Source organism: Artemia franciscana, chromosome 21 (genome assembly GCF_032884065.1).
Source record: "Artemia franciscana chromosome 21, ASM3288406v1, whole genome shotgun sequence".
Classification (NCBI taxonomy): Eukaryota; Metazoa; Arthropoda; class Branchiopoda; order Anostraca; family Artemiidae; genus Artemia; species Artemia franciscana.
The window spans coordinates 18,241,826-18,313,914 of record NC_088883.1 but is presented as its reverse complement, the minus strand read 5'-3'; the positions used below and the strand labels follow the sequence as shown (position 1 = coordinate 18,313,914).

The following is a 72,089-nucleotide window of genomic DNA, read 5'->3' as shown; positions in this document are numbered from 1 at the left end:
TTTTCCCAAATGCATCAGATAAAAATTTTGAGATCGCCAGTTTGTTTTAAATGGTCAAAAGATCAGGTAACAAAACTTCAGGGTCAACATACCCTCCCTTCCACCAGAACCCGGGGCAAGGGTTTTAACTGATGCCCTGGGGGCATGTAAACTTTGTATGAAATATGTGGTCGCATTAACCTCGGAGGGGACTCAACTGGTCAAAGATTAAAAGTTCTAAATCCATTTTTAAGAGTGAAAAGTGATCCGATGGCAACTAGTCCCCCTTCCCCGCCAACCCCCTTTCCCCCAAATGCGTCTGATCGATTTATGTATTTAGCCACTCTGTTCAAAATAGACCAAAGACTATTAAACAAAGACTCAAGGTAAAACTGGGGGCAAAAAAGTAAATTATGCCTCTGTGGCGTATAAGGGACTTATGGAAGGGATGGTAGTATAAACTACGGAGTTAGCTCATTCAATTGTAAATCAGAATCTTAGTGCCCATTTCAAGAGTCAAAAGTGATCGTAGGGCAAGTAGCCCCCCCCAAGGCCCTTTTTTCCCAAATGCTTCTGATCAAATTTTGAGATTGCCATTTTGTTCAAAATATCTGAAAGATATAATAACAAACTCTGGGATCAACACAACCCCCTCGAGCCCGGGGGCAGTGCTATAAGTTTTGCCCGGGGGACAGATAAACTTTTATTTAAGGTGTGGTCGTATGAACATCAGATGTGGATCATTTGATTGGAAATTTAAATTTTTGTTTTTAGATTCATCAAAAGTGATTTGCGGGAATATATCCCCCCACCCTTTTCCCCCATACGCATCCGGTTAGAATTTTGGGATTGCCATTTTGTTTGAAATAGTCGGAGGATCAGATGATGAAACTTTGTGGTCAACATACCCCCCTCTCCCCCTCCCCGAGAGCCTGGGAAGTGTTACAACACAACTACAGAAGAGAGAATAATGAGGACTTTTTTCCTCAAGACAGTGAACCAACAAAACCTATTTGAATATTTCGGCCCTATATCTAAGGGCCGTCTTCAGCAAAGAAAATAGTAAACAATAAAATACTTACAATAAAAGTTTTGGGTTAAAAATCCATTCTTTTTTTAAAAAAATAGCCTTGGTATCATTACTTCTTAACGAAAACTTCAGTCAAGACTGTGTGATAAAAGCTAACATTTTACAAGCTAAAAAGGTTCATTCATTGAACTAACTGTATTTGAATGAACCTTTTTAGCTTGTAAAATGTTAGCTTTTATCACACAGTCTTGGCTGAGCTTTTCGTTTAGAACTAAAGATGACAAGGCTATTTAAAAAAAAGAATGGATTTTTAACCGAAAACTTTTATTGTAAGTGTTTTATTGTTTATTATTTTCTTTGGTGAAGACGGCCCTTAGATATAGGGCCGAAATATTCAAATAGGTTTTGTTGGTTCACTGTCTTGGAGAAAAAAAATTCCTCTTTATTCTCTCTTCTGTAGTTGTATTATGGAAAGGCAGTGTGGTCTTCGTCATTATTTAAGTGTTATAACTTATGTCCAGGGGGCATATAAGGTTTTTACGAAAAAAGGTGGCCGTTGAAGCTTCGAGGAGGACTCAAATGAATGAAATAAAATTGAAATTTCTAGTTCCCTTTCTGGAGTCAAGTGATACGATGGCAACTAGCCTCCCCTCAGAAAACTCAAGACAATAAGGCTCCAATTTCTTTTCCCCGGAGGCACCTCATATGGAAGGGATGGTCGTATAAAAATAACAATAATAATTTATTTGTAACCCACTGCAAAATATGATGTGAGAATATTGGAATAAAAAGAGAGAAAACAGAAATAAACATCAGAAAAGAAAACAACACAAGAAAAAGAAAACAACATATAAGTGCAAAAAAATCAACAGAATAAACGGATGAGGACAAAATTTCAAGCCAATAAGTACAACAAAATCAACAAGGAAAAAAGTCAACGTAACAAACGGATGAGCCCGTGATGCAGGGTAAGCTGTCGATATGCTTGTACCAATAACTTTTCATGAAGCTCCTGTAATTGTGCAGTTATATCGGGAGCTTTATATTTTCGGATTATTCTCCGATTTCTATACGATGGAGGTAGGTAAAGTAGGTATTTACAGTATTTATAGTAACATCTACGTAGTTTACATAAGTCATTCTTTTTCAGTAGAATGAAGATCCCAGAAAGATAAAGTACAGAGTGATCACAAAAAAACTGAATACAAAGAAACCTGAGCCTTTCGATTATACCTAGACCGGTTTGACACAATCTTAGATTATCCAAATCAGACTTTTTTACAAGCTTCAGATATTGCAGACTGTTGGAAAGACAAAATATTTTACAAATTGTTAAACCAAGCCATCAAAATTTTCAACAGAAGGAATGGATGTATTTTGAATTTTTAGAGGACTTTGTACTGTGTGGGACAGGGAAGATTTGCATTTACTGATAAGAATAATATCATATACGTTAGCAATATATGACATGTCCGTAAACCCCATAAAATACGTCCGAGAGATCTTGGCAATTATCCCAGCAATACACATCTTGAAAATATAAGGTGACAATACTCCGCCTAGACGTACACCACAATGGACTGCAATATTTTCTTGCATGAGAGTCCCATTTAGCTTTAAACGCAAGTGTGCATGACTGTACCAATATCTCAGAAAAAAGATAATAAAAATATTTACATCGTTTACAGAAAGAGAACATAAAGCTTGACTATAAACGAAACTACCGACCGCCTTAGAAATATCTAACGAACAAAAATGAACTTACTCATTTCGTTGAGAGGCTTGACGTAGAACACTCGCGAGTGCCCTGCAGGCATGTGCACAACTTATACCTTGCTTGAACTCAAACTGATTTTCTCCATAAAATGCGCTCTCATTAATTGACGAGAGTAAAATATATTCAAAAATCTTGCTTAGCCTACACGTGACTGTAATGGGGCGATAAGAAGAATAAGCAGAAGCATCCTTTCCGCGTTTCAATATTGATGTAACAGTTCCATAAACGAAACTATCAGGAACAATGGAAACACATTTGAAATAATAACTCCAAATGAAACATCAGTTCCTTGGAATCAGGTCGGATATTTTTAACAGAAATACCATCTATATCCCATGATTTTAATTTGAACCGCTTCACTGACTTAATGATAAGGTCATACGAAACAGGTAAGACATGCCGCTGTGACAGGTTACGACGTAAACAAATGTTTAGCAACTTACTATACACCAAATACACAGAATGATTTAACTTCGAGAAAATTTGAGAGTAGTGTGACAGCGATCGAGACGAAGAAACATTGCATTGAGTATTATATTTATCAAACTTGGAACTATCTGAAAGATTTTTCCAATATTTTAATTCTTAGGGAAATTTTTTCCACTAAGACGGGTCGTCAACAGGAACTAAAGAAGAAACTAGGCATGCACTTAATGCACAATGATCAATATTTGATGTAAACCCGGTGTGATGAACGTAAGTGTAACCTATATCATTTTTGACAACACGGTACGGGCTAAGGAAAATATCTAGAAATATTTCTGAACGTGGGAAAATTGCATTTAAATTAGTAATCATATCCCCCAAAACAACCCACTGAGATCGTTGGAACTAATGTCCTTAAGTAACTTCTCCAGCTGTGCTCAAGCTTTCGCATAAGTATTCAGGGATAAAACTGTAGTTTTGTTCCATGGCAAATAACAGTTTACAAGCACATTATTGCCTAGCCGGACAGCCAAAAAATGTCTGTCTGAAAAATACTATACCGGAGATAAATGGGACAGCTTTTTATTTACTATGCACGCAAGATCACCGGAGGGGCAACCACATGTACATCGAGCACTCACCACAAAATAAAAATGATTTTTGTTTTATTTTTGCTTTAAGAAACTAGCAGAAGAATAACATAGTAGATGCTCCTGCAAGCACACAATATCATTATTAGAAAGCAAATACTCAATTGAATCATCTTTATCCTTAGTTTTATTTATGTTATATGAAACTATGGAAACGACCAATTCATTCATTTAAAATTTTGGGGTTTTCTTTCTGCTGTGAACAATATCACATAGAATAGGGCACCTTGGGATATAAGAAACATGGGATCCATCACAGTTAGCGCATTTGGGCTGCATATGACACGGCGAATCACGTGTTGCCTCATGAGGACCAGCACATCGAGAGCATTTCGGAAAAGAACTGCCACACGCTGCCTATAGGTGGTTGGGTGAACGGCACTTGTGACAGGACTGTGGGAGATCGTGAAAAACAAATACTTGAAATGATCCATACTCAATCCGGATACCATCTTTCAAAGCAATGTCGAGTGATCTGGCATCCGTAAAGCAGAACTTTACAGAATTCGAGTTGCCAAGACGAGTTGTATCAGTGATCCCAGTGACCTCCTTAAACAAAGCAAGTTCGAAATCACTTTCAATGGCTTTAACTAAACCACAATACTTTTTGGCTTTCATTTTCACGATTGAAGAGGATAGGACAGACTGGGCCGAGATACGGAACTCCGCGGCAGCGGTTTTACCAATAAACACAATCATCTTGTCACCAACAGGTTTAACCGACAGAATCGATTCATGACTACAAACTTGTTCCAGAGCTTGTTTCCGTTTCGTAGGATTGCTCAGATCAGGCGGAACCTTGAAGATAATCACAGTGGCATGATTTTAATATTTACGAGATGAAAGGGGTGGTAAATTGGTTTCGTAAGACACCATTTTAGAAGACATAGCTTTTAACATCTGTTCATAGCTAGTCTAGAATATACTACCGCTGGTACATAGGGGACTTCAGCAGGTACACGAGTGACGTAGCAAGGAATATCCAAATCGTCATTATCACACTGACGTAGCAGATCGAGAATATTCTTGACATATTTGACGTCGTCTTAGCACCAATACGCTTTGTTGGCTGAACATCATGGTTAACTGTGTTCCAAAATTTCCCCTTGGCGGAAGAAATGACAGATCCGTCAAAAAAATCAACTGCATACTTATTTATCGTTTCATCTTCGATTCCAGATTCGAAATTAGTCTGTAGGAAATTTAGCACAGGCGAGTAAACCAGTTTCCTGCCACCCATCGAATGCATCCTATCACTGTCTGCAACAAACGTAATTCAATAAAAGTTCGTAATTCCAACTCTCGTTACTCAAAGTTTGATTGTAGTCTAAAAATAAGGTTAAAAGACTCATTTTTTCGAGGGGTGAAAAATCCAAGAAAATTGAATGTAGCTAATCTGAGAAAATTCGAAGTACGCTTTTCACATGATTTAAAACGGTAGATAGCCTATAGCTTGAGAGGTCCACAAAATAGGCTAAAAAGTCCTTTGGCCAGAAGAGGATATCCAATTTCGTCTACAAGCCCATTTCGTCACAGTCGAATCAGGTAATAATCACAAACAAATCAGGCATTCAGGTAGTAATTTTGTAGCTATTGAATATATTCAGTCTCTACTTGATTCAAAACATAATCCTTTTTTTCACCACTGGTAATATTTGGTAACTACTGAATAGATTCAGTCTTTAACTAATTCAGAATATAATCCTTTTTTAACATCCGGATAAAACTGAGATTAATCCTTTCCACAAAAATAAGTCGAAACAGGTCGAAGACTAAATGAAAATTAAGATTCATAGGTTCTCGTTTGATTGGAAATCAGAAGTTATGGTGCCAATTTTAGATGTCAATAGTTATTGGAGGAAAAGTACTCCCCACGCCCATTTTTCCCCAAATTGACTTGACTTTTTGACTTTTATTTACATAATAAACAAAAATATAAACTATTACAGACATAAATCACTACGCTAGGGAAAAATTTAAGTTTTGCTAACGTGTAGCGATTAACTACTTCGACATTCCTAGAGGCATCCTAAGTTAATAATAATAATAAAAATAAACCTACGTAAATGTTCTTAGACGCATCCTACACTAATTAAAATAATAATTAAGAGACAAAAAGAAAAACACAATCACCTTCTCTCAAACACCCCCAGGATAACAACCCTCGTCCACATCCAACTCCATCAACCCTAACTCCTTAAACGCGCCCCCTCCAGCCCTATAAACCACCCAACCCCCCCAAAACATAAAAAAAATAAAAAACTACTTCCCCCCACAAATACTCTTTTAATTTTTTTAAACTGTGGGAGGTGCTCAGCCTCCCTAACACTCACAGGAAGAAATTCTACACAGAAGGGCTAAGATACTTCAAAGTAAAACCAGATCTTACACTATTTTGAATATCCACAAATGCATCCGATACAAATTTAATCTTAGTTCTAGGATAAGATAACAAAAACTCTAGTTAGACACAAACCCCCAGGGCCCCCGGGCAGGCGTTGAAATTATGCCTTTGGGGCATATATAGTTTTTATGGATGGGCTGCTTGTATAAACTTCGGAAGGGGTTCATCTCATTGGAAATTGAAATTTCTTGTTCACTTTCTAAGGGTCAAAAGAGATCCGAGGTTAACAAGCCCCCTGCCCTTTCTTTCCCAAACCCTTACAATAACATTTTGAGACAGATATGGTATTGAAAATAGTTCAAACATTAGATAGCGAAAACTCCAGGGTCGATACAGCCCCCTAGACCCCAGTGGCAAGTGTTTCAAGTTATGCCCCTGTGGTATATAAGGTTTTTACATAAGGGATTGTCATATAAAGTTCAGAGGTGGCTCATTTGACTGGAAATTGAGTTACCTTTTTAAGACTTTAAATTGATCGGAGGGTGTCTACCACCCGCTCCTCTACATCCTCTTTTTCTTAAATGCATCCGATGGATTTGAGATAGCCATTTTCTTTGAAATAGTCCAACAATCAAATAAAAAAGACTTCGGAGTACCCCCCCTAAGAGTGTGGGGGAACTAAGGCCTGTAACTTATGCCCCGGGGTTACAATGTTTTAGTTCCCTTTTTAAGAGTCAAAAGTAATGTCCCTTCCTCCTCGCCAGCCCTCTTTTCCCCAAATGCGTCCGATCAAATTATTTATATAGCCCTTTTGTTCAAATTTACCGAAAATCATATAATAAAACTCCAGAGATAACACAGCTCCCCCTGCCCAGAACCTGGGGGCAAGTATTGCAAATCATGCTTCTGGGGCTTATAAGGTTTTTATGGAAATAATGGTAGTATAAACTTCAGAGGGGCGTCATTCGATTGTAAATCGGAGTTTCTGGTGCCCTTTTTAAGCATCAAAATGATCGGAGGGCTACAAAAATACATCTGATCGCAATTTTTATATAGATAGCAATTTTGTTTAAAATAGTTTAAAGATAAAATAAAAAGGCTCTGAGTTTGACACAACCCCCCAGAGCCAATGGGCAAATGTTTTAAGCTATGCATCGGGGGCATTTAAGATTGTTAGGTAAGGAGAGATCGTATAAACTTCAGAAATGGCTCATTTTGTTGGAGATTGAAAGCTTTATTTAGTTTTTTAAGAGGTCAAAATTCCACTGAGAGAATCTACCCCCTCCCCCCTTACACACACCCTCTTTTCCCTAGACGTATTCAGTCAAAATTTTGAGATAGCCGTTCTTTAAGCAGTTCAACAATCAGATAATAAGAAATTTGGGGTCAATATAATCCCCCCAAAAGTCCACGGGAAGGATTGTAAATTATGCCGGGAGGCATATAAGGTTCTTATGGAAGAGGTAAACTTTGAGGGGACTCAAATGATTATAAGTTTAAAGTTCTAGTTCCCTTTTTGAGTATCAAAAGTAATATGACGGAAACTAGCTCCCCACCCCCCATCAACCGTTTTTCCCCAAAATTCGTCCGACCAAAATGTTGAGATTTTCATTTTGTCCAAAATAGACGAAAGATCATATAGTAACAACTCTGGCGTTTGAACCCCCACCCCAAGAAACAAGAGGCATAAAAGGTTCTTATAGAAGGAATGATCGTGTTACTTCGTCGGAGTCATTATTACTTCACTCAATTGGAAATTGAAAGTTCTAGTTCCCTTTTTAAGAATCAAAAGGGACGGAAGGGCAACTAAAACTCCTGAATACTTTACCTCAAATCCATCCAATAGAATTTTTGAGAGAGCCCTTTTCTTAAAACAAGTCAAAATATTGGTTAACAAAAACTACAGGGTCGACACAACACCCCAGAGCACAGTGCCAAGTTATACATATATGCCCCGGGGGTATATAAAGATCAGAGGTAGCTCATTTTATTGGAAATTGAGCTAAGTTTTTGAGAGTCAAAGTGATCAAAGGGCATCTACATTCTCCCCTAGACCCTCTTTAACATAAATGCATCCCAAGGATTTGATATATCCATTTTCTTTGAAATAGTCCAATGATCAAATAACAAAAGCTTCAGGGTCAGCATCCCCACCCCCTAGATGGTGGGTAAACCAAGGTTTGTAACTTGTGTTCTGGGGTTCCCACCAACCTTCTTTTCCCCAAATGCCTCCAATCAGAATTCTGAGATTTTCATTTTGTCCAAAGTAGACCAAAGATCATATAGTAACAATTCCAGGATTTACATAGTCCCCCCCCCAGAACCTAGAGGCATATAAGGTATTTTTATGGAAGGAATGATCGCATAACTTCGTCGGAGGCTCACTCCATTGGAAATTGAAAGTTCTGGTCTTCTTTTTAAAAATCAAAAGGGACCGAAGGGCAACTAAACCTCCTGCCTTCTTTACATTAAATCCTTCCGATCGAATTTTCGAAATAATCATTTTGTTAAAATAAGTCAAAAGATTGGTCAACAAAACTCCAGTGTCAACACAAACCCTAGAGCCTCTGGGGCAAGCATTGCATATTATATCCTGGGGGCATATAAGGCTCTTATGTGGAGGTAGTTCAAAGATCTAATAAGCCAAACCCCCACCGCCACTCAAAAGACTTATGAACAATATTTTATTCCAAAACTCAAGTGAACTGACCCCTGGCCTTCTTCGCATGGCCCAACCCCTCCTCTCGCCCAAAAAACTTATTAAAGATATTTTATTCCGAATTTTGGCAATTCAACCCTGGCCCTAAGTGGCCCGAACCTCCTAAAAACAACTTATTAATAACATTTTATTCCAAGACTTATGGGAGTTGACACCTGATCTCCTTCCTTGCCCCTAAGCCCTTTCCTCTCCTAAAATTATAAATGATAAATCATGGGAACTTACCCCTGACCTCCCATTATGACTCAACCCCCTCCCCCCGCCCAAAGAAACTTATTAGCGATATTTTATTCCAAAAATCATGGGGGCAGACACATAATCTTCCCTTCAGGACCCGCCAACCAAAAAAAATTATTAGTGATAATCTATTCCGAAAATCTTGGGAATGCAGTTTAATTTTATTAGATTTTTCCAAAACTTCTCCACTACAAACCAGAGTATAGGTCTGTCCGTTTCCCTAACGGTAAAAGCATAAGGCCTAATGCAAAACTGATGCTTTACTAAAAAGAATTAAATTGCAAGTATTCTCTTTGTGCCTATTACAACATTGATAATAAAATGAAAATTGCAATGAAACCTGACCAGGATTTACAAATAGCCCCTGCGGCTTTCACAATTCCCCAAGTTCTTAAGATTTCCTCGAAAATCTTCCAGAAACGGTTCCGCAAAACCGCTTGGGCCTAGAAGCCTCAACGCTTTAAATTCAGCCCTGGATTAAACCAAATCCTGAGTCTGGGAGCTTTCAGCAAGTAATATCATTATATATCAAATATTTAGTTTAATTGTATTAGTACTTACCAAAAATTTTGGAATAAAAGTTATTTTTAAGTAGGGAATTTTGAAAAACTTGAAACTCTGGTAATCAAAAACAAATCAAAATTAATTTTTAAAAAAATATCCGAAAAAGAAGTTTTCTAAAAAAAAAAAAGTAGAGGCCATATTAAACATAAGATCAGCAGAAATAGAAACCTACATTAACTCAAACTCTAAAATACCAGAAATTACTACTAAAGAATGAATGAAGCACAAAACGAACAGAAATTAAATCAATAATCATAGCAAAAAAGATACAACAGATGCTGCTACAAATGAAAAAATAAAGCATAAAACGAGTAAACCTGAAGTTTAATATGCAAATCAAGCTTAAAACGAACAAAAATACTTTGCTATTGAAGTATAAATGGTACCCAAAAGGAACAGAAATCAAATAAACAACCATAGAAAACAGATATATAATAGGTACTCAATAAATGAGTGAATAAATCTTAAAGCAAGTGAAACTTAAATTGAATATGTAAATCAGCTTGGAGCGAACAAAATTCTCTTCAAACAAGAGTTTGGGTTTTGCCTCCTTCTCTCACTGGAACAGTCTAAGACCTACTGCATGATTGGCACTTTACTGCAAACGAATTATATTACAAATATTTTCTTTTGAAGTTATTACGACATTGAAAATAACCATAAAATTACAGTAAAATTAAATTTTGAACTGATGAGCTTTCAGCAATTAATATCATTATTTATCGAAAATTCATTTTATTTTATTAGTTCTTCCTAAGACTGTTCAAGACAAATAGAGCTTCTCTACAAACAAGAGATTGGATACTGCCCCCTTCCCTAACTGTAAAAGTCTAAAGCCTAGTACGTCATTGGTGCTCTATTGAAATAGAACTATGTTAGAAACATTTTCTTTTCCATTTATTGCAGCGTGGAAAATGAAGATAAAATTACAGTGAAATAAAATCTTGAACAGATGATCTTTAAGAAACTAATAGTATTATATATCAAACATTCAGTTTGATTTTATTTGTAATTTACAAGACTGTTCAAAACACATTTAGTTTTCAGTAAAGCGCCAATGAAGCTGTAGGTTTTAGACTTATACAGTGAGAGAAGGAGGCAAGCCCAAACTCTTGTTTGCAGACATTTTTGTTCGTTTCAAGCTTGATTTGCTCATTCAGCTTAATTTTTACTCCTTCTAAGTTTTGTTTATTCATTTACATTTGTACCTATTTATGTCTTTTTGCTATGGTTGTTTATTTTATTTCTGCTCGTTTTGGGTTTTGTTTATTCTTTAATAGTAATTTCTGGTCTTTTTGAGTTTGAGTTATTGGAGGTATCTATTTCTTCTGATCTTACGTTTAATATGGTTTTAACTTTTCTTTAAAAAACTTTTTTTAAGAAAGTTTTTTTAATTAATTACATATAAAGGAATGTTCTTACTTTTGGTATTTGTTTTCTTGGGTGTCTTCAAAACTGTAATTTGAAGATGCTTAGAATTGATTGACTATTTAACGTAAAAGGGAACTAATAAGTTTTTATACAGTCTAGTGCTTTTGAAAAAGAAAATTATTTTTATGTTCTATCATTGTAAAACTTATTAATGCTACCACTACAAATTTGTCACACTGTCCTAATACAGAGAGAGTTTCTTCTTTGATGCTGATCTGTTCAGTCTGTTCTGTCACAGTTCTTCTTTGATGCTGATCTGTCTGACGAACTAGCTTTGGTCACCTCACATGAGACTTCAAATATTTAGGTCGTTCTTTTTAGTTTAGACTCAATTTGCTCTGGAGTTGGCCAAACTCTCTCTTAGCGTTCACACTACATTTCTCCATCCTTGGGCTTTACACAAAATTAAATAAAAAAAATTTTTTAACTGTAAGTAAGGAGCGACATTAAAACTTAAAACGAACAGAAATTACTTCATATATGAAAGGGGCTGGTCCCACATCAATGCCCCGCTCTTTACGCTAAAGCTTAAATTTTGTCCCAATTCATTAAGAATGATTAGAATAAATGGTTGAAATTACTAAAAATACTCTAGCGCAAAGAGCGAAGTATTAGGAGGAGGTGAGCCCCTCATATGCGTAATAATTTCTGTTCGTTTTAAGTTCTAATGCTGCTCCTTACTTCCAGTTGAAAAAAACTTTTTCATATTTATTTTTTCGTTGTGTTTTTTAAATAATGCCAGAAAGTCCTGCGCTCCCTTCATGGAAATTTTCATCCCCATGACAAATTCCTCGATGGGAAGTTCCCCAAGCATATCCCCCTCTTCTCAACCCCTCCCCCAACCAAAAAATCTCCTTGAAAACGTCTGTACACTTCCCAATAACCATTACTATATGTAAGCACTGGTCAAAGTTGGTAACTTGTAGCCCCTTCCACGGGGACTTTGGGGGGGAGTAAGTCGTCCTCAAAGACTTGTTTATAAGGTTTTCGACTACGCTGAATAAAATGACTATCTCATAATTTTGATCCGTTGACTTTGGGAAAATATTTAGCGTGGGAGGGGGCCTAGGTGCCCTCCAATTTTTTTTGTAACTTAAAAAGGGGACTAGAACTTTTCATTTCCGTTAGAATGAGCCCTCTCGTAACATTCTAGGACCACTGGATCGATACGATCACCCCTGGGGAAAAAAACAACAAACAAACAAACAAATAAACACGCATCCGTGATCTGCCTTCTGGCAAAAAATACAAAATTCCACATCTTTTGTAGATGAAACTTCTTGGGGCTTTTAATGCTGCTCCTTACTAGGAGCTTGAAACTTCTACAATAGGGTTCTCTGATACGCTGAATCTGATAGTGTGATTTTCGCTAAGATTCTATTACTTTTGGGGGTGTTTCCCCCTATTTTCTAAAATAAGGCAAATTTTCTCAGGCTCGTAACTTTTGATGAGTAAGACTAAACTTGGTGAACTTATATTTAAAATCAGCATTAAAATGCGATTCTTTTGATGTAGCTATTAGTATCAAAATTCCATTTTGTAGAGTTTTGGTTACTATCGAGCCGAGTCGCTTCTTATTACAGTTCGTTACCACGAACTGTTTGATAAAAGCCATCCGTTTGTGAACTGAGTGGAATAGAAACTGAATAATTATGAGCAAAACCACATTCCCTGAAAAATATTTGGGTTTACACCCCTCTCCCCCAGCCATAACTTGTAGCACCTCTGCCACAACTGTTACTGCTCACACTAAAAGGTACTTATTTTCCAACTTGGTTTTCTCACTTAATAAATATATATGCTTGAAAGATACTTACAGTCTTAAAGAAACAAAGTTTAAAAAACCCTCCGTTGTTACATTCGCCAGCGAACTAACTAAAAAGCATTACGTTTCCTAATGCATAGAGAAAAGCTTTTGAATTCCATTTTCCGGAACTCCTTGCGCTGGGCTTCTTCTGAAAGACGATTATTGCTTTTAAATTAAGGAACCCTGTCGGTTTTACATTTTGAATAATTTGGTCTGTTTGCTTAAAAAGCGCAGGAAGAAAGCATACTGGAGGAAAACAAATAATAAATGATCACATCGAATAACATGTATTTGTATTTAGTTTTTAATTGAAAACTTTGAAAAAATTATTCATTTTTATAATTAAATTTTTAAAGAATGACATATAATCCGTTCATTCTCTGAAGCAGTAAAATTAGAGAAATATGTCAATAAAAATCGGTCCTAAACAGCCCTTTTAACATTTCGCAAATTGAATGAAACATATCCGAGGAAAATTTATTCAAGGACTCCTTTTTGTACCGAACAATTTGGAAATTTCATGAAGATAATATGTAGATAGTAATTATGGCTCTTTATTTTTCTTTAAAAAACTTCTCCTTTCTTTTTTTAACAATTCTTATTTATCTTCAATGGACATCGTAATATTTTCGAAGGAAATGTTTTCAAATTTGTTTTTTCAGTTTCTCTCCATAAGAGTCAAAACGTTGGATTGTAATTTCATTTGTATGTAGAATAGCAAGCTTTTAAAGTTTTCAATCAACATGGATTTTTGTCACACATTATCAATAATAGCTTTAACAATAGAATTTTGGTGAAAGAAAGAGGAGTACTAGTTTCCATAGGAACTGAAAATCTATTTAGTTCTTGACATTCTACAGGACTGATGTCGTAATAAGTACGAAAAAAAATATTTGCACTATAATTCGTCTTCAGTGAAGTGCCAATGATGCAGTAGGTTTTAGAATTTTACAGTGAGAGAAGGAGGCAGAACCCAAACTCTTGTTTTTAGAGATTTCGGTTCGTTTCAAGCTTGATTAGCGTATTCAATTTTAGTTTCACCCGCTTTAAGCTTTATTTACTCATTTATATGGGTACCTATCGTATGTTTGGTGGCAGTCACCCCCCCATAATTTTAAGAAAAATCATCATATACCACATGGACCTTGAATCTCCAAATTGGGACCTCTCTTGCCCCCACTCCCCCAAAAAAATAAATACTGGAGCTACGTCCCTGACATCCAGAGGTAGGCCTATAGCTTACTGAATAAAACAAAATATTTTGAAGATTTATTGTATTCATATGGGGTGCTTGAAACGCGACCATTTTTTTTTTCTTCAGATCGGCTTAGAATTAAAATGAATAATTATTCAAATCATGAATGAACAGAAATTATGAAAAGGGATTGGGCTCCCCTATCAAACTCTATAACTACCAAGCGTAATTTAATCATGTTGAATATTTTTTCTCCATTATATTGTTACTAATAGCTTTTTGATTGTACATTGGAGAAAATAATTAAAAAAGAAGAAAAGAGAACTCAAAATGAGACTTATTCTAAAACAGTATTAAAAAAAATTAATTGTCAGACATTTAATATTAACAAACTTAATTATTCCTAGACGCTTGATAAGGGCTTTGATTTTTTTTCCGCTTCCAGTGAAACAGAATATTTTTTTCCTTAGGGGGGGGGATATATTTTTGCTTTCAATAAAGTTATTTAATTTACTCTTCGTTCTTATTGAAGAAACCAATATTTTTATTTATTCTTGGATGAAACGTAAACATCAAAGGTTTTAACTTTAAAGCTTTAGTTTTACTAGGTAAAATAAGCGTGTAAATGCAATAATTGACTATTTCAAATGACGCATTAGGTCATATCATTGCTTTTTGTTTCACTTACCGTGCTAGTGTTAAATTTAAAACACTGAACTGATAGTAACGAATGATTTGTTATGCCTGTGCTCTGACAAAAGGAAGTTTAAAAAAATGCTACTGCAATCCCGTATTTCATGTGTGCAGAAATACTTTTACAATACAACTATTTTATTTTATTGAAAGCAAATATGAAAGAAATCTATATTTTTCCCAAGCATAATAAGAAATTCCCAAAAAATACAAATAGTTAATCCATAAATTTTCAGGAGGTATCTCTAAAAATCCACTGTTGCACACTTTTTATATTCTAGATTCAGAACACTGCTTGTTCCAGGTAAAAAAAAAAATCAAAATTAAAATGAACTGTGAACAGACAGGCACTATAAAATAATTGCCTGAATTCAAAACCGTAGCCTCCCCCACCCCCGGAAAATATTTTCACACTCATAAAAACGTAACAAAAATATATATAAACAAATATATAAACAATTTATATAAGCACAATTTTCAATGCATTATTTAAATTTTTGTAGCAATCTTCCCCCCTAACCCCCTCCCCATCAGAACAAAAGTCCTAAGTACGGCCATACCGGGATTTGATTTTTAGAAGAAGTATGTTCATAATACTTGAGAATATGAATATACTTCTTATGGCCTTTATATAACAAAAGTAAATACTTTTGCAGAGTTTTCAGGTTCTATGGGAGATATATATATATATATATATATATATATATATATATATATATATATATATATATATATATATAATATATATCATGGAAACTGTGGTTCGATTCCTGGCCGTGGCAAGGGAGATATAACTACGTTGTGATGAAGAAGTGGATAAAGCCGCACTTTCTAATCCAAGGTTTGAAAGTTTAATCCTACATGGTTGGTGCTTGAAATATGGTCTATTTCTATTATATATATACATATATATATATATATATATATATATATATATATATATATATATATATATATATATATATACATATATATATCGTCTAGCCCACTGTCATAGCTGATGAAACTTTTTAAATGGAAAGCAATTATAGATTTTCACCATCAAAATATACACGTATAACCCTTTTTCAACTTTAATAAAAAAAATCCATATGTTTCTGCAAGACAAGCTTGATTTTACTCTTTATTAAAGTTCTCTTAAATTGATTTCACTTCACTTATTTTTCACTTAGATGCAGTAGCTTATATTGGAACTTGTTCCCAAGGAAGGATCAACAGGCGTCGATATCATGGAAAAATAAAGTTCTAAAATGAAATCATATTGACTTTGCCTGGAAAGTTTGTTTCGACATATTGGAAAAAGTTTTAAGATTATGCTGAAAAAGAAGAGCTTTAAACTACTTTGCATAGTCATAGGCAATAATCTGTATGCATTAAACAACTTTTCCAAGCAAATGCAAAAACTACCATGTTAATATGTTGTTGTTTTTTTGCAGAAAATCAAAAGAAACTTAGACTAAGGTCTCAGGGGCTTACTGATACTGATCAAAAATATTAATTATGTGAAAAACACTCGGAAGTTAAATAAGAAATAAAAAAGGCAGAGATTAAAAAAAATATGGCTATTATAGTATCCTGGCTTTGACTGGGGGATTTAGCATAATTTTTATTCGTTTTTGGCTTAAGCTATCTATTGATATGGATTTATCGTATTTTTATGCTTGAAAAATAAGTTGACTTTATTTCTAATCATTTTTGGTTTAATGCGGCTCTTTACTTTTCTTTGAAAAACTTGTTTTGTAGTAAGAGTGTTTCAAAATTCATAACATAAATAGCAACACACCTATATACCTTAGCATCTTGTATCGATCCTGCCAGTCTTCGATTTACAATAACATAATCAATAAAGTTAGGCGCCTTACAATCATGCAAGAAACATGTTGACTTATGGACTATTGTATGACAAAATACTGTACTGGTTATATCTATATTGTTAGCCATGCAAAATTGCAACAGTCTATAACCTCTTCTTTTTGTACTTTTCTACGCCAAATCTACTAAGGATAGGATGCCACCTATTCCTATTTCTACCATGCTGGGTATTAAAAACCCCTAATAAAATAAAAAACAGACCTGGAATTCTGTCAATTATTCTCTATAACTGCATGTAAAATTGATCTCAGTCAGAACTGTCTCCGTCTGTCGGTATATCTTTGCTATTTCAATAACGACTGATACCTTGCACTTTTTATTTGTTAAATGAGCAACTAAAATTCTGTTATTAATGTCTTACAAGCCTATAAAAGACTAATAAACTTTCTTGTTCTTCATGAGCCTTACTCCCTGTCTAAACACCTCCTTCCTGTCTTAACAAATAAGTCCTATACCACCTATGTTCATGTTTCGTACCCGTAGGAAATGAGTTTCCGAAACTTATAACAAGTCCAGGTCGATGGGTTTGAATAAACCAGTCAAAAGTTTAATACGAGAGTTTATTTCTAGCCTTGTCCCAGTAAAAGTAAAGGGTACCCCCAGCAGAGCCGGAGTTATTTCTCTGGGGGAGGTCAAATCTGACTTTCCTGCCTCCTGCTACAGAAGCAATACTGTAAATATTATAATGTTTGCCCATAATTACTACAATTATAGCTTGTTTTGCCCCCCCTGGGATTGCCACCCAGAGTGCTTACCCTTTTCCCCCTCCCCTCACGCTGGCCCTCCCCGCTAGTGCAGGTTAGTTATCATCTTCTCAGGTTTACAAGTCTATTAAGTGTTTAACCTGGCTTAGAACAAGACAGAAAGAAGTCCCAGCGATCTCCAGCTGAATGGATCCTATGCACAATCCTGGGCTCATCTTGGTCACAATGTAGTTTATCATGCTTGGTGGTGTTCTTCGGTCAAAAAGAGTAGAAATCGTACATAAGCAATCTCTATTCTATTACCTCTGAATAATTATATATTCATACCTGCATATATTATACTGCAATAGAGAGGCAGGCCATAATAGATAAAATAGCTAGGAAGAGTTTAATCATCCAAAAAAGCACAATAAAAATAAAAAAAAAACAGAAGAATTTTCAAAGAGTTCGTGATAACGAAGAGTAAGTAAGGAGCGACCCGACTCAATAGTAATCTAAACTCTAATAAATAGAATTTTGATACCTATACGTATATAAAAAAAAAGAATTATTATGCTGATCTATATATCCCCCTGCTGATTATGCTGATCTATACATCCCCCTTGTATCCATTGCCATGGAGCCTTTTGAAGGGGGAATAAATGTATTGTATTTCCATTTTGTATTGTAAGTATTATTTTGTGTTGAATAAACAACTTCTTCTTCTTCTTTTTATAATATGTAAGTTTCATGAAGTTTAGTTTTAAACATCGAAGGCTACGAGCCTGAAAATATTTGCCTGATTTTCGAAAAAAGGGGGGAAACCCCTCCCTAAAAGTCATAGAAATATAAATAAAAAATCGGACCATCATATTCAGCGTATCAGAGAGCCCAACTGTGGAGGTTTCAAGCACCTATCTGCAAAATGCGTAATTTTGTTTTTTTTTGCCAGAAGAAAGATTGCTGATACGAGTTGATTTTTTGTCCGTTGTTTTTATTCCGGGGGTGATCACATCGACCCATTTGTGCTAGAACATCACGAGAGGGTTCATTCGAACGGATAATAAAAGCTCTAGTGCCCTTTTCAAGTGACCAAAAAGAGTGGAGGACAAATAGGCCCCCTTCCCCTCCCCTTTTTTCCCGAAATTGTCCGATCAAAACTTTGAGATAGATATTTTGTTCATCATAGTTGAAAGGCCCAATAACTATGTGTATTGATATTAAATGACGGTAGTGATGATGTAGGTAGTCCTGTGAATACACCATTTATTTGGGCACTAAAGATTGCCAATACTAAACTAGAGCATTGACCTACTTACATAACCTTACTAAAAGAAAGATACCTCATTAGCACAACCGGTCTTCCTAGCAACAACATCCGGTGAATGACCTACATATTCGAGCTAGGACATGATTAACATATATTCAACCTTCACAAGTCAATTAATTCAAGTACAGAAAGGCGAAGACCACTTAAGTAAACCCTTTTATTTGGTTTTAAATTGGATTAATCAAATTTATGATATGGTGTTGAACTATACTTGACAGCATCTATAACATAGGCATATTGTAACCACTTGTATCATCAAATTCATGGGAATGAGTGCTTATGTCAACACTTCTTTTAGAGGGAACATATGATCACCCATTTCCCAACCTCCAGGGGCACCAGCGTTCTCCACCAATTTTCCTTCGTTTTTTGTGCTCAATATTTTTGAACTTCAAATTTTTTTTAGAAATGTTTTCAACTTTTTTCATACCTTAAAATGACATAAAATATACTTACAACAACAAAAAACTTTTATTTCTTATTAATTCAATTCTTATTTGTCACAACTAAAACCCAAGTTTATTAATTTACTTGTGATATTTTTGAAATTTTAGTTTTGACAAATAAAAACACACATTCAGTTAAAACACATCTGATTTATAAAAAAATTGATCATTTAAGAAAATTTGGTTTTAATTTTGACAAATAAGAAAACATACAGTTAAGATAGATATGATTTATAAAAAAGATATTTGAGAATGGAAGAAACTTGGATTTTAGCTTCGACAAATAAGAATACACACCGTTAAGCTACATCTGATCTACCTAAAAATCGATTATATAAGAAACTTGGGTTTCAGTTTTCATGAAAAGGAATGCACACGGTTAGACTACATCTGATTTATTAAAAATATTTGAATATTGAAGATACTTGGGTTTTAGTTTTGACAAAAAGGAAGACACATGGTTCAGATACATCTTATTTATTTAAAAAAAAACGCTCATTTAAGAAACTTGGGTTTTAGTTTTGACCTATAATAACACAAAATGTTAAGATGTATATGATTTATTAAACGTATTTGATCATATGAAAAACTCGGGTTTTGATTTCGACAAATTAGTATAATTTACACCGGAACGTTACCATTAACAACTCCAGGCGTAAAACTGAGACGGAAAAGAGAAAGCATGAATTTCTGGAAAAGTCCCATAGAGTTTAATTTCCTCTGACAAGTTTACCCCCTAAAAACTTCCCTCCCTATGGAAAATTCCCCTGTCTTAAAACCTCGTCAGAAAATCAGTCCCTACTCCCCCCGAAAATGCATGCATACTTGCCAACAACAAATATTATGCGTAAACAATGGCCAAATTCTGTAACTTAAAGACCTTCCCCTGGGGCTGGGAAAGGGGGGGGGGGTCTTGAGGAGTGATGATGTATGTATTCCTGTGAATTCACCCTTATTTGAACACTAAAGATCACCTACACTAAACTGGAGCATATACCAACTTACATAACAATACTAAAAGAGAGATGTCGCATTAGAATAATCGATTTTCCTAGCAGCTAGATCCGGTGAATGACCTATTTAGTTGTGTTAGGATATAATTAGCATATATTCAACCTTCAAAATTCAATTGATTCAAGTACAGAAAGGCGATGACCTCTTAAGTAAACAATTTCATTTGATTTTAATTGAGACAAATAGAATTTATGATATGGTATTGAACTTAACTTTACAGAACCTATATTATAGGCATATAGTATCCCGTTGTATCATCATATTCAGGAGAATAAGTGCTTATAACAAATTTCTTTTAGAGGGAACGTACGGTCATCCATGTCCTAACCTCCAAATGCACCAATGCCCCTCCCTAAGCCTTTTGCCCCCCTTTTCTGTACTTTATTTTTTAGCTTTGAATTTTTATTTTATTTTTTGGAACTTTAAATTTATTTTACATTTTACTACTTTTTCTTAACTTTTCTTTTCATTTCATAAAATGACATTAAATATTCTTGAAACCCAAAAAATGAATCAGTTGTGGTATTTTAATTATACAAAATTAAGAAGGTATATATATTTTAGTCGTGTTTTTTACTATCTGAAAAAGTGTGTTTGTAGTAGCATATCCTTTTCTTTTTTAAATTCAAATTTTTTGGCAAACATTTTTTTGTACTTTGAATTTTCTTGAAAAGTCTTGATTAGTTTTGGGTTATGCATAACGTCAAAATCTATAAAGTCGTATATATTTTAATTGGTGATTCGACAGCTCTATGAACTAAATGCTAGAATAAACCCTATTGAAAAGTAATACTAAGTAATTTGGTATGCAAAATGTTGAAATTGATAAAGTCGTATACATTCTAAGCGATGATACGTGTGTGTTCCTTTTTAGAAGAACTAAAGCCAAAGTTTCTTAAATCCTCAAATATTATCAACAAAATGAAATGTTTTTCAAAACTAAAACCCAAATTTCTTAAATAATCAAATATTTTAAAAATGAGATGTATCTTAACCTTGTGTGTTCTTATTTGTCAAAACCAAAACCCAAGATTCTTAAATGATCAGATATTTTAATAAGCCAGATGTATCTTAACCGTGTGTTTTGTTATTTTTCAATACTAAAGCCTAAGTTTTTTAGATGATCAAATGTTTCTAATAAATCAGATGTACCTGAACAGTGTGTGTCTTCATATTTTTAAAAATAAAACCCCAGTATCTTAAATGATCAAATGTTTTAAAAAAATAGGATGTATCTTAACTATGTGTATTTTTATTTGTCAACACTAAAGCCCAAGCTTCTAAATGATCAGATATTTTAAATAAATCAGATGTATCTTAAAAGTGTTTGTTCTTATTTGTCAAAGCTAAAACCCAAGTTTCTTAAATGATAAAATATTTTTAACAAATCAGACGTATCTTAACCATTTGTGATCCTATTTGTCAAAATTAAAACCCAAGTTTTTTAAATGATCAAACTTTTTTACTAGATCAGATGTATCTTAACCCTGGTTTACCCTTTTGTCAAAACCCAAACCCATTTTTCTTAAATGATCAAATATTTTTTTGTTTTAAATTAGACACATCTGAACCGAGTGAATTCTTAGTTGTCAAAACAAAACCCAAGTTTCCTAAATGCTCAAATATTTTTTAATGATTAATGATTTTTAATAAATCAGACGTTTCTTAACTGTATGTCTTCTTATTTGTCAACAATAAAACCCCAGTTTGTTAAAATATAGAATATTCTTAATAAATCAGAAGTATATAAACCGTGCGTCACCTTTTTTTCAGAATTTCGACCCAAGTTTCTCAAATTATCAAATACTTTTAGTAAATCTGATTTGTCTTAACCCTGTGTGTTCTTACTTGTCAAAACTAAAACCCAAGTTTCACCAATGATCAGTTATTTCTAACACATAAAATGTATCATTGCCGTGTACGTATCTTATTTGTCAATAGTAAAACCCAAGCTTCTTAAATGATCAAACATTTTTAGTAAATCAAATTCATCCTAACCGTGAGTGTTCTTATTTTGGAAACTAAAACCCAAGTTTCTTAAATCATAAAATGTCTTGATAAATCAGATGTATCTTAACCGTGTGACCCAAGTATCCTGAATAATCAAACATATTTTATAAGTCAGATGTACCTTAGCCGTGTGTGTTCTTATTTGTCAAAACTAAAACTCAAGTTTCTTAAATGCTAAATTATTTTTTAAGAGTCAGATGTATCTTAACCGTGTTTATTCTTATTTGTCAATTCTAAAACACAAGTTTCTTCAATGATTAAATAATGTTTATAAAACTGATGTATCTTTACCGCATGTATTCTTATTTGTCAAAACTAAAACCCAAGTTTCTTAAATGATCAAACAAATTTAATAAAACAGATGTATCTTAGCCATGCGTCATCATATTTGTCCAAAATAAACCCAAGATTCTTAAATATTTCTTATGAATCAGATGTATCTTAACCGTGTGTATTCTTATTTTTCATGAATTAAACCCTTATTTCTTAAACGATCAAATATTTTTAATAAATAAGGTGTATCTTAAACGTATCTGACCTTATTTGTCAAAACTAAAGCCCGAGTTTCTTAAATGCTAAAGTATATTTAATAAATCAGATGTGTATTAACAGTGTTTGTTCTTACTTGTCAAAACTAAAGCACAAGTCCCTTAAATATTTTTTATAAATCAGATGTGTCTTAACCGTATAGATTCTTATTTGTCATAAATTGAACCCTTATTTCTTAAGTGATCAAATATTTTTATAAATTAGATGTATCTTAGCCTCGTCTTTTTTTTGTGCTTTTTATTTGTCAAAACTAAAACTTAAGTTTCTCAAACGTTAAAATATTTTGTACTAAATGAGATGTATCTTAACTGTATTACATAAAAAAAACTAGTTTTTCTAACTGAAAGTAAGGAGCGACGTTAAAACTTAAAACGAACAGAAATTACTGCGTATATGAAATGGGTTGTCCCCTCCGCAATCCCTCGCTCTTTACGCTAAAGTTGGACTCTTTGCCACAATTCTACTTTTTAAAACAATTAAAAGCTTTAGCGTAAAGAGCGAGGGAATGCGGAGGGGACAACCCATGTCATATACGGAGTAATTTCTGTTCGTTTTAAGTTTTAACGTCGCTCCTTACTTTCAGTTAGAAAAACTAGTTTTTTTATGTAATTTCTGAAAGTTTTTGAATTAATGCATGTTTGATTTTGGCTCTCCACACATAAATTATTAAAATGAAATTTACATTTTAATTCCTTTTTTGGCTTAATGGCTTTCTCTTAGTTCTGATCAGAGGATTTTGAGAAATAAGGGATGGGGAAGGAGGCCTAGTTGCCATGCAATTTTTCGGTTACTCAAAAAGGCAACTATAATTCTTTTATTAGTAGAAAATATACGTAACTTAAGAATTAACTTACGTAACAAACTTTTATATTCTTAAATTTTTATTATGTATGTGAGGGGGTTTTTACCCTCGTTAATACCTCGCTCTTTACACTAAATCGTAATTTTTGTTCCGATTCTTTAAGAATGACCCCTGAATCAGAAAGGCCGTAGAATAAATAGTTGAAATTACTAAAAATACTATAGCATAAAGAGCGAGGTATTTATCTCCTCCTGAATACCTCGCTGTTTATGCTAAAGTATTTTTAGAACCCCTCATATGCGTAATAATATTTGTTCGTTTTAAGTTTCAATGCTACTCCTTGCTTTCAAAGGAAAAAACTTTTCCATGTTTATTTTTTCATTGTTTTTTCTATAGTAATTTTAGAAAATCCTGCGCCCTTTTCATTTAATTTCTGTTCCCCCATGACATATTTCTCCAGGGAAAGATCCTCCCACATAGCCCCCTCTCCTCAACCCCACCCCCAAAACCAAAAAAAAGTCCCCTGAAAACCAGTGTACACTTCCCAATAACCATTATTATATGTAAACACTGGTCGAAGTTTGTAACTTGCAGCCCCTCCCCCAGGGACTGTGGGGGAGTAAGTCATTCCCAAAGACATAGTTATTATTGTTTTTCGACTATGCGGAACAAAATGGCTATCTTAAAATTTTGATCTGTTGACTTTGGAGAAAAATGAGCGTGGGAGGGGGCCTAGGGGCCCTCCAATTTTTTTGGTCACTTAAAAAGGACACTAGAACTTTTTATTTCCGTTAGGATGAGCCCTCTTGCAACATTTTTGGATCACTTGGTCGACACGATGACCCCTGGGGAAAAGAAAAAAAAACAAACAAACAAATAAACACGCACTCGTGATTTGTCTTCTGGCAAAAAATATGAAATTCCATATTTTTGTAGATAGGCGTTTGAAAATTTTGTTATAAGGTTCTATGATACGCCGAATGCGATGGTGTGACTTTCGTTAAGATTGTGTGACTTTTAAGGGGTGTTTTCACCTATTTTCTAAAATAAGACAAATTTTCTCAGGTTCGTAACTTTTGATGACAAAGACCAAATTTGATGAAACTTATATATTTAAAATCAACATGAAAATCCGATTCTTTTGATGTATATTTTAGAATCAAAATTCTATTATTTAGAGTTTCGTTTACTATTGAGCCGAGTCACTCCTTACCACAGTTCGTTACCACGAACTGTTTGAAAGAAAATAATTCGGTATTTCGGGGCTTCTGACATCATTACTCCTTTGCGGAAGTTAGGCTCAAAATTCGAAAAGGATTATATTTTTTCTCTGGGCCCCTTCCACCTCTTTGTTCGTTTATTTTCCCGTTAGTTTTCACCTGTTTTCGCTTTATAGTTGTGTTATCTCTTAGCAGTTCTTTCGTTAGTTGAGTTATGGTTGTCGTATATATGTTTTATCGCTCGTATAGTTGTGTTATTTTCAAATTATACTCCATAATAGAGAGGCTCCGAACACCCAGCATTGTATATTAAGCTCTGAATTTGACGTTTTTTTCTAACGTGACAAGATTCGTTCTGCACCCTGCACCCTTTTCATTGAATTTTTCTTCCCCCATGACATATTTTTCCAAGGAAAGATCCTCCCACATAGCCCCCTCCCCTCAAACCTACCCCCAAAACCAAAAAAATCCCCCTGAAAACGTCTGTACACTTCCCAATAACCATTATTATATGTAAACACTGGTCGAAGTTTGTAACTTGCAGCCCCTCCCCCAGGGACTGTGGGGGAGTAAGTCATCCCCAAAGACATAGATATCATGGTTTTCGACTATGCTGAATAAAATGGCAATCTCAAAATTTTGATCCGTTGACTTTGGGAAAAAATGAGCGTGGGAGGGGCCTAGATGCCCTCCAATTTTTTTGGTCACTTAAAAAGGGCACTAGAACTTTTCATTTCCGTTAGAATGAGCCCTCTTGCAACATTCTAGGACCACCCGGTCAATACGATGATCCCTGGGAAAAAAAACAAAAAAAAAACAAACAAACAAATAAACACGCACCCGTGATTTGTTTTCTGGCAAAAAATACAAAATTCCACATTTTTGTAGATATGAGCTTGAAACTTCTACAGTAGGGTTCTCTAATACGCTGAATCTGATGGTGTCATTTTCGTTAAGATCCTACGACTCTTAGGGGGTGTTTCCCCCTATTTTCCTAAATAAGGCAAATTTTCTCAGGCTCGTAACTTTTGATGGGTAAGACTAAACTTGATGAAACTTATATATTTAAAATCAGCATTAAAATGTGATTCTTTTGGTGTAGCTATTGATATCAAAATTCAATGTTTTAAAGTTTTGGTTACTATTGAGCCGGATCACTCCTTACTACAGTTCGTTACCACGAACTGTTTGATGTGTTCTTATTTATAAAAACTAAAAAACGAGTTTCTTGAATGATCGAAGATTTTTAATCATTTAGATGAATTTTCACTGTGTGCATTCCACTTTATGAAAACCAAAACCCAAGTTTCTTAAATGCTCAAACATTTTTCAATAAATAGGTTACATCTTAACCATGTGTCTTCTCATTTATCAAATCAAAAACCCAATATATATATATATATATATATATATATATATATATATATATATATATATATATATATATATATATATATATATATATATATATATATATATATATATATTTCAAATATAATTAATAAATTAATCAAATATCAAATATAATCATCAAATATAATTAATAAAATCAGTTGTATTTTAATCGTGAGTGTTCTTCTTTCTGAAACAATCTAAGTTTTTTAAATTATCATACATTATAATTAAAATCACCAATTTTTTTTTTGAATGAGAAAATGAAAGTGATGCAGTTCATTTCTTAAAAATTTCTTTGTTAATGGTAAATTTATTATTTTGTGTGTTAGTTTGTTTCTATGCAGCAGTTTGAGAGTCAATTTAAAATAAAAAAATCGGAAAAAAATATTCTAAAGTTTATTAATTTGAATTTTTTCAAATCCAGAGACGCAAGAGCATGAATAACACCCCAACTATTTCCATTTATCTCACTGGTTATAGACTGCAGCATAAGGGTGTACGTTAGGCTAAATTAAGTTAACTACTTTTAAGTTAGATTTACCTAGATTAGGTTAGCGTGGGAAGGCCTAAAAACAACGCAAACGTTTAAAATTCATCTTAAGTTATTGAAAGTATTTGTACATTTAAAACAGTTGGGTTTTAGATTTCAGAAGTAAGAAAATAAACAGTTAAGATACATCTGGTTTTATTGTAAATCTTTGAATTTTTGAGAAACTAGGGTTTTAGTTTTCATTAAAAGAAATATATACGGTTAAAAAAACATCTCATTCTAATGAAAATATTTGACTATTTAAGAAATTCGGATTTTAGTTTCGAAAATAAGACACAATAATACATGTGACTTATTAAAAGTATTTGATCATTTCAGAAAATTGAGTTTAATTTTGACAAGTAAAATATCATACTTTTTAATATCAAATATTTTTCATAAATCAAAGGTATCTTAACCGAATGTAATTTAATTTGTCAAATTAAAACCCAAGTTTCTTAAATTATCAAATACTTTTAATAAAACCAAAGTATCTTAACTGTTTTTATGTGTGTTTTAGTGTCGAAAAATATAAGCACACACTGTCAAGATACATTTGATTTCTGAAATATATGTTATCAATTAAGAAACTTAAGTTTTAGTTTTGACAAAACACATACATATTTAAGATATACCTGATTTATTAAAAATATTTGATCATTTAAACTACTTAGGTCTTAGTTTTGACAACTAAGAATTGACGCGGTTAAGAGACATCTGGTTTATTAAAATATTTGAGCATTTAAGAAACTAGGGTTTTGCGTATTGACAAATCGAACAGACACGGCTAAGATACAATCGATTTGTTAAGACTTTTTGATCTTTTAAGAAGTATGGGTTTTAGTTTTGACTAGTAAGGACACACACGGTTAAGTTACATCTGATTTATTAAAAAGAAATTGATGATTTAAGAAACTTGGGTTTTAGTTTTGACAAAGAAGAGCACACAAAAACACAAACGGTTAAGATGCTTCTGGCTTATTAAAAAGATATGAATATTTAAGAAACTTTGGATTTATTTATGAACAATAGAAATACAAACGGTTAAGATACATTTTATTAATGAAAAATATTCGATCATTTAAGAAGCTCAGGTTTTAGGTTTCAGAAATAAGAACATACATGGTTAAGATGCATCATATTTATAAAAAAGATTTGATTATTCAGGAGACTCGGGTTTTAGTTTTGACAAATAAAATAACATACGGTTAAGATACATTTGATTTATAGAAAAATATTTTAGAAACTTGGGGTTTAGCTTTGACAAATAAGAATACGAACGGTTAAGGTACTTATGATTTTTTAGTAATATTTGACTATTTAAGAAACTCAGATTTTAGTTTTTAAAAATAAGAAACAATAATAAATCTCACTTATTAAAAGTATTTGATCATTTCAGAACATTGAGTTTAATTTTGACAAAAAAGAGATCATACTTTTTAATATCAAATATTTTTCATAGATCAAACGTATCTTAACCGAATATACTTTTATTTGTCACATTAAAGCCCAAGTTTCTGAAATAATCAAGTACTTTTAATAATCCCAAAGTATCTTAACCGTTTGTGTGTGTTTTAGTTTCGATAAATATAAAAACACACTGTTAAGATACATTTGATTTCTTTAATATATTTTATCAATAAAGAAACTTGAGTTTTAGTTTCACAAATAATAACACACATATAATCAAGGTACATCCGATTTATTAAAAATATTTGATCATTTAAACAACTTGGGTCTTAGTTTTGACAACTAAGAATTCACACGGTTATGAGACATCTGGTTTTTTAAAATATTTGATCATTTAAGAAACTAGGGTTTTTGTGTTGACACATCGAACAGACACGGTTAAGATACATGTGATTTGTTAAAACTTTTTGATCTTTTTAGAAGCATGGGTTTTACTTTTGACAAGTAGGAACACACACGGTTAAGTTATATCTGATTTATTAAAAACAAATATCTGATGATTTAAGAAACTTTGGTTTTAGTTTTGACAAAGAAGAACACACAAAAACACAAACGGTTAAGATACTTCTGGTTTATTACGAACATTTGAATATTTAAGAAACTTAGGTTTTATTTTTGAAAAATAAAAATACAGACGGTTAAGATACATTTTACTAATTAGAAATATTCGGTCATTTAAGAAGCTCATGTTTTAACTTTAAGATATAAGAACAAACATGGTTAAGATGCATCGGATTTATAAAAAAGATTTGATTATTTAGGAGACTCAGATTTTAGTTTTGACAAAAGAGATGACATACGTTTAAGATACATTTGATTTACAGAAAAATATTTTTGAAACTTGGGGTCTAGCTTTGACAAATAAGAATACAAATGGTTAAGGTACTTCTGATTCATGAAAAATATTTCATCGTTTAAACTTGCGTATTAGTTATGACAAATAACAATACAAGCGGTCAAGTTTTAGTTTCGACAAACATTTGATTTTATTGGTAATATTTGGGCATTTAATAAACTTGGGCTTCAGTTTTTATAAAAAGGAGCACATATGTATCATCGCTTAAGATATATACGACTTTATTAATTTCAATTTTATGCGTACCCCATTACTAAGCAATAAATTTCAATAGACTTTATTCTATCATTTAGCTCATAGGGCTATTGAATCATCGCTTAAAATATATACTACTTTATTTATTTTGACTTTATGCATACCCCAATACTAATCAAGGCTTTTCGAAAAAACTCGAAGTACAATAAAAAGTTCGTCCAAAAAATTCGAATTTAAAAAAGGAAAAAATGCCACTACAAACAAAAGTTGAAAAAAAGTAAAAAAAATTAAGTCCAAAAAATAAAACAATTAATAAAAATTTATAGAAAAATTGATTACAGAAAAGGTGGGTAAAGTTAGGGGAGGGTTATTGGTGCCCTTGGAGGTGTCAACTCATGGATGACCATGAGTTCCATCTAAATGAAGCGTTGATATAAGCATTTTTTCTTGTGATTATGATGTTACAAGGGGTTACACTCTGCCTATGCTACAGATGCTGTCAAATTAAGCTCAATACTATATAATAAATTTTATTAGTCTAATTTAGAATCAAATAAAATGATTTACTTAAGAGGTCATCATCTTCCTATACTTGAATCAATTGACTCGTGGAGGTTGAATATATGCTAAATCTATCCTAACAGAAATACGTAGGTAATTCACAGGATCTACGTGCTAGGAAAACTGATTATTCTAATGAAGTATCCACCTTTAGTATTGTTATGTAAGTTGGTCAATGCTCCAGTTTAGTATAGGCAATTTTTAGTGCTTAAATAAGGGTGAATTCACAGGACTGCATTCATCATCACTCCTCATGATCCTCCCCCCCCCCTAGAGCCCCAGGGGAATGTCTCTAAATTATAAAATTTGCCGATTGTTTACGCATAGTGTTGGTTGTTGGGAAGTATTCATACCAAACACCAAAAACAAGAAGAGCAATAGGTAATTTTAGAACAATAAGGAATCAGCAGAAAACAAATTTTCGAATAAAAACTTTTCTAGAGATTTCCTTTCAGAGGAAATAATTTTACACTTATATACCCGAAAAGAAAAGCGATTTGCTCATACATTACAATTAAAATCATTAATACACATTATTAAAGATAAGAAACAAAAAAGATACATTATTTTTTCTGAAAGGAAATCTCTAGAAAAGTTTTTATTCGAAAATGTGCCTTCTGCTGATTTTAACCAAGTTGATGGATTGGAAAGAAATTTATTAAGTCATGATTTCCGCTTATCAAGGGAACGACTTATTAAAAAATGGGAAAACCTACGAAAGGAATCATCGATAAATAACCCTATTTATGCTCCAAGATTCACTCCTGGACCGGCTGTGGTTAACTTGTCCTCTAGAACCAGAACCTTAGCAAACTGATCAGTATGGTCGTGCGTTATAGTTTCTTATGTAGTTTTGTCATTTAGATGTGTATAAATTTTTGTGTCGTAATCTTTCGCATCCATGACAACCAAAGAATTGCTTTTATCTGCTTTAGTTATAATAATGGACGGATCTTTGCGGAGATTGGATAGAATTCTTAGGTCACACAAATTATCTGGTTTTATATTGGCGGGAGTATTAGCCTTTTTTATTATTGTGAAGTGTATCAATAAGACAAGCCCTAACTTTGTCTGGGGTGGAAATAGATGAATAAAGTTTGTGCAAAGACGACTCTAGAGAGGAAATCAAATTCACCACAGGAACTTGTTTTGGAAGAAAAGAGAATTTTGGACCTTTTTCGAGAGTTTGAATGTCCAATGGTTCAAGCGTTCTAGAGGACAAGTGAATTTGATTTCCTCTCTAGAAATCAGAAACAATCAGAAATTAAATTGAGAATACAATTTTTTCAACTAAAAGTAAGTAGCAACATCAGAACTGAAAATGAACAGAAACTGTTACGTATATGAAGAGGGTTGCCCCCTCCGCAGAACCTCGCTCTTTACGCTAAAGTTTAAATTTCATCCCAAATCCTTAAGAATGACTCCTGAAACACAACGGTCGTTTGATTAGAACAATAAGCTTTTTTAAAAGTACTAAAAAGCTTCAGCGTAAAGAGCGAGGTATTGAGGAGAGGGCAACCCTCTCCATACACGTAACTATTTCACACCGTTTTAAATTTTTTTATTACTTTCAGCTGAAAAAACATTTTTTAAAATTTAATTCATTAATCAGAATTAAGTGCAAAGCTGTTTCTTTTACTATGCTATAAGTTCCTCTAGTGGTGCCACTCCTCAAGGCCATCCGGAAACACCGTTTGAAGTCATGGCTCTCGTTAGAGAAGCTTATGAAGGGTCCATCTTGACACAACTATGAGGCCACCAAAGCAGGGAATCTCATTTCTAGATAGGAACGGAGGAACGGAGACTTCAAAGAATCTCACAGCACCGAAACAGCTTCAGTTTTTAAGTCCAACGTTTCATATTCTAGGCATTTGTACGTCATAATGATTCAATGATGCTTCATATTGAATTTAAGAAAAAGCCTTTGATGAAACAGAACTTTTTACAGAAATATAGAATGTTGTTAAAACCTAAGACGAGCAGAGATAAACCCATATAACAATTCAGACCTATAGACAATACACTAAATCACTCCTAAACCTTCTAAAGACAAAAGAAATATTTGCATTTTACTGAAATGATTCGTATTTCAAGAAGAATTTTTTTTTTCCTTCTTAAAATCAATAATACTGCATAAAAAAAAGGTTAATAAAGATTTACAAAATAAAAGTGGTTCTAGTTTCCCCTCTCTCTGACACCCCTGAAGGCATTGTCTTTTGTGTTTTTATTGAAAACACTATGCATTTTAGTTAATATTGTTTTAATTTATTTGGCTCCCAAAAAAAGGAAATAACCATAAGAACTAAGACTACTGAAAAAAACTATGGTATTGAAAGTAGACTGATCGTTTTGTATATGTTATTATATTATTGAATCGAAGTGCCATCAATTTTTTTAATTTTTCACTGTAATCTTTATAAAAGAGAAAATGTTTAAAATATATTTTGCTTTCAGGTATGTACTAATGACAATCTCGCCTCTGAAGCTCTGGCGAATTTTTACGTAGATATTAGGTCGATTGGAGACAAGTTATATCATCCCCTTCTCTTTACTCTCTCCCCTGAACAATAATTCAAACTCAATATAGACCTAAAACCCTCCCTAAAATTTTCAAGTACCTTAAGCTCAGGGCTTCCACTTTTAGGGAGATTACCCTATTTTAGGGAGAAATCACTTCTATTAGGGAACTTATTTTGAATATAGGGACAAAGGGAAATCTAGGGTAAAACAAGGATTTTCGGTGAAAGTTGGATTTTTTCAAACAAAAGGCTGAAAAATTCATCATTATAGTATTTTTTTTAGTGAAAAAGATCTAAAACTGCATGTTGAAGTATTGGACATGGTTAAGTGTAATGATGGACCAGATGAGGGTCTGACTAGCTGTATCAAACAAGTCATTGAAAAAAACTCGATTCCCTGGCAAAATTTGGATTTTTTGCAGACACTACTAACGTTATGTTTGGAGCCAATAAATCTGCTTCAACAATAATGAAAGCCATGGTGCCTCATATTTTGAATATGAAATGCATTATATCTTATTCACTTATGATCATCCTATGCACTTCCCAAGACACTAGAAGACTTGGTACGAAATATCTATGCCCACTTTTCGAGGAGTGCTTCCAGGCGAGATAAGTATGCCGAATTTCAGAAGTTCTTTGAATGCAAACCACTCCCAATTCTTGCACCAGGACAGACCCGTTGGTTGTCCATTCAGGCCTGCATAAAAAAGCTTATTGAGCACCAGGGTGCTCTTACTCATTATTTCATAGAAATAACGTCTGATGACCCAACTATAACCGATGACCTTACCTTGTCAACATTACAAAGCCTTACCTTGAATTTATGGACTACTCTCTTGGCCTCACTAATGAATTCAATACAGTTTTTCAATCTGAGCTTCCACTAATTCATTCCCTAAAGGCAAGTGTCAGCAAACTCGCAAATGATGTTGCGTCTAACTACATGGAACTAGACCTTGTTCGCAGTGTTGGTTTGTTTACCGAACTGAATCCTTACTTTTTAAGTGAGTACCTGCCTTTAAACCAGACATATGAGGGAACAACTGCCACAGATTCAATGTAAGAAGTCGTAGATGCTCAAGAGCCAAGTGAAAACATTGATCTCTTTTACCAGTCTTGTCAAAACTATTGTACAGTCCTAATCAAGCAGATTCGAGACCGTTTGAAGTTTGAAGACGAAATTCATGACATTTTGGCATTGGTTGAACCAAGGAATGCAGGAAAATTAAAGCCAAAATCTCTAAGGCCTGTTCTAACGAGATTTCCTGTTCTAACAGAAAAGTGTTGAGTCCAAAAAACGGACGTAGGGTGGATATCTCAGGCAATTACCGATGTCACTGAGCTTCATTTGGGAGATGCACAAGTTGAAGACCTGTCATTTGAGCAGTACTGGATGAAGATACTTAGTCTGAAGACTCGCAGTGGTGAAATCAAGTACCCAGAATTGCAAAAGTGCATATAACTGATCTTTTCATTACCCTTTAGTAATGTACCAGCTGAGCGTTTGCTTAGTCTCCTGAAATTAATCAAAACAGACATCCGAAATACTTTCGAGAACGTCACACTAGTCTCACTTATTCGAGTCATTTACTGGTTGAGAAACAAAGCTAAATCTTCATCAACTGTCAGTATACCAAAAGCTGTTACTGGTTTCAAGACAAAAGCCAACGCTACGTGTGATGAAGTGCTGGAGATGACACTTACTTCAACTTTTTTATGTGTTCTCGATTGTGTAAAAGATTTTATGTATATCGTTATCTGAAGTAAAAAATAACATTTTGATTCTACGTTACGTTTTTCGTGTAGATTGTATGAAAATCTAAGACAAAATATATCTTTTTTCTAGGGAGAAAAGAAATCCAAATTTTGAGTAAAATTGATATTAAAATAGGGAAAATTAAAACTGAAAAGTGGAAGCCCTGCTCAAGCTATTCCACCGATATATATATTGCAAAGAAACTGTTATGGTAGCCTGATAGCACATAGTATTTGATTCACCGCTGTAGGTGTCTTGAATAAATTCGTTATTCCCATAAGCGTTTATAGTTCAAAAATCTTTAGATGGATTGGAGAAATAACTTTTTCAGATAGTCCTGCAATCGCAAGATTTTGATGTTATCGTGTTCCAGCAGTTGCAAAACTTTATGAGTGACAGGGGGAAATTGGCCTTTATAGACTCTCCCTAGAACCTACAAAATACCTTTTTTGGTATTTTCATTGAGAAATCCCCTTTTTCGGTATTTTCATTGAACCCTCCCTCTTTCATCCCGATCCCTCTGCTGTAAGCATTTTAAAAAGTTTAGGTTCCACCCCCTCCCCCTAACATCCCCTTCACCAGATAAGGATTAAATTTAATATAAGAGCTCTGAGACATGATCTCTTTCCAAACATCAAATTTCGTTAAGATCCGATCACTCTTTCGTAAGTTAAAAATACCTCATTTTTCTAATTTTCAGAATTAACCCTCCCCCCACTCCCCCAAAGAGAGCGGATCCGTCCTGGTTATCACGTATCTAGGACTTGTGCTTATTTTTCCCACCAAGTTTCATCCCGATCCCTCCACTCTAAGCGTTTTCGAAGATTTAAGGTTCCCCCCTCAATTCCCCCCAATGTCACCAGATCCAGTCGGAATTCAAAATAAGAGCTCTGAGACACAATATCCTTACAAACTTCAAATTTCATTAAGATCCGACCACTCCTTCGTAAGTTGAAAATACCTCATTTTTCTAATTTGTTCAGAGTTTAACCCCCCCCCCCCACCCAACTCACCCAAAGAGAGTGGATCCGTTCCGGTTATGTCAATCACTTATCTAGGACTTGTGCTTACTTTTCCCACCAAGTTTCATCCTGATCCCTCCACTCTATGCGTTTTCCAAGATTTTAGTTCCCCCCTCAATTCCCCCAATTTCGTCGCATCCAGTCGGGATTTAAAATAAGAGCTCTGAGACACGATATCCTTCCAAACTTCAAATTTCATGAAGATCCCATCACCCATTCGTAAGTTAAAAACACTTCATTTTTTCTATTTTTCCCGAGTTAACTGGCTCCCCACTCCCCCCGCCCCAAATGGTCAAATCGGGAAAATGACTATTTCTAATTTAATCTGGTCTGGTCCCTGATACGTCTGTCAAGTTTCATCGTCCTAGCTTGCCTGGAAGTGTCTGAAGTAGCAAAACCGGGACAGACAGACAGACCGACATTCAGACAGACAGACCGACAGAATTTACGATCGCTATATGTCACTTGGTTAATACCAAGTGCCATAAAAATAAAAAAAATACATGTTTTTGTTTTTCAATGCCGTTCCCTAGATATTGAAGATAGCTACCCCATTTTGACAACTTATCAACAAATAGTACTTAACCCTTGAATAGATTATAATCCCCACAAGGCCCTACTACAACTGATTGTAAGCAGTTGCCCTGTGATATCTATTCTGTTTTTTTTTCTCTGAAACTGTAGGATTAATTTTCACTTTGCATAGAAATTCAGTCTACCAAATTATCAGCCCTATTTCATAGATGTCATTTGGAAGGGGTAAAAGGAGGCCCATGAAGCACTAAGGATTAAATGTCACCCCCGAAAGAAGGAATAAAACAAGGTTTTCTCTCCTTTTTGCATCCTTCCTGGGAAAATTCTTGCCCCCTCGTCCCCCCACCCCAAAATATAAACGTTTTCTTCTTATTGAACTAGTATCAATAATGACTGGCGTTTTTTTCATTTTTAGGAAACAAACGTATCCCTTCATCGCAAGAAGAAACATTATTCCCGCATCATTATTTTAGTTACATCTCCCTACTCAATTCCCAGTGGTCGGATCTGTCCCATTAAATGTACAAATTATTCATTCCTTATTAACGGCTTTGCAGCACGACATTAAATTAGATTGTGTATAGGGTTACAATATGCATTAGTCAATCTTTGATGCAACCATTGGGAGATACCTTAGATTCTTCTATTCTGTTTATGAATATTAGCTAAATAAGAAAATAAATCTATTAATGTAGCTGTCAATCATAATCAGCCCCACACTGGAATCGGATTTGAAAGTGTCAAGAGCATAGGGGGTAAAATGGGTAAAAAAAATGTACATACTGGGATTTGACTGAGTTTACCCCCTCCCGGAAAAAGTTCTTAAATTAAGCTGATTTAAAGTTAATAGGATAGGATGAAAAATAAAATAGACTATTTCAAAACTAAACGTGGGAAATATTTAGTTCTTCATTGTGAATGTGGAAGGAGAAAAAAGTGGTTTTCTAGCCTCCTTGATCGCAAAAACAATATGAAGGGTGGAAAATTTGGCAATATTCCAAAATTTATGACATATTCTACAAACACTTGATCAGCAAGTGAAGTGAATCAAGCAAGCGTAGTTGGGGTCTTAAATACTTACTAAGAGTGACAAAAGAGTTCTAAGAAATATTTTCACCTCTCTTGGGCTAGTTTCCTTGCGTTCAACCTTTATTACACTAAAACGATAACAAAAGAGGTCAGGGTAATAGATGTTAGGTTAAAATAATGAATGTTAAGCAAAGAACAACCCTATTGAATAGAAACAAACCCTTAGAAAGTAAAATTTTACGTGCAATATTCCGAGAAAAATAAAGTTTTTTTTATGATAATTCCAAGTATGTAGAAAGATTTCATTTTAAGTTCAGTCTTAACAAATTATTAAATAGAAAAATTATCTGAATTTCAAAAAAGAGGAATAAACGTTAATAAAAAAAAATGAGATCCTACTGAATGTCACAACGTTCTATTGGGAATTTTTATGAGTCCTAACCGATGTCTTACGCTCCCGTTCAAAAAAGTTCACATTTTCTTTTTTTTAGAGAAGAGGTCAGGCTGGGAAAAAGGGTTCACTGTTCTTATTTACAAAACAAATCAGTATCACAAACTTTGTACCACAAGTCCCAAAAGAATAACGCTGGGGCCGCCAGTTTCAAAAACTAAGCGAGGGAGTTTAATGTTTAAACCATGAGCCTAGGAAATTTTCATTTTATGGTGTAGATTAAATATAAAGAAAAACAAGTTTTTTAACGGAAAGTAAGGAGCGGCATTAAAACTTAAAACGAACAGAAATTACTTCGTATATGAAAGGGGCTGCTTCCTCATCAACGCCCCGCTCTTTACGCTAAAGTTTGACTCTTTCTCTTAACTCTACTTTTTAAAGCAGTAAATAACTTTCCGTTAAAAAAACTCGTTTTTTTATTTAATTTCTAAACGTTTTTGAATTAATGCATATTTTGATTTTGGCTCTCCGCAGATGAATAATTAAAACAAAATTTGCATATTTATCTTTTTGGCTAAATGGCCTTTTCATAGTTTTGATCGAATGATTTTGAGAAAAAAAGGAAAGGGGGACGAGGCCTAGTTGCCCTCCGATTTTTTGGTTACTTAAAAAGGCAACTAGAACTTTTAATTTTTTACGGATGTTTTCATTAGTAAAAGATATACGTAACTTACAAATTAGCTTATGCATCTATATTCTCATGTTTTTATTACGTACTAGCTGTTGGGGTGGCGCTTCGCGCCACCCCAACACCTAGTTGGTGGGGCGCTTCGCGCCCCCCCACGCCCCCCCGCGCTCGTAAGTCGTTACGCGCCATATTAGTTACGCGCCATTGTAGTTGTGTCCCTGTGTCCCACCTGTGAATATAGATAGATTTATATATGTGTTTCAAACTACGTAAAAATTGCGAATATACAACATTCTTGGCTTTCCCATTGTCTGTCCATATACAAAGCCGTATGTACTAATAATGACGTCATATGCAAACGCTCTTTTTACAAACAAACAAACATGCATACACACAACTCGTTTTTATATAGATAGATAGATAGATAGATACAATACAAATTAACTACGTAAAACTTGTGAATATACAACAGTCTTCGCTGTCCCATTGTCTGTGTTGCAATCTTTTAAATTGAAAAAGCAGATCCGTTGGAATCATGGGAATGCGAGGAATAAGAACAGCCTCACCCTCAAAAGGCCCTGTCAGGATTGTGGCCTCTATTAGGTTTTCCATTGTTTTTTTTACGGCAAGTCGAGTGCCATTGCAAAGCTTTGGTGGGTTTATATTTCTTAAAAGTATTATTGGTACGCCTATTTTTAGTTGTAGCACGTGTGGTGGAAACCCTGAAGGATCTATGGAATTTAAAAATTCAGATGGATAATTAACCGCTTCATTTGGTTCCGAAATACAAATTAACTGCGTAAAACTTGCGAATATACAACATTCTTCGCTGTCCAATTCTCGCTGCATATAAATAGATTGTCAGGTTTACCGACCCTCGAACATGCAACGTACAATTGTCCATGGGAGAAACAATCAGTATTAAGATCAATACCACATTTTTTTAATGATTGACCTTGAGCTTTGTTAATGGTGATTGCAAATGCTAATTGAATTGGGAATTGCAATCTTTTAAATTGAAAAGGCAGATCCGTTGGAATCATGGGAATGCGAGGAATAAGAACAGCCTCACCCTCAAAAGGCCCTGTCAGGATTGTGGCCTCTATTAGGTTTTCCATTGTTTTTTTTACGGCAAGTCGAGTGCCATTGCAAAGCTTTGGTGGGTTTATATTTCTTAAAAGTATTATTGGTACGCCTATTTTTAGTTGTAGCACGTGTGGTGGAAACCCTGAAAGATTTATGATATTTAAAAATTCAGATGGATAATTAACCGCTTCATTTGGTTCCAAAACTGTGTCGACTGACTTGTAAAGGACTGCCTGGTCTTGAATCTTGGTCAAAACAATATTGTTGATTTCGTGGACGTCTATATTTTTGGGTGCGAGAATCGCTCTTTCACTTAGCCATTTATTATTTTTATAATTTTTTAGAATATTCGGAAATACTTTTTCAATCAATTCATTTTTGGACGTCACTAAATTACAGAAATCAGCAGGTAGTTGTATACGTCCTGAAATTGAGTCTACTGGGAGCTTTCCGTTTCCCATTGCCAGCAATTGATCTGAAAATGTTTGACCAGAGTCATCGTTTTGCAATCGGACACGCATATTTGTAGTTAATTTTAATTTTTTTACGTGTGCCCATAGACTCTTTGAGCATCTTCATCAGTCATTGTAAACTTAAACATTAATAGATTTCTATGCGAACATATGTCTTATATAACTTGAATGACGTCACCTTCAAAGCAAAAATGACGGCAACTAATTTCATGACGTCAGCCGAAACATGACGTCACCTGATCCACAGATCCACAGACAGACAGACAACTTATTTTTATATATATAGATATGAGGGGGTTCACCCCCTCGTCAGTACCTCGCTCTTTACACTAAAGCTTAAATTTTGTCCCAATTTCTTGAAAATGACCTCTGAATCACAAAAGTCGTAGAATAAATAGTTGAAATTACTAGAAATACTTTAGCCTAAACAGCGGGGTATTAGGAGGAGGTAAGGCCATCATAAGCGTAATAATTTCTGTCCGTTTTAAGTTTTAATGCTTCTCCTTAATTTCAGTTGAAAAAACTGTTTCATATTTGTTTTTTCATTGTTTTTTTTTTACATAATGTTAGAAAATCCTGCGCTCCCTTCATGAAAATTTTCTTCCCCCGTGACAAATTCCTCCAAGGAAAGTTCCCCCAGCATATCCCATTCTTCTCAACCCCCCTCCAGCCTAAAAATCCCCCCGAAAACGTCTGTACACTTCCAAATAACCATTACTTGTAACTTGTAGCCCCTCCCACGGGGACTGTGGGGGAGTAAGTCGTCCCCAAAGACATAATTATAAGGTTTTTCGACTACGTTGAATAAAATGGCTATCTCAGAATTTTGATCCGGTGACTTTGAGAAAACAATTAACTTGGGAGGTGGCCTAGATGCCCTCCAATTTTTTGGGTCACTTAAAAAGGGCGCTAGAACTTTTCATTTCCGTTAGAATGAGCCCTCGCGCAAGATTCTAGGACCACTGGGTCGGTACGATCACCCTTGGGAAAAAAAAACAAACAAAAACACGCATCCGTAATCTGCCTTCTGGCAAAAAATAAAAAATTCCACATTTTGTAGATAGGAGCTTGAAACTTTTATATTAGGGTTCTCTGATACGCTGAATCTGAAGGTGAGATTTTCGTTAAGATTCTATGACTTTGGGGGTTGTTTCCTCCTATTTTCTAAAATAAGGCAAATTTTCTCAAGCTCGTATCTTTTGATGGGTAAAACTAAACTTGATGAAACTTAAATATTTAAAATCAGCATTAAAATGCAATTCTTTTGATGTAGCTATTAGTATAAAAATTCCATTTTTTTTAGTTTTGGTTTGATAAATATAGTTTTTCTTCCTTATCTCTCTGCCAAGTGTGGCTTTTTATAAGCAGGCTATGAAGTTCCTGATTTAGCACACTGAATTCCTCCAGAGATGCAATTTATGTCAGCGTTGGCGAGTTATTCCGAAATGTTACTAGATAACTACATAGTAGGATACTACTTTTAATTAGTAGATAAAACAGCAAACCTTTGCAACAGAAAGTAAGAAGCACCATTATAACTTAAAACGGCCAGAAATTATTCCGTATATTAGGGGAGTTGCCCACTCCTCCATTAATACTATGAGACCCATAGCCATTATTCTTTTCTTCTTTAGTAGTTTAAGGGTGGAGTCTTTTCATCAGCTTTCGGATCAGTTTTATTTTGCAATAAAAGGGGTTTTCTAACGAAATTTAAAGTATTTTTGTTGTTTCCCCATAGACACAAGTTTTTGATCGATATATTGGTTACCATTGCTCAATCTTTGCTGAATACGGTGAAAATTTTATCGTATTTTTGTAACAGTAGAGATTTAAAGTTCAGAACGATAACACCATCAATATATCTTTACTCCAAGTTTTATTTGAGAAACATATTTTATTATTGCAAATGAGTGGCTTTACGCTATTGGAAGTTGGCGTTAGAAAGTTGGAATATTGGGACTAGCAGTGATGTGAAAACAGGACAACAGTCTGGCAGAAATTGCAAGGGGTTTCGCAGCAAAATTCAATATAATGCACATGTATAGACTACAAGATGAATTAAACGGGATCGTGAAATATATTGAGGACAATGACTTGAATCAACATGTGAAAAAAGAATTAAATGTACATGTTATTTTATCGTTACAATTTTGAAAATAGGAATGTATCCAAATAAAGAATTTTTTCTTGTTATATAATTTAGTTGGTTACTACTCGTTTGTTTCCTCCTGTCTCTCTCTATCTTTTTTTTTCTCTCTCTCTCTCTCTATTGGAACCAAAAGGTGATCGTCGTAAGCGGGTAGTCGAAGCAAAAGAATATTCTTTCTTAGGGCTTTATTTAGTTTGTAATGAGCAGCATGAGAGTCAAGAGGGAAAAAAATATGCTAGACATGCCCAATATGTTTGTATACATTGGACAGCGGGTTGTCCTGTAAAAAGTGCACTGTAGCAGAAAAAAATGAAGGACAGTGTGGACTTTGCAGTCTGTGTAGACTACAAAGAGGATATGCAGTTCAAATTAAGCATTGTAATTACTGTATTGAAGAGGTTTCTGACTGTAACACTAGAGAGTTTCTATACTCCAACTTTTATTATGATAAGTGTGGCTAGAGGGAAATACGTATACGGGTATGATTGGAAAAAACCACAAACGAGCTTTTAGTTTATTTCTAAGGTGCTGGTATCGTAAAATTCTTCTAAATTCCTTTGGGAGAAAAACCACGATCTACACTTCAATTGTTGGGAAAACGAAAAAATAAGGTTTCTACATCATCGTTGTGAAGACAGTAGGTATTATGATTATAAGCCTACTGATTTTAATTTGGCAGTTACGGAGAGCAATTCTTCATTCGAGAGTTCTGTCTATGATATCACATTGAACAAGCAAATTGAAACATGTGAATTTTACAATGTCAATGAAAAAAGTATCATCGACAAAGAGATGCGACAAGAGTGAAGTTACTTGGTATTGTAGTAAATGTCACCCTCCCTTTTCGCTACAAGATCAATACAAGGTTCCAAGACTTATTTAAAATCTTCATAGTCTGCTTCTTCTTCTTTTGCTGAATTTTGATTGTGTTCGATTAAACCTTTTGAAATTTCTTATTGACAGTAAGAATTCTCGTAAAGTTTGAAGAATTTAAAAAGTTTAAGCGATTGTTCTCAAATGACAGAAGTCTTTTAGGATTTTTAATCAAATCTGATGTCAAATCAAGTAGATTGTAAATGTTGTCGTTAATTATAGTCTGATTTTTTTTTTATCATCAATTTGAATATGTTCACTTTCATAGAATTAAGAATCTCTGGCCTTGCCCACAATGTGATTGTGGCAATATGTCTCCAACACTTGACAAAACTGGTGAACGTCGAAACTTCTTATTTTGTTTTTATTGTTGATGACCCTGCTACAGAATTTAAACACGTTTCCTTTCTGTCAATGACTCTTAAACTGACTAGTTTCTCACGGTAGGGTTTTTGTCTCTCTACTAATCGAGGTTTTTTTAAGCAAAACTATTTTTTATCATAGTAAATATTCTCAACGTTAATATATATACTGAGATTGTTCTCAAGGAGGTCCATTGGTGAAAGGATGAGCTCTATTGGAATCTACTTGTAGGGTTTAACCTTTTTTTTATGGTACTAAGAAAAGTTGAGAACAGTTGGAGAACTTTAGGGATCAAGGAACATGGCCAAATGAGATCGTTAACCCATAGTTTGGACACAGATGTACAACTGAGTTGCTTCCTCTCGCAAAACAGTTGGCAGCAAACCGCACCTCAGGATCCAAACAAGTGACGAAGATGCTCGATGACGAAGATGCAAGGTGAAAACACCTGATACCCGCCATAGGCAAGTATGCTATTAAGGTGAAACAAGCTTCTAGTTTGACCAAGGTGGTATCCGGGGGGTTAGGGGGTTTGAGCACCCCCCTCCGAAATATTTGTCTGACTCGTAAAAACGTTATGAAAATGGATATGAACAAATTTCTATGTGTTTTTTGAGTATTTTTCTGTGTAAATCCCCCCACCCAAAAAAAACCCTTGTGTGAAACACCCCCCGAAACAAAAATCCTGGATACAACCCTGAGTGTGACAATCAATTTTATATGCCCGGCTGAAACTCAAATCTAAATGAGCCAAGGGTACAAACTGAAGAAGACATATATGTCTCCCTTGATTTAGATTTTTTTTGTATTTATTTTAAAAATCCAGAAACACAAAATGGTCAAGAGTAGATTTTTAAAAATCGTTTGTATTTTCAATTAAAATGCAGAAAAAGAACCCAAGAAATCCAATTGCTATCACTGAAATGAAGACTCTCCCAATGTCCTATGATCACGGGTCTGATACGATCAAAAACGTTCAAGTTACGATGTTTTCCATCGAAAGAGCTAACACTATGTACACACAGTATATAATTTTGGTCATTACAGGAAGAATGGCAATAGAAATGTAAGAGTAGTATAAATCATTAACAAGAATTTAAGAGCCATAGGACATTTCTAGTAGTCAAAATAATGATTAACAGTAAGTTTTTTAGTTTGGTCCCTTAGTGGCAGATTAATATCAATTGCTAATTCAATTAGGGCCTTTGAATAAAATTCTAAATGACTCAATTATTATGTTCTAAATATTTTTTTAGTTCATCTTCTGTCTTTTTTATTTTTCATTTTACAGAAATGAATCAAAAATAAACACAAATAAATAAATAAAAATTTTTAACAAAAGTAAAGAGTGAAAGAATGTCTTGAGAAAAGCAAAACAAAAAATATTATGAATTAAAAGTTAAAAGAAACCGATATTTGACGCTATAAAAAATAAAACCAAAAATGAACTTATAATGTACCAAAAATAAAACTGATATTCAACTCAAACTCGAAGTGAGCAGAAATCGTTATATATATATAAACTGGTAAGTCATCCCCCTTGTGCCCTAATTTTGATTGGAAAAGACAGATACTAAAAGACAGATATGGTATAAAAGTTAAAAGAAAGAGATATTGGACTTAATAAAAACTAAAACCAATAATGAGCAGATAATGTATAAAAAGTAAAACTGATATTGAACTCAAGCTCAAAATTGAAAATATTAAAGAATAAATGAAACCATCGAACAGGCATTAATATAAATGAACAAATAAATCTTACAACGAGTAAAACAAGTAAAATTGAATGTGCAAATCGAGCTTAAAACGAAGAAAAATCCCTATGAACAAGGATTTTGCAACTGCCCAGTTCTCTAACTGTGAAAGTACAAAACTTTCTGCGTCATTGGCTCAAAATGAGCTTTCAGCAACTGATATATTACATCTCCAATATTCTGTTTAATTTTATTAGCTCTTTCTAAGACTGTTCAAGACACATTTAGTTTTCAGTAAAGCGCTAATGACGCAGTAAGTTTTAGACTTTTACAATTAGAAAAGAAGAGAGTATCCAAACTCTTGTTTGAAGTGATTTTTGATGGTTTTAAGCTTAATTCGCATATCCAATTTAAGTTTAAATCGTTTAAAATTTAATTATTCATTTATGGGGCACCTACTACATATTTGATTGCAATGCTTGTTTATTTCATTTCTGTTCATTTTGGGTTCCATTTATTCTTCAATATTAATTTCTGCTCATTTTGAGTTTGAATTATTATATATCTTTATTTTTACTGATCTTAAATCTAATATGGCCTTTAGTTTTCTGTGAAAAACTTCTTTTTCGGAAAGTTCTCTTTAATTATTTGGTAAACGTCAGACTTTTCAAATAGACTCTTTTTAACAGGCAATGTTCGTGAAAACCTTCTTGGATGAAAATGAAGACCAACGAGCACAAGCACAAAATTCATCAGTTACCAAAAACTTGTTCAGTTGGACTTCTGTATCATACATTTTTTGTATCCTCTTAACGCCTCCTCCGTGAAGTTTTGCTGCCATCTTTATTGGAAAGAACGATGTTACATACTTTTTAAAGATAGTATAATGAAAGCTCTTCTATGTTGATTTTTTCCAACAGAAGTATTCAACAAATGTTTCAGTTATTTTGTCAAAATTTAGGATTAAGTTTCTTATCTGTTGAAGTTTTCTGATATAGGTATTAAAACTATAATTCCCTATAAGGTACCGTATTGATATTTTTTCCGTAAAAAAATTGAGATGTTGCATTGTAAATACATAAATCCATGCACCTGTTTAACAAACTGCAAGCCAAGAGTCTGACCAGTAATTGACCAAAATCTATACTGACAAAAATATTGATATCTGACGGGACTCTGCCTCCTATAAAGTGATCAGAAGAACCCAAACGAAGAAAGAAAGAATGTAAAGAACATTCTTTTCAGTCCTAGCCACTTGGGTGCAACCTTGGAGCCATTCCTAAAAAAAATTCAAGCTAATAAGCTGTGTCTAATTCGTCAATATTCATAGTCAATAGTAGACGTATCAAGTACAACTTTATTAAATAGTGAAGATAATAGTGCAACACAATTCATTGTAATTTACACAACTGTGTTGTTTCAACTATAAATGCTAAAAGTGTATAAATCGATTTTAAATCATAATAAACCAAGTAAAGGACAGCTGTCACTAAAGTTTCATTTGAAATCTAAATACAGTAAAAGTTAAGTTTTTAAAAACTAGGTAATAAATCTACTGAAAAAGGCTTAAATCAGAATTGACCATTTTATTTTAGTGCAACTTAAAAGTGAAACGCCTATGGTGATAATCTTATTTAGCACTAATAAGTGTCAGGGTCTCAGGCTCATAGATCCTAATTTTCAGTTTTTACCGTTTTATTGTTTAATTTGAAATATATTCTACATAAACAGGGTAATATCAGAGTACCCAGCTTGATCAACCAAGCAATGCTATGACTGGTACCTTGCACTCTATCAAAGGGGTTTGATAGGGTCTTAAACTGGTTTTTTGAAAACGAATTACGGTAGCTCCTTAGAGACCAAGGGGAGGGAAGTATTATAAAAGGACAAATGCATGGGAAAATAACATAGTACATAGTTTTTTGTTGAAGCAGCATAAGAGTTTTCTCAATTACGGAAAAATTCACTTATATATTTTTGGCAAATAAGGAAGCTATTTGAACAGTTTTTCTTTTTTAAGTGAAATCTGATTTAATCAGGATAAACTTTTACTTCTAATATATACATTCTTTGTTCCATATTATATTATATTATCCCTAACAAAAGATAAAAATAATTAGAAATTCTAGCATCAATAACCATAAATAAGATTAATAATTCCCGTATTTTAAACCTTTTATGAGAAAAGCTGAGTTTTCAAAGCTAAACAAAACAAATAAAATAAAGAACAAAACTAAATAAGACCACTTCAAGAGCAAAGTGATTTTCAATTTTCAAAAATAAAGCTAAACTGTATAATCCATCAAATCAGCCGTACGAGTGGAATATGAATTCTTGTCCTACGATTAGCTGAATGGTTCAAGAGTTTTGTGTGGCCCAAGCATACACGTTTAGAGTCGTGGAACCCTAAAACTGGTGTGTAACTATATTTAATATTGTGCTTAAACAAAATCTTGAATTTTATTTTTATTTTCACTTTTATGAGATTATAGACTTTTTAAAGTAAGACTCAGGCGATAAAAGTGAAATTACTCCAAAAATATTATTATAATGATCTTTTGGAATTTAATAAGTACTTAGACATCTTTAGAAAAGGCTTGTAAGTCAAAATTTGAGAGAGTAGGGAAATGTTTGAATTCTAATTCAGTGAAAATTATCTTTTAAAGCAACGCAATGCTCTTCTAGTCTCTTTCAGAAAGAAAGAGTCCGAAGCATGTCATAGGTAAAACCTGGAAACTATTTTCTAAAATTAGTTATTTAAAGACATATTAAACATGAACATTGACATTTCGTTAATTTATTTCTATTGACAAAATGAAAACAAAAATACAGGAAACATTCTAAACTTTGTTGCATGTAGAAAATATAGTACCTGAACAGAACAAAATCTATTTTTTTTTAAATTAGCCAAAACACAAAAAATAAATATTTATAATTGTACAGTCAAAAGTTTTGTATAAGTTTTGATCTAGTTACAGTATAAGTTTTGATCCAACCACTGGTTGTCCTGGTTTTTAACTAAAATTTTGTCTTAAAATAAATTTCTCTGGGCTTAAACCACATAAACCACTTTGATAAAATTAAATGATACAGGTAAAACTATTGCCAGAAAAAATGTTAGACCTGCGCCTCAACACAGAGAGCTCTATTTAAAATGAAAAAAAGATCCTAGGGAAAATAAGCGGAATAAATGTCAAGGTTTTAATATTTCACCGGAGTTCTGATGTGTTGTTTTGTTGCTGTACCAGTAATTGGAGTGTAGGCGCTCTAATATATCACAATTTTGGGTTATTGTTAACAAGATTGAATTTTCAAAAAAAAAGTATTGTATTGTAAACAACTTGGAAGTTTAGTTAAGACCGTTGGAACTTTCAAATCAATCACTATATTAGGCTAGAGCTCTCTAAGAACAACATTTTTTTTGCAGACTCAATATCATTAAAAAAATGGTATATAGCTATAAGGCTATAGTCACAATAATTCAACTTATTAAGGGACAATTGATAAAACATTCATTCTTTTCTTAATCAAGGGAGACTGTGACTTTTTATTTTTTTCTGGAAATGACTATGTTTAAATATATGCTCCACACTGTCAGTTTACCGAAGTTTACCTCATTTAACATGCTTTTCTAACATCCAGATTTTGCAACATCACATAATCAGTAATGTGTAAACCCCCATACATAAGTTGACCATTGGTAAGTATGTGCTCATGTTAATCAAATTGTTGGTTAGAGTGATAACGGTAGTATGATGTTTGATGGGCTCCTGAGAAACAGACTTTCCTTTCATAATTCATTCAATGGTAAAACTTAGCTTCATTTTATTAATGAAAAATGCTCACACAGTTAAAAATAAAGGGAGCATATTAGTGTCAAACTTTATCATCTCCATACTAAGCCAGAGCTAAACATTCCTTGGTAAGTCAAGAAATTTGGATTGTTCAAGGATGCCCAAAGTTGATTTAATCCCAAAGGGCGGGTGTCAGGGTGCCAAAAGTTAATTTGAGCCTTAAATAGGCCCAAAGTATGTCCCTTATAGTACACGGAATTGGCAACAGTATTTTTATAAATAGCCTTAAATTTAACCACAAAATTCAAGAAACTTTGATTTCAGCTCATAAATTCATTGGAAAAATGTAAGCTTCAAGACGTTTAGGTGGAGAGGAGGAGGATATCAAGGTAATGAAGACCATTTTATCATCTCGAATGTTTATTATGCTAGAGTTATACCTTGAGCAATATCGTGGTCTTACTTTATTTTTTTTTAATATATGTTTCCCTTATCTCTGCATTAAAATTAAACACAAAATTAACAATTCGTGACTACTTTGATTTAGCACACAAAATAGTCATATTAAAAGAGCTAATTAATTATATAGGCACAATATAATTTAAACTTTTTAAATATAATTACAGTTAAAATATTTAATTTAGTTAAACGGACATGGCTCATATTTCATCGAATAAATTTTAACGCCGATTAGATTTTAATTGTTACATCAACTATGATTAGTCAGTTTAATACAAAATCTAATTAACTAAATAAAAGTACACTAGGTTTCTATAAAACTAATTAATTGAAATGCAAAAAAGAGATATAAGATTAAATTCAGGAATATATCCTAATACAATCAAATAAATAGACCCAAAAAGGTATGGTGGCATGACTTGTTCTTTTTTTAAGTTGCTATAAATTCAAAATGGGATTGTTACATTTAAGTTCAAATCTGGATCCATTCAACATATGCTCCGAGCACTATTTAGCAGCAAAAACTGAATTTATCATGCAAAAACCTAAACTGCAGATGATCTAGACGAACTGTTCTCTCTTAGTATTCTTGTTCCTTCAATAACAAACACCTACTTAGTCAAATGATTAGGCGTACCAATTTACCACTCAGTATGTAAAGAGAATGAATTTACAAAAATAATGATGTTTTGGCTCTTTTTTTTAAATTAGTGGTTTAAGTAAAAAAAAACAGTTTAATGTAGATCAGCTAAAGATACTAAGGACTTGTTATTTTGAAGTATTTTTACTCCAAACCATATTTTAATAAAATGGAATTAAAGCTCCCATTGTCAACTAAAAGCTTACATAAATCAAACAGTTCGTGGTAACGAACTGTATAAGGAGCGACCCGGCTCAATAGTAACCAAAACTCTAAAAAATTGAATTTTGATATCAATAGCTACATCAAAAGAATCGCATTTTAATGCTGATTTTAAATATATATGTTTCATCAAGTTTAGTCTTACCCATCAAAAGTTACGAGCCTGAGAAAATTTGCCTTATTACAGAAAATAGGTGAGACACCCTAAATGTCATAGAATCTTGAAGAAAATCAAACCATCACATTCAGCGTATCAGAGAACCCTACTGTTGAAGTTTCAAGCTCCTATCTACAAAAATGTGGAATTTTGTATTTTTTGCAAGAAGACAAATCACGGGTGCGTGTTTATTTGTTTGTTTGTTTGTTGTTCTTTTTGTGTTTTTTTTTCCAGGGGTCATCGTATCGACCAAGTGGTCCTAGAATATCGCAAGAGGGCTCATTCTAACGGCAATAAAAAGTTCTAGTGCCCTTTTTAAGGGACCAAAAAATTGGAGGGCATCTAGGCCCCCTCCCACTCTCATTTCTTCCCCAAAGTCAACGAATCAAAATTTTGAGATAGCCATTTTGTTCAGCATAGTCAAAAACCATAACAACTATGTCTTTGGGGATGACTTACTCCCCCACAATCCCTGGGGGAGGGGCTGCAAGTTACAACCTTTGACCAGTGTTTACATATAGTAATGGTTATTGGGAAGTGTACAGACGTTTTCAGGGGGATTTTATTTTGTTTGGGGGTGGGGCTGAGGGGAGGGGAATATGTTGGAGGATCTTTCCTTGGAGGAATCTGTCATGGGGGAAGAAAAATTCAATGAAAAGGGCGCAGGATTTTCTAGCATTACTATAAGAAAACAATGAAAAATAAACATGAAAACGTTTTTTTTCAAATGAAAGGAAGGAGTAGCATTGAAACTTAAAACGAACAGAGATTATTACGCATATGAGGGGTTCTAAAAATAATTTAGCATAAAGAGCGAGGTATTTAGGAGGAGATAAATACCTCGCTCTTTATGCTAAAGTATTTTTAGTAATTTCAACTATTTATTCTACGGCCTTTCTGATTCAGGGGTCATTCTTAAAGAATTGGGACAAAACTTACGATTTAGTGTAAAGAGCGAAGTATTAACGAGGGTACAAGCCCCCTCGTATATATAATAGAAAAATAAGATTATGAAAGTTTGTTACGTACGTTAATTCTTAAGTTACGTATATTTTTTACTAATAAAAAGGTTCGTTGAATATTAAAAGTTCTAGTTGCCTTTTTAAGTAACCGAAAAATTGCATGGCAACTAGGCCTCCTTCCTCACCCATTATTTCTCAAAATCGTCTGATCAAAACTAAGAGAAAGCCATTTAGCCAAAAAAAGGAATTAATATACAAATTTCATTTTAATAATTTATGTGCGGAGAGCCAAAACCAAACATGCATTAATTCAATAACGTTCAGAAATTAAATAAAAAAAAACTGATTTTTTTAGCTGAAAGTAAGGAGCGACATTAAAACTTAAAACGAACAGAAATTACTCCGTATATGAAATGGGTTGTCCCCCCGCAATCCCTCGCTCTTTACGCTAAAGTTTGACTCTTTGCCATAATTCTACTTTTTAAAACAATTAAAAGCTTTAGCGTAAAGAGCGAGGGATTGCGGAGGGGACAACCCATTTCATATACGGATTAATTTCTGTTAGTTTTAAGTTTTAATGTCGCTCCTTACTTTCAGCTAAAAAAATTAGTTTTTTTTATTTAATAACAATAAAGAGTTAAAAAGTCTGAGGGATATTGTAGAACACAATACTGAAGATTAATTCCAATCAGATACCAGGAAGGCTGAGAAAATGTTCAAGTAAGTTTTCAGCAGAAAGAGCACTTTTTAATCGTTGCGTAAATTAATGTTTTTCCACACATTTGCAACAAAAAAAAACTATGTCAAATATTACCCTTGTTCAAAATTGTTTTCATGGTATATTGTGGCATTTCTTTATCACAGTTATAAGTTTATTAGTTTGTTCCTGAAGTTCCTTCATTTCAAAGTTTTCAGTCAATCATACATTTTCTTTAAGGTAAGCCATAACCCCGTGTGGCCCCTGTTTTGAGCTTGCGACCCGAGCAATTCATTTTGCTTTTAAGTTTGAGTAATTCTGAGCTAGGATTTCACTATTTGAATAACCAAATGTACCAGATCTTGGCTAATCAGAGACTTATCTAACTTGACGTTAGTGGATGTGATCATAAACTGAGGGAAATCGAGTCTCAAAATATGATAGTCTTTATACAAGATTAGCAGTAAAGGTTATGTACTTGTACTGCATGGTTATTATTTCCCCGGCACTATGTTATTGGTGTTTCAATTACCGATAAAATTACCGATAAATTATTGTTAGTTTTGTCTTATTTTCAGCGATTCCCGGTATTTCATTTAATGAGAACAACTACTTTTGGGCAGTGCCGGATTTGGATGGCAATATTATTTATGTAGTAATTTTAAATTTCGACAGTTCGAATGTATGCATTTTACAATTGTGTGTGTTTCTTGATTGTTAGTAGACTATAAATCAAGTTATCTTTGTTCAAATATATTTTTTGGTGTCGTTAACTGGTAGTGTTACCGTATAGAGTCATACATATTCAAAATTAAATGCTTATTGAAAAATTACAAGGAAATACTTGTTGAGAAAGACTTTTTTAGTCTTTGGTGAGAGTAACTGGAAATAATTGGAACTGGACATTTTGTGAAACAGTCCTGAAGTTCTGACTTCAACTTATCTCTATCTTGAGGCTGATTTTGACGCAAAAATTTGAACTCAACCTCTTTTGTTGGGGATATCTATAAAAAAGGAGAAAATTAGATATCTCAGAAAATACACTCATTGAGAACATTTTATTTTCAAAAGCATAATCTACGAATGGGTCAGTAGATAATGTGACTTAAACAAAAAATTCTTCCAGAAAGTAAAGTTTAAAAAAATATAAACATTTTGCCTTTATATATATGACAAAACAGGGCAACGAAAAAGGACGGGATTAAAAAAAAATATCCCAAAAAAGCCGAAAAGTCTAAGAACCTGTAAAAAATCTTGTATGAAAATACAAAAACAGGAAAATTCCGACTGTAGCCAAGCTGAATCATCAAGGAGAAAAAAAAACTCGAATTTTCTAAAATAGGATCAAGATTTACTGGAGACTGACAATATTGGAATAAGTTAGTTATTGAGAAGAAATTGAAATTAACACCATTTAAGATTCGCTAACAAAATCTTAAGCATATAGAAAAAAAGAAAGAAAGAAATTTTATTTGAGCCCTACGGCCATACACAACATGATTTAATAATACAACACTGCACAGAACACACACTCAATATAAAACAATACTTATTTTCATTCACTCGGGCTCGACTGAGCCTCTCCCGCCTTTTCCACATATCGTGCCATTTTGCATATGGTTCCAGGGATCGAAGACCTCAGGATATCAGAAAGCAGCACCAACCGATGGTCCCCCCAAATTTCATCCCTAAGACTTTCAAGCTCCTGGCGTTCCATGAGGAAATGGGCTAAATTATTATCCTCTTTTCCGCAATACCTATACTTACCATTTGTACCCTTATTTTTTTTTTAATTTCTGTCCCCTATGTACTGGAAGGCAATTTCCCCTCAACTGGATCCATCATTTTAAATATCTAAAAGGTAAATTTACCTTAAAATAATATTCTTCCCCAAAAATCTCTTTTACTTTACTATATTCCTTCAGTGTTTCCGACGAACGTACTAAACAACCCCACTCTTCTATCTCTTGGTCTTTCAATCTCTGCATAATTTCTGGAAGGCATCCGGGTCCGTTTCCTTCCATCCACAAATAAGAGAAGCCTAGTTTGTCAAGAGATTTCTTGATTTGTTGAGTCCAAGTAGTTTTCCTATTAATTCGAAGCAAATCATTATAAGCTTGTTTAGCCAATCGGTCCTCAGGAAGTTGGGTTAACATCAGCCAAAACTTAAATACTTGATAAGGCCGGTGCAATCTCAGTGAGAAGATGCCGAAGTCTCCCTTGATTAGCTGGTTATGTGTTGTCTGGTGCAACCCGAAGAGTCTTTTGTAGTATCTAAACTGGACTGATTCTAGCTTCTCCGCGGCCTCCAGGCCCCATAGCTCAGCTCCGTAATGAATTGCCGGTTTAATTTTCGAATCAAATATTTGCTTAAACATTTTTAATGACTTCGACTTTTTCACTAGGTCATTACGTAATATAGCACCCACTGCTGCCCCTCGCTTTGACATTTCGCTCACATGTTCCTTCCAACTGCAGTTAGGTGGCAGGGTAAATCCCAGATATTTCGCCTTTCCCACTACCTTAATCTCTTGTCCTTTGAACCGAAATTTCTCGTTCTCGACTAAATTTCTTCTTCCTCCTTTATTGAAGATCATTATCTCCGTCTTCCCGAGGTTTCGACGTAGTTTCTTCGATTCAAGGTATTCTGCCATCAGGTCAATTAAAATTTGTAGTTCACGAGCTGTTTTCGCTACTAATGCCATGTCGTCGGCGAACAGCAGAGCCGAAATCATTCTGTTGCCGAGCTTAACAGTTGGGGCCCATCTTTTCTTCAAGAATTATACGATGTCGTTTACGAATATTCCGAATAGCCGAGGTGACAGGGCACTTCCTTGTTTAACACCTCTTGTCTGTTCAAATATCCTTGAATCTCCTTTTCCAAACACTCTAACGACTGCTTTTGTACTTCCATACATATTAGCTACCAGTTGTGCGAAATGACCTGGTAGTCCAGTTTTAATTAATTTCATTATCAGTAATTCCCTATCCACGCTATCGAAAGCTTTTTGGAGGTCTAAAAAAGCCACGTAAAATTTATTTTTTCCTCTTCCATATTTTTCAGAAAGGGCATGCAGTACAAACATTCTGTCCGCTGTATTGTATCCGGCCCGGAAGCCTCCTTGCTCTTCTTTAATTTTTTCGTACACTTCAAGCCATTTTGACAGTCTCACATCAATAATTTTCTCAAATATTTTACTCATCGTTGGTATTAGGGATATGGGTCTATAGTTGGAGTGTTCCTCCGCATTTCCCTTTTTGAAAAGCGGCAAAATTACTGACGTCTTCCATGCTTCGGGCCATTTACATGTGCTAAGAATTGCATTGAAGATGAGGACCATTATGGGAACGAATGACAGTGCGAACTTCTTATAAACCATAATAGGGATTCCATCCAGCCCCGGCACTGTGCCCCCTTTCTGATTCTTCAAAATGTTTTTTATTTCCTCCTCCTTTGTTTCCTCCAGCAAACTGTAGTCATGCTCTTGGAGCGGGAAACAAGTTCCCTCCGTCGGAATAGAATTTAGCACTCCGAGAGGTGCTGTATCGTTTCCTATTTCAAAATATGGTGGGCAAGTTTCTGGTTCTGGGCATTTTTGTTGGGTAGATTTTCTTTTCTCATGGTCTTGAATTTTCCTCCAAAATACTTTCATGTCATTCATTTTAAAACTCTCCGATAATTGTTTTATATCCCTTATTTCCGCTTCTCTTTTTTTCTGTTTCAATAACTGTTTATAATCTCGCCGGATAGCTTTCATCTGGAGAACTACTGTCACTTTTAGGGGGCTCTCTTTAAGGGCCTTCACTTTTTCTACTATTTGAATCAATTCTTTTTTCCTTGCTAAGCATTCATATAGATATATTTAATATGTTCCGTCATAAAATTATTAAAATTCTACCCTTTAATCGTAGCGTACATTTTAACAGCAGACGAAGTACCATTACCATGTTTTAATTCTTACCAAAAGCCCATTTATTTTAATTTCTTTTGGTTTAATGCTGTAATTTCTGTGACCTGACAGTTTTTCATTTCCATTAAAAAAAAGTTTTTCAAAGAAAATTTAAGAGGTACATTAAACCAATGACGAGTAGAAATAAAGTCAAGCAATAATCCGAACTGAATGAACAGATATGCTATTAATGATTAAATGGGACCAATAACGCAGAGAAATTAAAATGAATAAACAAGTCAAACCTGAAAAGGAACAGAAATGCTATGAACAGGAGTAGGGCTAGTAGCCCTTCAGCCTTCTGAGGACAAGAAGATCATTTTCGTTCTGCTGAAAACAATTTTTATTTCGAGCAGAGTGTTCTTTATTTGCCAGAGCACCAATAGCAACAATAAAAAAGAAAAGAAGTCACTATAATGGCCAAGGTTTCTGAAAAGAACTAGTGTAGCTAGATTAATTGTTTAATATGTAACGATAATCATTCCTAGAAATCTGATTGATATTGTATTCATTAACATTACAAAACAGAAAATTTTCAAAATTTATTTTGCTTCTATCAAAGCGCATATGACACTTTTGGCTTTAGAAAATTTAACGCGTGTCAGTCCTGTTTTTGGTCGTTTTCACTATTTTAGATTTGACTCGATTATTCACTGAAATTTCCTTTCGCTTTAGGTACAACTTATCCATTGATAGTAATTTCTACTTATTTAAAATTTCAATTGTTAATTTACTTTATTTCTGCTCGTCTTTAATTTAATGAAACTCTTTTCTCTTCTTTGAACATTATGGGAAAAGTTTTTTTTTTAACATTAATTACACTTCGTTCTTAATTGATATTGTGTTTTTACTGGTTCGTGAAAGAATAATTGTAATAGTTTTTTCGGTTATATTTTGACCACAAGTTAAATAAAAAATAAATGAAACTCAAACCCAACAGAAAAAAATAAACAACCATAGAAAAAGAATATGCAACATGTACTAATGTAAACAAATAAATCTTAAAACCAGTAAAGCTTAATGTGAATACACAAATCAAGCTTGGAACGAACGAAAATCACCACAACCAACAGTTTGGGTATTGCCTCCTTCTCTCACTGTAAAAGTCTAAAGCCTACTGCCTCATTGGCGCTTTACTGAAAACTATGTGTGTTTTGAAGAGTCTTGAAAAATACAAATAAAACCAAAGTGAACATTTGATATATAATAATATTAATTGTTGAAAGTTCATCAGTTTAATATTTAAGTTTTTTTATATTTATTTAATAATATTTATTTTTAATAATTAATATTTAAGTTTTGTTTTCATTTTTAATGCTGTAATAACTGGAAAAGATAATATTTGTAATATAATTCGTTTTCAGTGGATCACCAATGACACAGTAGGCTTTAGACTTTCACAGTTAGGAAAGGGGCAGCATCCAAACTCTTGTTTGTAGTGAAACTATATTTGTCTCAGCCTTGGAAAGAACTAATAAAGTTAAACTGAATATTTGATATATAAAGATATTAATTGCTCACAGCTCATCAGTTCCAAATTTAATTTTACTGTAATTTTTATGTATTTCCGATTTTGCAATAAGTACAAAAGAAAATATTTGTAATAAAATTCGTTTTTAGCTCTCATGATTCATCATTGATAAGTGTTTTCGGGGGGGAGGGGAATCGGGACATTGAGGGCCAGGGGTCAGCTCCCATAAATTTAAGAATAATATATCGTTAATGAGTTGTTTTTTGGGGGGAGGTTCGGATCATTGAGGTCCAGAGATAATTTTTTGAATAAAATATTGTAAATAATTTATTTGGGGAGAGGTATGGAGGGAGGGTCAAAGGTCAGATCCCATGATTTTTGGAATAGATTATTGTTGATAAGTTGTTTTTATTGGAGGGGTGGGTGGATCTTGGAGGGAGGGCCAGCGATCAGCTCCCATGACTTATCATTGATAAATTTTATTAGATGGAAAAGGAGGAGGATCGGGCAATGGAGGTACAGGGGTCAGCCTTCATTGCCTTCGGAATAAATTACCATTAATAAGTTTTTTTTAGTGAGAGTCGAGCTTATCTAATCTTTGAACTATTTTAAAAACCCTCCTATAAAAACCTTATATACCCCCACAGCAAAACTTACAACACTTGCCCTCGGTTATTGGGGGTTGTGTCGACCCCTGACCTTTTATTTATCAGATGTTTGAACTTATTTTGAAAAAAATGGCCATCTCAAAAATTCGATCGGATGGATTCGGGGAAAAGAGGGCAGGGGCGCTAGTTGTCCTCCATTCCCTTTTAACTCTTGAAAGGGGAATTAGAACTTTAATTTTCAATCGACGAGTCCACTCCGAAGCTTGTACGACCACCCTTACCATAAAAACCCCATTTGCCCCGGGGCATGATTTACAACACTAGCCCCGGTATTTTGAGGATTGTGTAAACCACGGAGTTTTGTTAGAATAAAACGGAGAATAAAACAAATTCGAGTTTCTGTCATTCACCTGGAGCCTGGAAACTTGGAAAATAACAAACCGTGCATTATTTTCAATAAAATAAAAGCAATACTTACAATATCCTTAATATGATCAACCCTTCCAGGTCCTTCTATATATCTTTTCGCGGGTCTATTCAAAAGTTGTAAATTGTTACTGTTAATTTCTGATCTTTGAAGTCTCATTTTTGATAGGTGATTATAGCTTGTAATTTGTGATGTGGGTACTTGTGTCATCTTTAAGTACAATACTTCAGGGATGGACTTTGTCCGATTTCCACTGCTATACCACTTTCTTCTATCATTTGTGCTAGGGGGTGCCTTATATTCGTCTGCTGATCTCTGTGCTTTAGTGGATTTTACTCCTGTTGCCAAAGGAGTTGAAAATGTTCTTTGGATCTGAAAAAAGTTCTACATTATTGGTTTAGAAAAACATAATCCTACAGCAGATTCACAACTGTATTAATCTGCAAGAAATCTATATCATCCCATCTTACGAAAGGAATACGATATATCTATATATATATATATATATATATATATATATATATATATATATATATATATATATATATATATATATATATATATATATATATATATATATATATATATATATATATATATATATATATATATATATATATATATATATATATATCTATATATATAAAAATAAGTTGTCTGTCTGTCTGTGGATGTGTGGATGGATGTGTCAGGTGACGTCACCTGAAAAAACTGGATCAGGTGACGTCAAAACTGAAAAAACTAAAAAAAGGCAAAAACTACAAAAAAAACTAAAAACTAATAAAAAAAATAAAAAAGCTAAAAAACTAAAAAAACTATAAAGGTAAAAACCAATAAAAAACTAAAAAAAAAACTGAAAAAACTAAAAAAAGGCAAAAACTACAAAAAAAACTAAAAACTAATAAAAAAAGTAAAAAAGCTAAAAAACTAAAAAAACTAAAAAAAAACTAAAAAAAGGTAAAAAACTAAAAAAAATAAAAAATAAAAAAAAACTAAAAAAAAGGAAAAAACTGAAAAATAAGCTAAAATAAAGGTAAAAACCAATAAAAAACTAAAAAAAAAAAGGAAAAAACTAATAAATGACGACACTCAAAGAGAAAGCGACCAGGACAAAAGGAATGTTCGATTAGCAATCAACAAAGCACAGGGACACAGGGAGTATAAATGACGACCAGGACATAAGTAAAAAAAAAAACTATCTATATATATAAAAATAAGTTGTCTGTGGATCGTGGATCAGGTGACGTCACCTGAAAAAACTGGATCAGGTGACGTCAAAACTGAAAAAACTAAAAAAAGGCAAAAACTACAAAAAAAACTAAAAACTAATAAAAAAAATAAAAAAGCTAAAAAACTAAAAAAACTATAAAGGTAAAAACCAATAAAAAACTAAAAAAAAAACTGAAAAAACTAAAAAAAGGCAAAAACTACAAAAAAAAACTAAAAACTAATAAAAAAAGTAAAAAAGCTAAAAAACTAAAAAAACTAAAAAAAAAACTAAAAAAAGGTAAAAAACTAAAAAAAATAAAAAATAAAAAAAAACTAAAAAAAAGGAAAAAACTGAAAAATAAGCTAAAATAAAGGTAAAAACCAATAAAAAACTAAAAAAAAAGGAAAAAACTAATAAATGACGACACTCAAAGAGAAAGCGACCAGGACAAAAGGAATGTTCGATTAGCAATCAACAAAGCACAGGGACACAGGGAGTATAAATGACGACCAGGACATAAGTAAAAAAAAAACTATCTATATATATAAAAATAAGTTGTCTGTGGATCGTGGATCAGGTGACGTCACCTGAAAAAACTGGATCAGGTGACGTCAAAACTGAAAAAACTAAAAAAAGGCAAAAACTACAAAAAAACTAAAAACTAATAAAAAAAATAAAAAAGCTAAAAAACTAAAAAAACTAAAAAAAGGCAAAAACTACAAAAAAAACTAAAAACTAATAAAAAAGCTAAAAAACTAAAAAAACTAAAAAAAGGCAAAAACTGCAAAAAAAACTAAAAACTAATAAAAAAATAAAAAAGCTAAAAAACTAAAAAAACTAAAAAAACTAAAAAAAGGTAAAAAACTAAAAAAACTAAAAACTAATAAAAACTAAAAAAGGTAAAAACTAAAAGAACTAAAAAAGAAAAAAATAAATGACGACACTCAAAGAGAAAGCGACCAGGACAAAAGGAATGTTCGATTAGCAATCAACAAAGCACCGGGACACAGGGAGTATAAATGACGACCAGGACACAAGTAAAAAAAAAAATTAACAAAACTAAAAAGAAGGTAAAAACTACAAAAAAACTAAAAAGAAAAAAAAACTAAAAACTAATAAAAAAACTAAAAAATCTAAAAATCTAAATAAACTAAAAAAGAAAAAAAAAGGAAAAAAATAAAGGAGAAAAACAAAACTAAAAAACGAATGTATATACAGACCGGTACACCGGGATACAAATGACGACCGGGACACAGGGAATATAAATGACGACCGGGACACAGGGAATATAAATGACGACCGGGACACAGGGACACAACTACAACGGGGACACCGGGGGAAACAGGGGGATATAAATGACGACCGGGACAAAAAAATTAAAAAGAAAAAAAAACTAAAAACTAATAAAAAAACTAAAAAATCTAAAAATCTAAATAAGCTAAAAAAGAAAAAAAAAAGGAAAAAAATAAAGGAGAAAAACAAAACTAAAAAACGAATGTATATACAGACCGGGACACCGGGATACAAATGACGACCGGGACCCGGGACACAGGGAATATAAATGACGACCGGGACACAGGGACACAACTACAACGGGGACACCGGGGGAAACAGGGGGATGTAAATGACAACAAAGCTCAAGGGCAATCATTAGAATCATGAGGTATAGATCTGAATACAGATTGTTTTCCCATGGACCATTATATGTTGCATGTTCAAGAGTCGGTAAACCTGACAATCTATTTATATGCAAAGACAATGGGACAGCAAAGAATGTTGTATATTCGCAAGTTTTACGTAGTTAAAACCATATATATATATCTATCTATATTCACAGGTGGGACATAGGGACACAACTACAATGGCGCGTAACTATTATGGCGCGTAACGACTTACGCGCGCGGGGGGGCTTGGGGGGGGCGCGAAGCGCCCCCACCAACTAGGTGTTGGGGTGGCGCGAAGCGCCACCCCAACAGCTAGTATATATATATATATATATATATATATGAAAAGAGAAATCACCAATGCAATAGCACAAACACATTAAAAAAAAAAAAAAAAAAAAAAAAAAAAAAAAAAAAAAAAAAAAAAAAAAAAAAAAAAAAGGAAGACAAAAGAGAAATTAAAGAAAATTCTCTAAGAGCCTTAATTTTGGGGAAAAAATTTATTTGATTAACGTCATTTTCTTGGATTTTCATGAATGGAGAATTTTATATTAAATTGCTTAAAGAGCAAAAAACTGGTAATTGCAAAAATATTTGCATGTATTTTGACAAGGGATTACAACTATTTAAAACCTTAGAAAAGAAAACCAAAAGTTCGAAGCTTAGCAGAAATCGTTGTTAGAAATCGGACTTGCCGTAACAATCAAGTATCTTTGATTAGGCTACTACATATTTCTACTACTTTAGTAGAAATATGTGTTAGAAAAACTATATTACAGAATTTCTTTTCTTATGGGTTTAAGCAACGTCTTTTTAAGACATGAAAAAAGTTGAAAATTTTTTAATTGATGATCATGTAATTCGATGTGGCAACCTCCAAAGAAATCCCTTTAGGTTTACTTTGCAAGGCAATAGTGCTATTGATTTTGCATATATTATGCGGTATTTAGATTTGCTCATTTCGTTTCTTCTTAAAAAATTCTCGTCCTGCACTTCTTAATCTATTTAATTTTAAGATAAGAAGCGCTTAAGAGACGCTTATAAGAATTAAGGGCCTCTAAAAACGTCCTGTACTGGCTTGTCATTATAACATGTTTGTGATCGCACATTTACTATCTCGATTACGTTTTAGATGCTTTTCATGAAGATGATTACAAAATGATTTAATGTTTTAACAAGTACGCGGAGTTTTTACCAGAAATTACAATTTGAGCTTGTAATGGCGTAGAAAGGGCTTAGTGGAGAAAACTTAATTAATCCCACAATATATAGGTGATAATTTACCATAGAATTAACTTGACCCGGGAGAGAAACATGGTTACAATCTTTGTGGTGTGAGACGTTTTTTTACAATTTGTGTCTTTTAAGTTTTTAGGGACATTTTTGTTTGAAGACGGGACGTGTTTAGAGAGTTATCACATATTGATCGTCAGATGAGTTAGAACAAAAGTAATAACTTTCACTGGTGCCTCAAACGTTGCAGTAAGTAACTTATACTCATCATTTCAAACAGATGTTTTTGTTTCAAAGTTCGAGCCCACAGCTTACCAAGCTTACAGCTTACCAGCTTACCACAGCTTACCTGAACATCTGTTGCAGCTACATGCAGAATAAACAGTGCTCTAGTAAAATAACCAATCCGTTACAGAGTGTTTGAAGGAAGAAATAAAGAAGAAATATTCATAGGGATACTCACTTCAGTATGTCCTGATGTGTGTAAAGATGTTGCAACTTGGCTTCTATCAACGAAACCTCTACAGCAGTTAGTTTTGTAGTAGCTTTGAGGCTGTAAGAAATCTGGTAGTTTTTTCCTTCGGAAATCTTCATTGCCGGATAATTGGAAACTCGTTGAGCTGTGGCTTTCAAAAATTCCAGAATTAGTCTGGAAAATAAAAGAAAAACTAATTTTAACTTAAGCAGTAGAATAGTGTGCAAAAATTAAAGGATGTATTTGTCCTTCAATTTCACGAGAGAACAAAAACAAAGGTTGAACAATCTAGGGTGAGATAGATCTGTCCGAGAATTCAAAAAGATAGAGAACTGCAAAAGTTGAAGCTTGTAGCTTGCTTAAAATTGATACCCTTTTAATACAGGGTCTATAGTATATTAGACTGTGTTTAATGGCTTTTCATCTGAATCTGCCAATACACTAATTTTTCAACCTTTACAACACTTTGCAATTTTTTAACCATCTTTTGTGAAGTAACTATAAAGCAAAACCCACTGGAAGACTCTTGGTGGCACAACAGTTTAGAAAAAGTCGAAATTGGTACCCTTTTTAATACGGGCCCTATAGTATATTAGACTGTGTTTAATGGCTTTTCATCTAAATCTGCCAATACACTAATTTTTAAACTTTACAGAACTTCCCCATCTTTTGTAAAATAACTTCAAAATTCATATTCATAATCTTCAGTAACTTATTTCTAACCTCAGAGCCACCATGTTTAAGAAACTCGTTTACAATACTCTCAGGATCTGGAGCCTTATTTTCTTTTATCTTTTTATTGCTGTCGCTTATTCTTCCTCACAAAACGCATCTTCATTCACATTCAAAGTATCATAAACTTTTTCATTTTCCTCTAAATCTTTTCTTTACAACCCTATGTTGATTTCGCACATTCTCAAAATGTTCTGTTCATCTCTTTTTAACTCTTTTCTCTTTACTGATTGTAGCTCCGTTCTTATCTTTAACTGGGATAGTCCGGATTGACAAGTTCCTCTGAATTTATTAATATGCCAGTACAATATTTTACTATTATGCCGTCTAGATGTATCTTCCAGGTCCTCGGCAATTTTATCCTTGGCCTCCACTTCACACCTCCTTAGGTCAAATTTTAATGCTTTCTCCGCTTTCTTTACAGTTCTATTGTTTTCATATGATCCATCACTCAGATTTTGCTTGTACATGCCCCTTCTCCTCTCTTATCATAAATGAAGTTTTTTCACTAATATTCCTAGATGCAATCTTAACTTTCTTCTCTAAGACACCATCAGCAACTTCACAAATTATTTTCCTAAGATTATTCCATCCATCTTCCGCATTGTCAAATTTTAAACTCTCCAGTTTCGTATTCAACTATTCCTGGAAAGTTTCTCTCCAATTTTCATCCTGGAGTCTACCATCATCAGAACTTCCCGACAGGTAGTTATCCTTCCAAAATTTCAGCTTTAAATAAACCCTAGACACTACTAGATGGTGATCTTTACTTTTAACATCAATAACAGCACTCTTATATATCCTAGTATCTTATATCGATCATCCCAGTCTTCGGTTTACAATGACATAATTAATAAAGTTTGCTGTCTTACCATCATGTAAATACCATGTTAACTTATCGACCATTTTATGACCCAAAACCGTATTTGTTAAAACTAAATTAATATACCTACAAAATTGCAGCAGACTGTAGCCATTACTGTTCTCTTTTCCTACACCAAATTTACCTGGGCTATGGTATCATCTATCCCTATTTCTGGGCGTTAAAATCTCCTAATAAAAACACCATATTTCTACCTGGGACCCTATGTATTTGCTCCCGTAACTGTAAGTAAAATTCATGTGAGTCACTAGTATCTCCTTCAATCGGTTCTAATCGGGGCATATACTACTATAACTGATACCCTGAACTTTTTAGCCATGAAATCAGAGATTAGTATTCTATTATTATAACCTTTTTAGCCTAAACATGACTTAGCAGCCACCTTATTCATTATATTTTGAACATCCTTCTTGGCTGAGTAAATCAATTCTATATCACCTAATTTCATGCTTCCTACCCCTGGGATATAAGTTTTTGAAACTTCTAATAAGTTCAGTTCAGATCGTTTGAATTCGTCAGTCAAAATGTCGACAAAATAATTATTTTTAACTTAGTAGCATTCCAAGTTCCAATTTTCATATTCTTTAAATCATTGAAATTGTTTGGACTCGGGAATAGCAATGGTCCCGGATTCCAGTGCAGGACGAAGACCGACACGTCTTCTCAAGTCTACACCGAAGTCCTTAAGCCGGCTTAGAACCGGACTGCAAAAGGTCCCTTGGACCCCCAGTATGAATGGAGGCTGTGTGCAATCCTGATCTCATCTTGGTCACAACATGGTTTTTAATACTTGGTGATGCTCTTCTATTAACAAGACTCGAAACCCTGCACAGACAGTCTCAAGCCTATTATTTCAGACTCATTATATATTCATGTCTACAAATATTATGCTCCTATGGGGAGGTAACCCATATTAGAGAAATTGGCTAAGAAGAGGTTTTTCAGTCCTTAAAACGCCCGCCAAAGCACACCACGCCCAGAAAAATTATCCATTCATCAAAATCCCGTGCGACTGCTGTGTTGTTTACTAGGCTATAATTTCTTCGAGGGGTGCCACTGTTTAAGTGGGGATAGAGCTGACTGCAAGGTCGCCAGTTTTTCAGGTACCCACAAATGGTCCAGATAGCCATTTCCATAGGCTGTTGTCCATAGATCTGGATCTCACACCCTGCTGCAGATGTCCTCCTATAGGGAATCCTCCCATGATGGTGTTCTGCATCACCATGCAATTTAACCCATTACTGGGATAAGTTTTGTAGCTCGTGGGACGTGTGCACATACTGTTGGGCCCTGTTGAGTTTACATTTGAGGGGCTTTCTTCCTCCTCCATCTGCATTTACGACCCCGGTGAGGGTGCCTCAGTTTTATTATGGACCCCAGGAACAAGGTTCCCACTTTTACCGTTCCTCCTAAGGAGGCACCCTACATACCTGTATGCTTAGGAATGGCGCTATATATCTAGATTGATAAGCCACGACTGATAGTTCAACATGATCACCCACGTATGTGTGACCATCCTTCTTTGAAAAATATTTAAAATAAAATCATAAAATTTAGGATCTTTACAAATAATAGATTTTGTTTTTGAATATATTATTATAAGAACTTCATTTTATAGTCCCAGTTTCTATTTAGAAGGGTAATTCTTTTCTTAGTCTTTAGTTCACTCCTAGGAGCGGTTTTATAGAAGGCTTTCTTAAATGTAAGATAGGTTACTGCTTCCCTCTCGCATCCCCGCCATGAAAATGATACCGCTAATCATCCATAGAAAAAAAATCCCGTCAAATATTTCCTGGCGGAGGGGGGAGGGTCTGAAGCGTCTTTTATCAATTATAGGGAAATTATTTAAGCTGTCTTTACAGTGTTCTCTCGACAATTTTTGTTTTGTAAGGATGTCCGCCATGGACACCAGCAGGTTTACCATAGGGACACTGGGACAGTGCACATATTCTTGGGGAAATAAAAGATATTAAAACACAAATAGTAGGAAAACGAGAAATATTCCCATTTGAATTTTGGCAAAAACAAAGCTCTTGATGGCACTTGCCCTTCTTCCCTTTTGGATAGTTCCTGGTGGCAGTTATGCCGCTTTTTCACCTCTTCCCCTTTTGTGTCGACGATCATATGAATGTAATGCCTTATTAAATACAGAAAAAAATATTTCTACAATAAGAAGGAATTTATTGCCCCACAGTACCTCGGCAATTGAAGGAATATCACAAATTAGCGTGTACCCCCTTCCCGAACCTGTTTCTATATTTATCAAACTTTTCACTGGGAATTAGATACAAATAGGCATAAAAACGTTTTCTAAGGCTTTGAGCAGAATCCACCTTAGTCACAGAGCCTCCTCCATAACAGCTGACGTGCATTTATACGTGACTATTGTAATTTTATTGTACCTCAAATCAATCAACTTAGTAAGTTGATACTTTTCAATGATTGTCCATATTAACTTTTTATTTTGTACAGACTACTTCCATCTTTGAGGACGAATATGCCACCTCGAGGTATTACTGTCTCTGAAAATAGAATTCGCAATGTAAAATTTTTAGCGGATTTTAAATCAATTGATAATCTCGGAATTTCTAGTTGCTTTTTTTGGAGGGGGGGGGGTTTCTTTCCGCCAAAATTGTCTATTTTTGTGCTATAAAATGGCATAAAGCACCATTGTTTTGAGGCAGTCTCTGTTGCTAATTGAAAAGGGGAACTAGAGCTTTGTATTTCTATTTGAATGGGTCGTCTCTGAAATTCTTGGACAACTGACTTGATATGACCCCCACTGGAAAAACAAACTAGAAAAGAATCAAATAAACACGCTTCTGAGATCATCTTTCCTAGAAAAAAAATCAAAAAATTTGTCTTTTTTAATTTTTAAAATAAAGCTCTCTAAAATGTTTAATTTGATGATTTAATTTTCATAAATATTGCTCTCCTATTCGGGTGACTTTTTAAAAAGCAAGCAAATTTTCTCCTGCTCGTAGAATTCCATAGGTTACTTTAAATTTAATTAATTCTGTATTTTTATGGCCGCCATAAAAATTGATTTTTCATCTGAAAGTGAGGAACAACATTAAAACTAAAAAAGAAGTTAAGTTATTCCGTATATGGGTTGAGGGTGCCCTCTCCAGAATCCTTCACTCTTCACGCCTTAGTTTTTTAGTAATTTTATAAAAAGTATTTTTTTTTTATTATTCAATATAATATAACTCCTTACTTTCAATTGAAAAAACTTGTTTTTTTTATTTCTATTTATTTTTAAAATAATACCGGGAAGTTTGGCTCTCTCTCCATAGAAAATTCTCACCCCCATGAGAAATTCCTTCAAGTAACCTTCCTTCCACGTAAAATACCCCTCCCCAGGAAAATTTCCTACAGAAAATTCTGTCCTTGCTGAAAATATTCCCCCTGGAAAATTTCTTGCGGACGATTCCACCTGAAAAATTCTTCTTGGCTTACTTTCATTTGAAAAAAACTTTAGTTTTTGATCGTTTTTCAAGTCACGCCGTGAAAAACTCTTCCCGGGAATCCCACCTCTGTGGAAAGTTGCTCCAGCTGAAACATATCCCATGGAAAATTCCCCCGAGGAACATTCCCTCATGGAGAAGTTTTCACGGATAAAATACCCCGGGTATATCATCCATACACTTCCAATCTTGCTGAAAATTTCCCCAAGCGATTCCTCCGGACCCTCTCCACATGAAAAATTAAGTGGGCAAAGAGAATGTAAGACAGAAAAAAGAATTTCGTATAGGAATTCTGGCATATTCCACAAGTGTAAAATTGCCCTTGGAAACGTCACTTCTGGACTTGCCTTTTCATGAAAAATTCTCCCCGTGGACAATCTCCCAGCAGGAAATTTCCTCCCATGAAAATGTCTGTATACTTCCCAATAACAAATACTATACGTAAACAATGGACGTCTTTCATAACTTACAGCCCTCTCCCCTGGGGATGTGGGGGGTCATTGTATCTCCAAAGGTGTAGTTGTTGGACCTTTCATCAATGCTGGAAAAAAATGACTGTCTCAAAACTTGATAAGACGACTTTGTGGGAAAGGGGAGTGTGAGAGGGGGTCTAGTTGCACGCCAAACTTTCGGTTCTTAAATATGCAAATTAAAATTTCAATCTTCGTTCGGATGAGTCCTCTGTCGATATTCTTGGATCATCGGTTCAATATGATTACCCCTGGGGAAAAAAGGAAACAACAAAAAAACAAAATAAACACGCATCCGTGATCTTTCTTCTGATCAAAAATAAAAATCCCAAATTTTTGTAGATGGAACTTGAAACCTTAAAAAGGATTTCATATGGGAATTATGTCAAATCTTTCGTGTAAAAGTTTCCCCTATTACTATCAGTTGTAGTAGGGTTTAGTGGGGATTAGAATATATTCAAGATTAAGTACTATTTGTTCCTAAGTTATCAGAATAGGGTAACTGTCTTCAATATCTAGGGAACGGCATTGAAGATCACAAACATCTATTTTTTTATTTTTTCTTAGTGGAAACTATGTGGACCTTCAATTTTAGCTTTGAGGAAGTAGAGAAGTAATAAATAGTTTGTCTCAAATTATCAAAAATCCATTAAATATTCATGGTGAAGCGTTGATGTTAACTGAAAGACAAAATATTTAACCAGGTTAACAAAATGGGGAACTCGCAGTGTCTCAAGAACAATTTGTAATATCTAGTCGAAACTATCAGGAGGTGTATGAGGGTCAAGTAGACCTTAATTGTTGGTGCCGAGGCCGGGGTTGGAGGAAAATCTAAAGGCACTATGCATATCTGGGCTATCAAAATAGAATATTCGCTATTTCCTGTGAGCGACTTGGGAGATGCAGTTGGAACCCTTAGCTAATCTAAAGGGTGGTACACAGTGGTGCCAGTTCTGAAAGATGTTGCAGGGCAAAAAATACCAAAAAAGGTATTTTGTAACTTTTAGGGGGAGTCTATAAAGGCCAATTTCCCCCTGTCACCCATCATGTAGCGCAACTGGTGGAACAAGAGAACCTCAAAATCTTGCGATTGCAGGACCATCTGAAAAAGTTATTTCTGTGATTCACCTAAACTTTTTTTTTAACTATAAACACTTATGGGAATAACAAATTTATTCAAAACAACTACAGCGGTGAATCAAATACTACGTACTATGAGGCTACCAAAAAAGTTTCTTTGTAATATCTGTGGAATAGCTTGAGCTACTTGAAAATTTTAGGGAAGGTTTTAGGTCTATGTTGGCTTAAGTCTCCCAACCCTACAGACCACCCCACCCCCCAAAAAATGTCTGTATAATAGTTTCCTTCGTTTTTTTTGAAAATCAAGGAAATTTTGTTAGGCTCGTAGCTTTTAATAGTTAACACTGAACTTGATGAATCTTATAATTCGGGATCAGCTTAAAAAGCTCGTTCTTTTGATGCATCTTTTGATATCAAAATTCTGTTTTTTAGAGTTTCGATTACCGTTGAGCCGAGTTACTCCTTCTTTACATTTTCTTACCACGAACTGTTTGATAAATTATTATCAAAATATTTTTTCAGATTTTCGGTCACTATAGAATTTGTTTATTTATAGTCCATTGCCATAAACTGTTTAAAATAGGTAATCTAACTGTTAAGAATCAATCAAACTTATATAGATTATGATATTTGGCCACCATCGTATCTTGGAAAGGCCTGGGCATGGTTTGAAAAACGATCAGATATCAAATGACTAGAAAATTAAATAAAAATAAATTAAATTGAATAAAATGCTTTTTTAAATGAAAACATGAAGCGACGCTTAAACCTAAAAGGTCATAAACTATTCTGCATGATGAAAGCTGCCCGTATCCAGAACCCTCTCCCCTCCCCCGTCTGCTTTTTACGCTAAAGTTTGACTTTTTGTCCTTTAGAATAAGAAGCACTTTCAAGCAGCTATAAACTTTAGCGTATAGAACGAGGTCAAGAGGATAGCCAAGGTGGAGAGTCTCTATTCGTTTTAAGCTTTACATCGCTCCTTACTTTCGTTTTATTGTTTCGTATACTTTCGTTTTATTTTATTGTTTTATTAAATCATACAAAAAGAGCAGATATTTGTAATAAAGAAAACAACTTACCATACTTCCCAAGTGGTGAACTAAAACAGCACTAAAAATAACAACAAAATCCTCAGATTACAAAGCAAATAATTCTAAGCGTAATTAGAAGATTCCGTGACAGAAAAATTGTCTCTTTCTCAATAGCGCTTAACACAGTAACATCGATAAAACTTCGGATAAAAAATGTTACCATGTCACATCTCATTACATGGTCATGGTTCCTTGGGTTTGAATTGAAATGGCTTTTTTCGCAACACGCCTTGAGATGATATTTTGTTTCGATTCAATTGCTTTTTCGAATAATTTATGTTCAGCCTTTAATTTAGATTGCGTCATATACATCAAACACGAACTGTATATAGGAATGATAACCAAGGTCACATCTAGTAGACTGTGGTGCCTTTTCATTTCCGTAGGACTGCAGGCATGTTTCACGTTTGGAAGGATCCAGGCACCAGTGAGAATGCTTTGTAGAAAAAAAAATACTTTAAAAGATATAGTTATAAAAACTAAGTCCTTATAAGAAAGAAAGAAAATATTCATTTGCTCAAATAATCACAGCTGAATAGCGGAAATTAATTTCTACTACAAAACATGTTATTACACACAATTATGCAATGATTTAAAAAATAAAAATACACAAGAAAATCTAGCTAGTAATTGGTTCGACCCTGCGCACGCATAATTACAATATAGAAGAGATATTAAAACATTCAGGGAAAAGATTATAGTCATTGACTAACGGTTTTTTTTTAGAAATTTTGAGTCCAGAAATCAAGGCTGCTATTTTCAGAAAAGAAATCGAGCGATTTTGCTTCCGTCAGAAAATTTTGTATTTTTCTAAGTTTCAAGGAAAAGGGTAGTCTTTTGACCAGACTTGAAACCATCAGCAGCTCTTGAGCGCACAAATAAAAAATGATATCCCAAAATTGAACCAAAAAATATATGTAGCATCGCATGTCAACTTCTCTACAATTCAAGCAGGGGCCTGTGGAAATCTAAACATAGGGTAAAACCAGAGAAAGAAAAGAACTAGGATAGTATATTAAAATCAAAATTTAAAAGTTTTGTTCAAAGTTTTTGAATCTGTCAAAACATGGCATATCTGGACCGTTAATTTCCACAAAAGTGTATTGATTATAAATAACCTACTATCTTTTATTGATGTGTTTTTAATTAATACCATCCATCAACAAAGCGGCTTGGCAAGAACTATTGACCAACGATTTACTTGCATCATTCGACAAGTTTTTTTCATTGAAGATTTTTGACTTTATGAATACAATGTTAATAAAACTAATTGAATAATTACAATAAGGTAATTAGACAAATGCGGGAAATTTAGAAACTATATGCCGTGGAAAAAGTGTATATGATTCATATGATCTTAGAAAAAAGATATCTCAAAATCTTAAGAGATTTCTACGCAACAATTTATATTTATTAATCAAGTAAGAAACTTAAAAAATATTTTCGTTTGTAGACAACGGTCCACATAGCGCATATACCTGCCCCCTGATCCTTTGCCTTCAGTCAAGAGTGCAATGTGTGGTTGGAGGCAAATCATTCAACAGCTCCCATATTTTCCCTAGATCTCGCCATCCACTCATTTGAACTAAGAGGTCTCAGGCTTATCTTACAAAGTGATAACAATGAACACTATTCTAAACCAAATAATCAGCGACGCCAGGACTTAAGTCCCTTTGCCTACAGATTTAGGATTGCAAGCCCGCTGCGTTAGCCACCCAGCTAGTTCAGCAATCTTTGTTTTAGAAAGAAGGATTATAACAGTTTACACGTAGCTGAAATGTCAGTTGGAGTATTAATTTGAAACTTTTACATGGTGATGAATTGGAAAATATCTGCAAAAAAAAAGACTTTCAAAGAAAAGTGAAGAGCAACACCAGACCACAGACGAGCAGAGATCAAGTCAAATAGCAAGTGCAATTTATTATGAACAGAAATCAGTATCAATGAACAAATGAGATAAAAAAACGAGTATAACATTAGAATTATTAATTAAATAAAATATAAGGCGAACAGAAATAGAAACACACTGAGAT

The 72,089-nt window shown here is 33.8% G+C and overlaps 2 protein-coding genes across 4 annotated transcripts in view; both read right to left on the bottom strand.

Annotated features, from left to right (window-relative positions):
• LOC136040867 (proton-associated sugar transporter A-like) overlaps positions 1–13,100 on the bottom strand; it is a 134,325-nt gene extending 121,225 nt beyond the window's left edge. Inside the window, exon 1 of the mRNA XM_065725253.1 lies at positions 12,975–13,100. The gene's annotated coding sequence lies outside the window, so the exon portion shown is untranslated. The remainder of the gene's footprint in view (positions 1–12,974) is intronic.
• Positions 13,101–43,499: 30,399 nt separating this feature from the next.
• On the bottom strand, positions 43,500–70,252 carry LOC136041052 (uncharacterized). 3 transcript variants are annotated; one of them, XM_065725591.1, is made up of 5 exons: positions 70,045–70,252; positions 62,322–62,507; positions 57,803–58,135; positions 52,154–52,299; positions 43,500–45,643 (listed from the first exon to the last, which is right to left on the bottom strand). In XM_065725591.1, exons 1-5 carry the CDS (start codon positions 70,045–70,047, stop codon positions 45,559–45,561), a joined length of 753 nt encoding a protein of 250 aa, XP_065581663.1. In that variant the 5' UTR covers positions 70,048–70,252; the 3' UTR covers positions 43,500–45,558. The 3 variants fall into 3 exon arrangements, 2 of the variants coding, with proteins under 2 accessions (XP_065581663.1, XP_065581664.1); XM_065725592.1 differs by having other exon boundaries at positions 57,803–58,123; XR_010620954.1 differs by lacking the exon at positions 43,500–45,643 and adding an exon at positions 66,351–66,470 and having other exon boundaries at positions 51,840–52,299; positions 57,803–58,123.
• Positions 70,253–72,089: the final 1,837 nt, after the last annotated feature.

Excerpts from the sequence above, each read along its gene's own strand:
- LOC136041052 (XM_065725591.1), bottom strand. Across the intron at positions 52,300-57,802 it reads TTGATCATATTAAGGATATT|ATATCCCCAACAAAAGAGGT; the intron begins GTAAGTATTGCT and ends CCTTTTTTATAG. Across the intron at positions 45,644-52,153 it reads TCTCACCAAAGACTAAAAAA|GAATGGCTCCAAGGTTGCAC; the intron begins GTCTTTCTCAAC and ends AATTTTTTTTAG.